The sequence below is a fragment of the Carassius gibelio genome, chromosome B6 (genome assembly GCF_023724105.1).
Source record: "Carassius gibelio isolate Cgi1373 ecotype wild population from Czech Republic chromosome B6, carGib1.2-hapl.c, whole genome shotgun sequence".
Taxonomy (NCBI): Eukaryota; Metazoa; Chordata; class Actinopteri; order Cypriniformes; family Cyprinidae; genus Carassius; species Carassius gibelio.
In genome coordinates, this window is record NC_068401.1 from 19,205,277 (window position 1) to 19,277,365 (window position 72,089).

General features: G+C 41.1%; 2 long non-coding RNA genes across 2 annotated transcripts; one reads left to right on the top strand and one right to left on the bottom strand.

The window, feature by feature from the left end:
* Positions 1 to 28,155: 28,155 nt before the first annotated feature.
* On the bottom strand, positions 28,156 to 33,736 carry LOC127959798 (uncharacterized). The gene is made up of 4 exons (XR_008154298.1): positions 33,646 to 33,736; positions 32,836 to 33,541; positions 32,163 to 32,321; positions 28,156 to 28,689 (listed from the first exon to the last, which is right to left on the bottom strand). It is a non-coding gene; the product is annotated as an uncharacterized LOC127959798 (long non-coding RNA).
* LOC127959799 (uncharacterized) lies at positions 29,171 to 29,801 on the top strand. The gene is made up of 2 exons (XR_008154299.1): positions 29,171 to 29,292; positions 29,419 to 29,801. It is a non-coding gene; the product is annotated as an uncharacterized LOC127959799 (long non-coding RNA).
* Positions 33,737 to 72,089: the final 38,353 nt, after the last annotated feature.

Consider the following 72,089-nt stretch of genomic DNA (forward strand, 5'->3'; position numbering starts at 1 on the left):
TCATGCTCCTCATATCGTGTTTTTCAAAAAGAGAGTGTTGCGTCTCGCGCTCCTCCTCAAAAATCACGGGGACCGAGCCAGCACTCACAGCCAAAGCAATCTAAGCAGAAGCCGGATCTGAGGACCGTTCTTCTCGCTAAGAAAGCTTCGGCTCAGAAGAAAAGGTCCTGACGCCAAATGGGTCAGACCTGTGAGGGCAGCCCCAATCGAGACAGTGCGGTGTACACCTCAGTATACGGTGCCCGTCCGGTCTCGGTGCTCTCACGGGGCCGTCCTGCCAACCCCGCCACCCTTGGTGCCTCGGGGCGCAGCGGTCTCCAGCGGGTCTCTGGCGCTGTGTCTCCCAGACGCTGCGTCAGGCTCGCTCCCTCTGAGGGGGGTCCAAGAGCAGTTAGCTCGGGTGGTTCCTGCGCTTCGGCTTCAGGTCCCCGAACTAGCTGTTCTAATTACACCAGAGGCCAGCCTCGAGAGGCTGGTTCCCTTAGTAGAATGTCTGACAGAATGGAAAAGTCTGCCGAATATATCTCAATGGGTCCTGCAGATAGTAGAGAAGGGCTACAGAATCCAGTTCGGTTCTCGTCCCCCACGCTACAACGGGGTGTTGCTCACAGTAGTGCATCCCGAGCAGGCTCTGGTCATGGAGCAAGAAGTGAAATCTCTTTTAGCGAAAAATGCTATAGAGCAGGTGTATCCTCCCGACAGGGCATCGGGTTTTTACAGCCGTTATTTCATTGTTCCAAAAAAGGATGGAGGGCTGCGTCCCATTTTAGATCTTCGTCTGTTGAATCGTACAGTTCAGAAATTAAAATTCAAGATGCTGACACTCAAACAGATCGTGACTCAAATCAGATCCGAGGACTGGTTCGTCACAATAGACCTAAAAGATGCGTACTTCCATATCTCCATCCTCCCTCAGCACAGGAAGTTCCTAAGGTTTTCTTTCGGGGGCAAAGAATACCAGTATCGGGTACTTCCCTTCGGTCTAGCTCTCTCACCCCGCACATTCACGAAATGCGTAGATGCAGCTCTGGCCCCGCTCAGGCTGCAGGGCATACGTATTCTGAATTACCTGGACGACTGGTTGATTTTAGCAGAATCAGAACAGTTGGCGGTTCGGCATCGAGATGTCGTCCTCGCTCATATGCAAAAGTTGGGTTTGAGGCTCAATACCAAGAAGAGTGTGCTATCTCCATTACAGAGGACCACTTTTCTTGGGGTGGTATGGGATTCGGTCACGATGCGAGCCTCTCTTTCGCCCGCTCGTGTAGCCAACATCCTCGCAGCCACTTCGGAGCTAAAGCTAGGCCAGTCACGCACTGTAAAACAGTTCGAGAGATTGTTGGGTCTCATGGCAGCAGCGTCCAATGTGATCCCCTTTGGCCTGCTGGGCATGAGACCTTTACAGTGGTGGCTCAGGACCAGAGGGTTCTCCCCGAGGGGAAACCCACTTCGTACGATCAAGATCACGCGGCGGTGTCTCCGCGCCTTGGTCATATGGAGAGAACACTGGTTCCTGTCCCAGGGTCCGGTATTGGGAGCTCTTTGTCATCGGGTTACCATCTCGACAGATGCTTCCCTTACCGGCTGGGGAGCGGTAATGGAAGGCCGCTCAGCTCAGGGTCTGTGGGAGAGCCATCATCACTCTTGGCACATCAACTGCCTGGAGATGATGGCTGTCTTCAAAGCTTTGAGGCACTTCCTGCCAGACCTGAGGGACCATCATGTGCTGGTCCGCACAGACAATACATCGGTGGTCTCTTACATCAACCGTCAGGGGGGTCTGCGCTCGCGCCCACTCTGCAAATTAGCGCACCAGATCCTCCTGTGGTCTCTGGGGAAATTACGCTCTCTGAGGGCGATGTATATACCAGGGACTCAGAATATTGGAGCAGACACCCTGTCGAGGCAGGTGCTGAGGCCAGGGGAATGGAGGCTTCACCCGGAGGTGGTGGAGCTCATATGGGAATGTTATGGCCAAGCAGAAGTGGATCTGTTCGCTTCTCAGTACACGACGCACTGTCCACTATGGTTCTCCCTTACTCATCCAGCCCCCCTGGGGTTGGACGCTATGGTACAGACGTGGCCGAGGCTACGTCTGTACGCCTTTCCCCCTGTTGCTCTGCTCCCAGGAGTTCTGGAGAGAGTCCGCCAGGACGGAGTAAGTCTACTTCTCGTAGCTCCACACTGGCCGAGTCGAATCTGGTTTGCGGACCTGATTCATCTCCTCGACGGTTCTCCCTTGGAGATCCCGATCAGGAAAGACCTTCTATCTCAGGCCGGGGGCACTATATTTCACCCCCGGCCAGAGATTTGGAAGCTTTGGGTGTGGCCTCTGAGGGGGCGCAACTCATAGAGAGTGGTCTCTCAACTGAGGTTGTGGAGACCATTCTTAGCTCCAGAGCTCCAGCTACGAGGAAACTTTATAGACTCAAATGGAATGTTTTTTCTTCTTGGTGTTACCAACATCAGTGTGACCCCGTCCACTGCTCTGTTGGCTCAGTTCTTGAGTTTTTACAAGACCGCTTCGCTTCTGGTCTATGTCCATCCACCTTAAAAGTTTACGTGGCGGCCATCTCGGCTTTCCACGCCCAAGTGGGTGGTGCATCTCTGGGTCGAGACCCTCTTATCTCTCGTTTCCTTCGTGGCACCTTGAGGCTGAGACCTGCAACTCGTTCTAGAGTGCCGGCCTGGGACCTGGCTATAGTTTTAGAAGGCCTTTCTAGGGCTCCGTTTGAGCCCCTAGATTCGGTCTCTGAGAAGTTTCTTTCGTTTAAGACTACTTTTCTCCTTGCTATTTCGTCCCTTAAAAGAGTCGGAGACCTTCAGGCTCTCTCGGTTTCTCCCACCTGCCTTGAATTTGCACCTGGGATGGTCAAAGCATTTCTCTACCCGAAGCAGGGATACGTCCCTAAGGTACCGACCGTTGTTCCGAGACCTATTGTTCTGCAGGCTTTCTGTCCTCCCCCGTTTGCATCGTCGGACCAGGAAAAGTCTAACCTCTTGTGCCCGGTGCGAGCATTGGACACTTACGTTCATCGGACTTCTTCTTTTCGGAAATCCGATCAGCTGTTTGTTTGTTTCGGGTCACCTAAGATAGGTCTTCCTGCCACTAAACAGACACTTAGTAAGTGGATAGTTGGGGCTATCCTTCTTGCCTATGAGTCTTCTGACCTACCGTGCCCTTTGGGGGTCAGAGCTCATTCTACTAGGAGTATGGTGGCCTCTAGAGCCTTATTATCTGGGGCCTCTCTTCAGGATGTTTGTGATGCGGCAGGCTGGTCCTCGCCACTCACATTCGTCAGGTTTTATAGCCTAGACCTGGACGCTACTCCCGGGTCTCAGGTTTTTAATTCTAGAGGCGTTGGGTTTTCTGTCTGACACTCAGGCACTTGTAATATGGCGGTTTGGGTATTCTCGTTCCCAAAGCGTTATCGACGCATCGTCTCTCCCTCGATGGGGAACGTCTCGGTTACGTCTGTAACCTCGGTTCCCCGAGAAGGGAACGAGACGATGCGTCTCCCTGCCATACTTCCTTCATTCCTGTGATCGACTTGCTTCGGCACTGTCGAAGCTAACACCGGTTGCTCCGGTTGGGGTTTTTATCAATTCCTGGTCGTGACGTCACTCCTGACGCTCACTCTCGCCATTGGACTAGTTGACATGGATGCTTCAGACGCACTCACGCAGAATGCGTTCCCAAAGCGTTATCGACGCATCGTCTCGTTCCCTTCTCGGGGAACCGAGGTTACAGACGTAACCCAGACGTTTTTAATGTGTTAGAAGTTATATGCACAAAAACTAATGTTAGGACTTCAATGATCAAGATTCTCAGTTTACAGCTTTCTGAGTCCAGTAATGTTGAAATAGTGATTCTGTTCAAATGAAGTGAAATCAAGCCCAAATCTGCTCAAAAGCTTTTCTCTCTATTAGAGAAAGCTGTTTCATTCAGTATTCAGTGCAAATCTTGGCAAACTGAAAGATGTTTATGCCTTATGAAATATAATGTTTTCTGCAATGCTGTAAGACAGTTTTTAATGTGTTAGAAGTTATATGCACAAAAACTTATGTTAGGACTTCAATGATCAAGATTGTCAGTTTACAGCTTTCTGAGTCCAGTAATGTTGAAATAGTGCTGCTGTTCAAATGAAGTGAAATCAAGCCAAAATCTGCTCAAAAGCTTTTCTCTCTATCAGAGTAAGCTGTTTCATTCAGTATTAAGTGCAAATCTTGCCAAACTGATAGATGCTTATGCCTTATGAAATACAATGTTTTCTGCAATGCTGTAAGACACTTTTTAATGTGTTAGAAGTTATATGCACAAAAACTAATGTTAGGACTTCAATGATCAAGATTGTCAGTTTACAGCTTTCTGAGTCCAGTAATGTTGAAATAGTGATTCTGTTCAAATGAAGTGAAATCAAGCCCAAATCTGCTCAAAAGCTTTTCTCTCTATTAGAGTAAGCTGTTTCATTCAGTATTAAGTGCAAATCTTGCCAAACTGAAAGATGTTTATGCCTTATGAAATACAATGTTTTCTGCAATGCTGTAAGACAGTTTTTAATGTGTTAGAAGTTATATGCACAAAAACTAATGTTAGGACTTCAATGATCAAGATTGTCAGTTTACAGCTTTCTGAGTCCAGTAATGTTGAAATAGTGATTCTGTTCAAATGAAGTGAAATCAAGCCCAAATCTGCTCAAAAGCTTTTCTCTCTATTAGAGAAAACTGTTTCATTCAGTATTCAGTGCAAATCTTGCCAAACTGAAAGATGTTTATGCCTTATGAAATACAATGTTTTCTGCAATGCTGTAAGACAGTTTTTAATGTGTTAGAAGTTATATGCACAATAACTTATGTTAGGACTTCAGTGATCAAGATTGTCAGTTTACAGCTTTCTGAGTCCAGTAATGTTGAAATAGTGCATTTGTTCAAATGAAGTGAAATCAAGCCCAAATCTGCTCAAAAGCTTTTCTCTCTATCAGAGTAAGCTGTTTCATTCAGTATTTAGTGCAAATCTTGCCAAACTGATAGATGCTTATGCCTTATGAAATACAATGTTTTCTGCAGTGCTGTAAGACAGTTTTTAATGTGTTAGAAGTTATATGCACAAAAACTAATGTTAGGACTTCAATGATCAAGATTCTCAGTTTACAGCTTTCTGAGTCCAGTAATGTTGAAATAGTGATTCTGTTCAAATGAAGTGAAACCAAGTCCAAATCTGCTCAAAAGCTTTTCTCTCTATTAGAGAAAACTGTTTCATTCAGTATTCAGTGCAAATCTTGCCAAACTGAAAGATGTTTATGCCTTATGAAATACAATGTTTTCTGCAATGCTGTAAGACAGTTTTTAATGTGTTAGAAGTTATATGCACAATAACTTATGTTAGGACTTCAATGATCAAGATTGTCAGTTTACAGCTTTCTGAGTCCAGTAATGTTGAAATAGTGCATTTGTTCAAATGAAGTGAAATCAAGCCCAAATCTGCTCAAAAGCTTTTCTCTCTATCAGAGTAAGCTGTTTCATTCAGTATTAAGTGCAAATCTTGCCAAACTGATAGATGCTTATGCCTTATGAAATACAATGTTTTCTGCAATGCTGTAAGACACTTTTTAATGTGTTAGAAGTTATATGCACAAAAACTAATGTTAGGACTTCAATGATCAAGATTCTCAGTTTACAGCTTTCTGAGTCCAGTAATGTTGAAATAGTGATTCTGTTCAAATGAAGTGAAATCAAGCCCAAATCTGCTCAAAAGCTTTTCTCTCTATTAGAGAAAGCTGTTTCATTCAGTATTCAGTGCAAATCTTGGCAAACTGAAAGATGTTTATGCCTTATGAAATATAATGTTTTCTGCAATGGTGTAAGACAGTTTTTAATGTGTTAGAAGTTATATGCACAAAAACTTATGTTAGGACTTCAATGATCAAGATTGTCAGTTTACAGCTTTCTGAGTCCAGTAATGTTGAAATAGTGCTGCTGTTCAAATGAAGTGAAATCAAGCCAAAATCTGCTCAAAAGCTTTTCTCTCTATCAGAGTAAGCTGTTTCATTCAGTATTAAGTGCAAATCTTGCCAAACTGATAGATGCTTATGCCTTATGAAATACAATGTTTTCTGCAATGCTGTAAGACACTTTTTAATGTGTTAGAAGTTATATGCACAAAAACTAATGTTAGGACTTCAATGATCAAGATTGTCAGTTTACAGCTTTCTGAGTCCAGTAATGTTGAAATAGTGATTCTGTTCAAATGAAGTGAAATCAAGCCCAAATCTGCTCAAAAGCTTTTCTCTCTATCAGAGTAAGCTGTTTCATTCAGTATTAAGTGCAAATCTTGCCAAACTGATAGATGCTTATGCCTTATGAAATACAATGTTTTCTGCAATGCTGTAAGACAGTTTTTAATGTGTTAGAAGTTATATGCACAAAAACTAATGTTAGGACTTCAATGATCAAGATTCTCAGTTTACAGCTTTCTGAGTCCAGTAATGTTGAAATAGTGATTCTGTTCAAATGAAGTGAAACCAAGTCCAAATCTGCTCAAAAGCTTTTCTCTCTATTAGAGAAAACTGTTTCATTCAGTATTCAGTGCAAATCTTGCCAAACTGAAAGATGTTTATGCCTTATGAAATACAATGTTTTCTGCAATGCTGTAAGACAGTTTTTAATGTGTTAGAAGTTATATGCACAAAAACGTCCCAAGGTTACGTATGTAACCCTAGTTCCTTGAGGGAATGAGACGCTACGTCGATATCGCTTTGGGGAACGTCCCTGACGAGACCGGCTCTGAACATCGTGTGCAATCTGTCCAATGACGTCACGGAGCGGGATGACGTAGCGACCAGGAAGCTATATAAGCACGTGCCGTGCAGCTGGCTTCAGCTTCGAGTAGGGAAGCAAGCGCCGGCAGGGGTGCCGGGAGTATGGCTCTGAGACGCAGCGTCTCGTTCCCTCAAGGAACTAGGGTTACATACGTAACCTTGGGACGTTCCTTTTCGGGAACTCGAGCTGCGTCGATATCGCTTTGGGGAACGAGGTGCCCACGCTGCCAGACTACCAAATCCCTGCCTAGTGTGTATCCGAAGAGCACAGCTGAGGCGAGAGAACAGAAGAGCCCGGAGCGGCTCGCATATCAAGATCGTAGAATCTGACAAATGTAGAAGGCGTGGACCACCCCGCAGCGTTGCAGATGTCCACTAGGGACACACCTGCTGAGAAGGCCTTGGAGGCCGCCATACCCCGAGTAGAGTGAGCCTTGGCCCCCAAAGGAGGGGGTAGACCAGAGGACTCATAAGAGACGTTGATAGCCTCGACTATCCAACGGCTAAGGGTCTGCTTGGTGGCAGGAGACCCCTTGTTAGTAGGACCGTAGCAAACAAGCAATTGGTCGGATTTTCTCCACAGGGCAGCTCTGTGGACGTATGCGTCGAGTGCTCGCACTGGACACATACAGTTTAGCTTCTCTTGGTCTGGCTCCCGAAAGGGAGGAGGACAGAAGGCCTGCAGTACGATAGGCTGTGGTGTAACAGAGGGAACCTTTGGAACATAACCCGCTCGAGGGTATAAGAATGCTTTGGCCATACCAGGGGCAAAGTCTAAATAAGTAGGGGCCACCGAAAGGGCCTGGAGATCTCCAACTCGTTTTAGCGAGGTGATTGCCAGTAGCAGGGCAGTTTTCAGTGTCAGATGTCTATCTGAGATATCTTGTATTGGCTCGAATGGAGCTTTACAAAGAGCCTCTAGAACCACAACCAAATCCCATGGGGGAATACGGGACCGTACTGGAGGTCTCAGCCTCAGTGCACCTCGGAGGAAACGTGTAACTAGGGGGTGTCTACCCACTGACTGATCATTGAAAGGGACATGGAAAGCAGATATGGCCGCCACGTACACCTTTAAGGTGGAGTGGGATAACCCCGCAGAGAGCCTAGCTTGTAAAAACTCCAGAACTGTACCAACTGGGCAGTTAACAGGGTCAAGGTGGCGATCTCTGCACCATGAAGTAAAGAATGACCACTTCAGGGCGTACAGTTTCCTCGTAGAGGGAGCTCTGGACTGGAGGAGGGTCTCAACAACCTCGGTTGAGAGACCAGCTGCTAACAGTTGTGCCCCCTCAGGGGCCACACCCACAGCTTGAACACCTCCGGGCGAGGGTGGATTATCGTGCCCTGCGCTTGTGAGAGTAGGTCTTTCCTGATCGGTATCTCCCACGGAGAGCCGTCGAGGAGCGAGACTAGATCTGAGAACCATATTCGGCCCGGCCAGAACGGGGCTACTAACAACAGACGGACCCCGTCCTGGCGTACTCTCGCCAGAACTCCCGGGAGCAGAGCGATAGGGGGAAAAGCGTACAGACGAAGCCTCGGCCAGGTCTGTACCATAGCGTCCAGTCCCAGAGGAGCTGGATGAACTAGAGAGAACCAGAGGGGACATTGCGATGTCTCTTGAGTCGCAAAGAGGTCCACCTGAGCTTTGCCAAACACTCTCCATATCTGCTTCACCACCTCGGGGTGAAGCATCCATTCCCCGGGCCTCGGCCCCTGCCTCGACAGTATGTCTGCTCCCACATTCAATCTCCCAGGAATATACACTGCTCTGATCGAGAGGAGTTTGCCCTGGGACCAGAGAAGGATCTGGTATGCCAGCTTGTACAAGGGGCGTGAGCGCAGACCCCCCTGGTGATTGATATAAGAGACCACTGATGTGTTGTCGGTGCGCACCAACACATGGTGACCTCTCAGGTCTGGGAGGAAATATTTTAATGCTCGATAGACTGCTAACATCTCTAGGCAATTGATGTGCCACTTCAGATGGCGCCCACTCCACAGACCGCGGGCAGGGTGGCCACTCATGACCGCACCCCAACCGGTGAGGGACGCGTCTGTCGCTAGCGTTACACGGCGACGAAGAGCTCCCAGCACCGGGCCCTGATTCAAGAACCAAGGTTTCTTCCACATGTCTAAGGCACGAAGGCATCGCCGCGTGACCTTGATAACTCGAAGTCGATTTCCCCTCGGGGAAAAGCCCTTGGACTTGAGCCACCACTGTAGGGGTCTCATGTGCAGCAGGCCAAAAGGTATCACGTTGGACGCAGCTGCCATGAGCCCTAGCAATCTCTGGAATTATTTGACAGTGAGTGACTGGCCTTCTTTGACTCTCTCGACTGAAGTGAGGATCGACTCGATCCGAGCAGGAGACATACGTGCCTGCATCGTGGTCGAATCCCACACTACGCCTAGATAGGTGGTTCTCTGAACTGGAGAAAGTACACTCTTCTTGGCATTTAGTCTCAAACCCAGCTCCCCCATGTGTGCGAGAACGACATCTCGATGTCGAACCGCCATCTGCTCTGATCGAGCTAAGATCAACCAATCGTCGATATAATTCAGAATGCGGATGCCCTGCATACGGAGGGATACCAGAGCCGCATCTACACATTTCGTGAACGTGCGGGGTGAGAGTGCAAGGCCGAAGGGAAGTACTCGATATTGATAAGCTTTGCCCCCGAAAGCGAACCTCAGATACTTCCTGTGTTGTGGAAGGATGGATATGTGGAAGTATGCGTCTTTGAGATCTATGGTGACAAACCAGTCCTCGGATCTGATTTGAGCTACAACCTGCTTGACAGTGAGCATTTTGAACTTCAGTGACATAACTGAGCGGTTCAGGTGACGTAAGTCTATGATCGGACGCAACCCCCCATCCTTCTTTGGAACTATGAAATACCTGCGGTAAAATCCGGATTCCCTGTCTAGAGGAGGGACCACCTCGATGGCCTCCTTCCTTAATAGGGTATTCACTTCTTGTTCCATAACCAGAGCCTGCCGGGGGCCGACCACAGTCGGTGTAACCCCGTTGAACTTCGGTGGTGGACGACCAAACTGAATGCAATAGCCTTTTTCTATTGTACGCAGGACCCAACGAGATACATTTGGCAGTAGCTTCCACGCTGCTAAATAATCTACTAAGGGAATCAGTCTCTCGAGACTGACCTCTGGTGTAAGAGGCCCCCGAAGGGGCGGCGAGCCTCCTAGCTCCGCTGCGCTCACGGGCGGAAATAACTGGGAGTAGTGCTCGCGGGAGGCCACTGCGCCCTGAAACTCTGGCAGGGTTGGCAGACCGACCTCCTGAGGGCACTGAGGTGAGGCGGGCACCGTATACTGAGGTGGACTGTGCTCTACCCCAGTGGGGGCTACCCTCTGGACCCTGATGTCAGGATCTTTTCGTCGAGGACTTCCGGGCCTCGATAACTGTTCTTAAATCGGGTTTTTTAGCTCTGGAAGTCCCCAACTCAGCGCGTCGCTGGGGCCCTCGGTCCCGACGTGGGGGAACACGAGCGGCGACACTCTGTTTTTGCGCTTCCCGGTATGAGGAGCCGGTATGTGGCGTGGTGATCTCCCGCCCAGATGCACCACGAGAGCGACGAGGGAGGAAATTCTGGAACGCCGCCGCCTGTTTGCGTGCCTCCTGGAACCTGTCGACGACAGTGTTGACTGTGTCGCCAAACAGGCCCGAGGCTTGAAGCGGGGCGTCCAGGAGGCAGACCCTGTCTCGTTCTTTTATCTCCGACAGGGTCAGCCACAAATGCCTCTCCGCGGCCACTAAGGCTGCCATAGACCGCCCAATCGCGCGAGCGGTCTCTTTAGTGGCGCGGAGGGAGAGATCAGCGGTCTTTCTAAGCTCTTCGATATCTTCAGACTTAATCCCCTCTCCCTCATCGATATCTCCCAGCAGGTCGGCCTGATAACCCCAGCCTGACCTGCAGCCACATAACCTTTGCCCACAAGCGATGATGTAACTCGCAGCGGCTTAGTGGGCAATGCCGGAGCCTTTAGGGACGATGCCGAGCCAGGTGACAGATAGCCCGCGAGCGTCTGTTCAACCCGTGGCAACGTCCTATAACCCCGCTCTCCCAGCCCCATCACGTTGCCATAATATAGTGAATCGGGGCCAAAGAGGCGTGTCGAATACGGGTGTTTCCACGATCTCGATAACTCATCATGGAGATCGGGAAAAAATGGTAGACTCCGGCGTGGAGGTGGTTGCCTCGGCCGCAGAAAGCGTTCATCTAGCTTGCTTTTCTGCGGCTCAGTGTGTTTTTCTGCAGGCCATTCGATTTTTAATCTATCAACTGCGCGTGTAACCACCTCCAAAAGCTCCTCATACTGGGGCGACAGGGGTGGCGAATCCCCAGCAACAGTCTCCACGTCAACCTCCTCGGAGGAAGAGAGGCGGAGAGCTGATCCCTCACCCTGGGGGGAAAAAACCGACGAGCGTGCTTCCGAACCCAGGGTTTGGGCGCCTGATCTGGCAGATGAGGAAGGAGATAAGGACTGGCCCGTCTCCATTCCCTCTGACAGATCCACCTGCGAACCCCACGAGTGCAGCAGCCGCTCTGCCTCGGCAGAAGCGGGGCCAGCACCGCGAGGAACGCTGGTGAAGGCTCCCTCCTCGAAGAGAGCCCTCCAGGATCGAAGCGCCCGCATTGGCAATCGCTCGCAATGCGGACAGCCGCCTCGAGAGCCGACTCAGCGTGCTTCGATCCCAGGCAAGCCACGCACAGATTGTGTGTATCCCCGCTCGTGATGTAGCGAGGGCAGAGAGGAACACACAATCTGTAACGTGGCTTGGAATCGCCCTTTAAATACTTGGTCTTTTGCTTTGCTTTTGGCATTATTGAGCTGTATTAGCGATCTTTTAATGGCTAAGAGACAGACAACAATAAATAGGACCAACGGGACAGACTTTTTAACATGCACACACAGAGCGCTTGCTGACAGAGCGAAGCTGAAGCCAGCTGCACGGCACGTGCTTATATAGCTTCCTGGTCGCTACGTCACCCTGCTCCGTGACGTCACGCCCGTCTATTGGACAGATTGCACACGATGTTCAGAGCCGGTCTCGTCAGGGACGTTCCCCAAAGCGATATCGACGCAGCTCGAGTTCCCGAAAAGGAACTAATGTTAGGACTTCAATGATCAAGATTGTCAGTTTACAGCTTTCTGAGTCCAGTAATGTTGAAATAGTGCTTCTGTTCAAATGAAGTGAAATCTAGCCCAAATCTGCTCAAAAGCTTGTCTCTCTATTAGAGAAAGCTGTTTCATTCAATATTCAGTGCAAATCTTGCCAAACTGAAACATGCTTATGTCTTATGAAATAAAATGTTTTCTGCAATGCTGTAAGACAGTTTCTAATGTGTTAAAAGTTATATACACAAAAACTTATGTTAGGTCTTCAATGATCAAGATTGTCAGTTTACAGCTTTCTGAGTCCAGTAATGTTGAAATAGTGCTTCTGTTCAAATGAAGTGAAATCTAGCCCAAATCTGCTCAAAAGCATGTCTCTCTAATAGAGAAAGCTGTTTCATTCAGTATTCAGTGCAAATCTTGCCAAACTGATAGATGCTTATGCCATATGAAATAAAATGTTTTCTGCAATGCTGTAAGACAGTTTTTAATGTGTTAGAAGTTATATGCACAAAAACTTATGTTAGGACTTCAATGATCAAGATTGTCAGTTTACAGCTTTCTGAGTCCAGTAATGCTGAAATAGTGCTTCTGTTCAAATGAAGTGAAATCTAGCCCAAATCTGCTCAAAAGCTTGTCTCTCTATTAGAGAAAGCTGTTTCATTCAATATTCAGTGCAAATCTTGCCAAACTGAAACATGCTTATGTATTATGAAATAAAATGTTTTCTGCAATGCTGTAAGACAGTTTTTAATGTGTTAGAAGTTATATGCACAAAAACTAATGTTAGAGCCTCAATGCTCAGGATTGTCAGTTCACAGCATTCTGAGATCACTAATGCTGAAATAGTGTTTCTGTTGAAATGAAGTGGAAACAAGCCCAAATATGCTAAAAACCATCTTTATCAGTTAGTTAATGTTGCTTCATTCCATGTTAAATACAAATCGTGCCAGAATGAAACATGCCTTTGTCTTGTGATTAGAAATGCTTTTTGCAAGACAGAAAGACAGTTTTTAATGTGTTAGAATTCCTACGCACATAAACTTATGTTAGAGCCTCAATGCTCAGGTTTGTCAGTTCACAGCATTCTGAGATCACTAATGCTGAAATAGTGTTTCTGTTGAAATGAAGTGGAAACAAGCCCAATATGCTAAAACCATCTTTCTCAGTTAGTTAATGTTGCTTCATTCAATGTTAAATACAAATCGTCCCAGAATGAAAGATGCCTCTGTCTTGTGATTAGAAATGCTTTTTGCAAGACAGAAAGACAGTTTTTAATGTGTTAGAATTCATATGCACGTAAACTTACGTTAGATACTCAATGCTCAGGTTTGTCAGTTCACAGCATTCTGAGATCACTAATGCTGAAATAGTGTTTCTGTTGAAATGAAGTGGAAACAAGCCCAAATATGCTAAAAACCATCTTTCTCAGTTAGTTAATGTTGCTTCATTCCATGTTAAATACAAATCGTGCCAGAATGAAACATGCTTCTGTCTTGTGATTAGAATTGCTTTTTGCAAGACAGAAAGACAGTTTACAATGTGTTAGAATTCCTATGCACATAAACTTATGTTAGAGCCTCAATGCTCAGGTTTGTCAGTTCACAGCATTCTGAGATCACTAATGCTGAAATAGTGTTTCTGTTGAAATGAAGTGGAAACAAAGCCCAAATATGCTAAAAACCATCTTTCTCAGTTAGTTAATGTTGCTTCATTACATGTTAAATACAAATCTTGCCAGAATGAAAGATGCCTCTGTCTTGTGATTAGACGTGCTTTTTGCAAGACAGAAGACAGTTTTTAATGTGTTAGCATTCCTATGCACATAAACTTATGTTAGAGCCACAATGCTCAGGTTTGTCAGTTCACAGCATTCTGAGATCACTAATGCTGAAATAGTGTTTCTGTTTGAAATGAAGTGGAAACAAGCCCAAACATGCTAAAAACCATCTTTCTCAGTTAGTTAATGTTGCTTCCTTCCATGTTAAATACAAATCGTGCCAGAATGAAACATGCCTCTGTCTTGTGATTAGAAATGCTTTTTGCGAGACAGAAAGACAGTTTTTAATGTGTTAGAATTCCTACGCACGTAAACTTATGTTAGAGCCTCAATGCTCAGGTTTGTCAGTTCACAGCATTCTGAGATCACTAATGCTGAAATAGTGTTTCTGTTGAAATGAAGTGGAAACAAGCCCAAATATGCTAAAAACCATCTTTCTCAGTTAGTTAATGTTGCTTCATTCCATGTTAAATACAATTCGTCCCAGAATGAAACATGCCTCTGTCTTGTGATTAGAAATGCTTTTTGCAAGACAGAAAGACAGTTTTTAATGTGTTAGAATTCCTATGCACATAAACTTATGTTAGAGCCACAATGCTCAGGTTTGTCAGTTCACAGCATTCTGAGATCACTAATGCTGAAATAGTGTTTCTGTTGAAATGAAGTGGAAACAAGCCCAATATGCTAAAAACCATCTTTCTCAGTTAGAGAATGTTGCTTCATTCAATGTTAAATACAAATCGTCCCAGAATGAAATATGCCTTTGTCTTGTGATTAGAAATGCTTTTTGCAAGACAGAAAGACAGTTTTTAATGTGTTAGAATTCATATGCACGTAAACTAAGGTTAGAGCCTCAATGCTCAGGTTTGTCAGTTCACAGCATTCTGAGATCACTAATGCTGAAATAGTGTTTCTGTTGAAATGAAGTGGAAACAAGCCCAATATGCTAAAAACCATCTTTCTGAGTTAGAGAATGTTGCTTCATTCAATGTTAAATACAAATCTTGCCAGAATGAAAGATACCTCTGTCTTGTGATTAGAAATGCTTTTTGCAAGACAGAAAGACAGTTTTTAATGTGTTAGAATTCATATGCAGGTAAACTAACGTTAGAGCCTCAATGCTCAGGTTTGTCAGTTCACAGCATTCTGAGATCACTAATGCTGAAATAGTGTTTCTGTTTGAAATGAAGTGGAAACAAGCCCAAATATGCTAAAAACATCTTTCTCAGTTAGTTAATGTTGCTTCATTCCATGTTAAATACAAATCGTGCCAGAATGAAACATGCCTCTGTCTTGTGATTAGAAATGCTTTTTGCAAGACAGAAAGACAGTTTTTAATGTGTTAGAATTCCTACGTACATAAACTAATGTTAGAGCCTCAATGCTCAGGTTTGTCAGTTCACAGCATTCTGAGATCTCTAATGCTGAAATAGTGTTTCTGTTGAAATGAAGTGGAAACAAGCCCAAATATGCTAAAAACCATCTTTCTCAGTTAGTTAATGTTGCTTCATTCCATGTTAAATACAAATCGTCCCAGAATGAAACATGCCTCTGTCTTGTGATTAGAAATGCTTTTTGCAAGACAGAAAGACAGTTTTTAATGTGTTAGAATTCCTATGCACATAAACTTATGTTAGAGCCACAATGCTCAGGTTTGTCAGTTCACAGCATTCTGAGATCACTAATGCTGAAATAGTGTTTCTGTTGAAATGAAGTGGAAACAAGCCCAATATGCTAAAAACCATCTTTCTCAGTTAGAGAATGTTTCTTCATTCAATGTTAAATACAAATCTTGCCAAAATGAAAGATACTTCTGTCTTGTGAATATAAATGCTTTTTGCAAGACAGAAGGACTGTTTTTAACAAGTATGCTGATTATTATTTATATATTCTTTGCAGCGACCGCCTCCTGGATTTACCTGAACGTGCATGGCCAATATCTGAAGAGGACCATTTTAAATACTATAACATAAAATGTTTGTTTCAGTGGAAAAATGTGCCTGCGTTAGAGGAATTTTTTGGAAAGATAGACAAAATGTTTAAGTGGTGCAAGGTGTTTGACAGATAAAACAAACAAAAAGTGAAACGGTTTCACCCTGAATGGTGTGTGTCCAGCCGGAGAGGGGTTCATGTGGGTACAATCCACCACCACCTCCCCACGCTGGTCCATCTGGCACCATTCTGTGTGAGCTCAGAGATGAGATGTACATAGTGGGAGGTCTGGCAGTACTCTGGACGAAACTTGTGGATGAAACTTGCGAGCAGGCCATTTACGACGTTGTTGACAGCTGAAAGAAGAGTACACCAGGGGCCTGTTCTTCGTACGTCGCTAACTCAGTTAACTGGATTTGATTGGTGACGATTTGGCGTGATCTTGGATCGTTTGGTTCTTCGAAGCTCATCCCGGAGCTGCTGTCATAGCAACAGGTCCTTAAGCTTAAACCTGCTCGGGAGCAGGCTTATTTCATTGCTTATTTAGATCGCTTCTTTTCAAACAGAACTGATTCTCAAAATATATGTCTGCTACCACCACTACTTTATTACAAGAGTATCCTACTGATCCAGGGACAATAATTTAGAATAATAATCATTAAAAAAATTATTTGAAAATAATATAAAAATGCTGTGTAGTCCATAACAGCCTACTATAGACACAGCCAGTTTTACTCATTGAAATATTTATTTGTCATAAAATGATTACTTCATAATTGTATTAGAGTCTTACACACATGCTATACAGATAATAGAGTCATGCATTATTTTGAGTGATGACTGCTATTATAAGAGTGGCTTGATGGAGTGCAGGAGATGCAGATAACATGATATTGACCCTTAAGAAACTTTCATTAATGCTGTCACGTAACAAATCTGTCCAAATGTAAAATGAAATGAATAGATAATTTCTACATTGAAATAAAAATGTAAAGACTGCATAACTATTATAAATTGTGAATCTAAATAATAGGTAATCATGAAAAAAATAAAATAAAAATAAAAACATGTATCTATTATCTGTTTCATGTATCTATTATAACATTTATGTAGTTTTGTTTGCTTGGCTGTTTCCTTATAAAAGTCCAGAAATTTGTCAACTTTTTCATCGGGTGTCATTTTAAATTATATGACGTCTTTACATTGTCGTCTTGCCACCAGCCAATCGCTGCACTGCTGATCATGGTTTCGAGTATCGATACATATCCCCTTTTAAGCCAACACATGAACGCGCAATTATCTCAGATAACTAGTGGTGGAAATTATGATTCTTTCTAGAGATTTGTTCCTTTTTTAGTTAATTCACCAAATTGATTCATTCAGAATCGTTCAATGATTCATTCAGTTATCATTTCTTCGTATTACAAAAAATATGTCAGCAGGTTGCAAAAAAAGAGTGTATTATGTGTTATTTCTTTAGTCAACAAACGTATTCACTTGTTACAAAAACTGATCTGGCTTTATTAAAATGTGTGTATAATTGCATTTAATATATAAAGTCTAAGTAAGTTGTTTAGATGAACAAAGCACAAGGTTTTCTTGCCTAATTAGCATTTTAATTGTTTGCTCAGACAGTTTGTATATTATATATTCACATTCATAAATCGGGGATTAAACGTGAAGTTGCTAAATACCAAAACAAGCGTATGTGCACAGTACTGTACCTTTGCATTTTCCGAGATTGACATGCTAAATGGCAGACTAACCCGGTTTACTCTCATTCATTATGTTCACGAACAAGATAAGCTATGTAACAGTTCATTTCATTCACGAACGACATGTATCCGTTCTTTCAGCTCGTTCACAAATGACATGTGTTTCAGTTCAGTCATTTCATTCACGAACGATAAGATCTCTAGATCTAGTTCAGACTCATATGAAACTCATTCATTGAATGGTTTATTCGTTCACTACATTGAACAAATCACAAACTCTGTCACATCTCATACTCGAAGGCTATTGGCTCGAGGTTGAGTAATTCTTTGACAGGATGAAATAGTTCAGTTACCCGGTTCACCGCGCTACTGTGGAGGGAGGAAATTCACTGAACAAGAAATATGAGTCAGTGGATTAAGTGAACGAGAACGATTCATTTACCTAAAAGATTCGTTCAAAAAGAACGATTCGTTCACAAACGACACATCACTACAGATAACTCAATCCAGCGATACTAAACATACACAACAGGTGTGTTCGAAGAACCCAATTAGCCAGATCATGATTAGCATGATGATATCATCTTGGATGTGTCATTTGATCTCGGATGTAATAAGCGACGTTCGAAGAACGGGCCCCTGTTGATTGTTCACCGTGAAGCTTACACTGTGATGTGCCTGAGAGAAAACAGAGATGACCATCTGATTTTCACCAGTAAGAACAAAGTATTTTAAAGTTTTGTTTTACAGAACATCACAGTTATATATGACATGATAATAAGGCCTGAAGTTAGGAAGAACATTTTAAGGAAAATATAATTATATTTTCATAATTATTTTTTCCTTCTCAAACCTTGTCTGTGGTGTAAAAACATCCCTGGCCAAACGGGGTGCATCACAATTACTGTAGTAACCATGTTCTGAACATCACATCCTTAATCATTCTCTTTTATACACTAGACTCAAAATAACCGGACCCGACGGTTCTAATATACCGGACGGATCACCTGTTGGTTTAATAAACTATGCGGGAGCATGTATATTCTCACAGGTGGATGTCTCTCTGTGGGATTGTCTGATAACCCAGAGTTCCAGTACCTACCCCTACAGGTGTTTGATTGAAGCTCTGATTAATTTTGGAAAAGATACACTCGAAAGTGTCTTTTCAGCCGGTTTGTTCTACAAAGATACACCGGGTCACGTGGATGCTACTGACCCTGCTGGAGAAAATATGGGGTTAATGAAGAGAGCTGCATTTACCAATGCTAGTAATGTGATAGAATTAGTAGCCCCCTTCATAGTGACATTTTCTTTCAAGAAAAGTTTATGTTGAATGGGGTAGATATAAAAAGGCGCTTCTAGGCACTGTTGCTAAATACCCCATAGACCGTGTGTGTGTGAAGAATTTTTCTATCCCAGCTGGTTCTCGCATATCTAATCAAGAAAATCTTTTTCTCGGGACACAACCAAAATCAATAATTTTAGCAATGACTGAAAATTCAGCCTTTTCAGGGGCGTATGATAAAAACCCCTTTGCTTTAAAACATTTTAACCTCAAGTTTTTGACTTTATATCAAGATGGTGTCCAAATTCCGTCCAAAACGTTTCAACCGGTATATGAGAGCGGATCAGCCGTTAGGGACTTTTATCAACTCATGACGGCTACCGGAAGAAATCTTAAAAATCAACCTCTTGTAATAGATCGTCAGGATTTACTAAATGGATGCAAGCTCTACGCCTTTAATTTGTCCCCTGATGAAGATTGTTCGAATCATGTTTCACTAATTAAATCAGGGAATATTAGACTAGAAGCACGATTCAGACAACCTCTCAGACAATCCATAACCATTATCGTATATGCGATTTTTGATTCAATTGTTGAAATATCCAATCGAAGACAGGTGTTAGTGGATTATTACTGAGGAGGAGGGAAAATGAATACGGTTCGACTAACGTCTGTAATGGATAAAATTGATCACAATACAAGTTTTTTAGGAGTGCTTCCCAGCGATTATCTACCCAAAGTGACCATAAAGAATACTCCGTCTATGCTTATTTTTAACTCAGACCCCTCCACAAAACCGGGGTTGGATTGGTTAGCAATTTACATAATCAAGGATGACGTGAGCTGCTTTTTTGATACCTTTGGAGGATCTCCAAAAGACCCCCGTTTTCCAAAGACCGTACAAACCTTTTTAAAAAAACAATTCTATCTGTGTACAATACTCTACCAAACAGGTTCAAGACTTCACATCAAATACTTGCGGACAACATTGTGTGTTTTTTCTGTATCACATGTCAAAGGGTTATGATTATGAAAATGATGTTAAACTGTACGATGATGATCTGATTAAAAATGATAATATGGTTGCATGATTTGCAAAGAGACTGAAACCTTCTCTCTGTGATACATTTAATTGTATTAAGTGTGTACAAAATTGTAAAAGGTGTTTGTAGTACGCCTAGAACTGTGCTATTATTTTATGTTTATTAAATAAAAATGTTATGTAATCTTGAACCTATTAACAATATGGTTGTACTGTATAAATAAAGACAACGTATAGACAGACCTCTTTTTCCATCTTTTTTTTATTAACATCAAAAACTTAATACATAACACAACATAATTATTTCAAAACATATTTACACACACACTCACAAAAACAATTAGAAAGATAACCAGGCAGTAGTATCGAGTGAGGGTGAATTAAACAACTGCCCACCAGCGGCAGTAGATAGTGACATAGTCTTTGACGTGTGCTTTTTACGAACCCCTTTTTTCATGGGATTAGGCGATTTTCTTTTTAAGGGTTTCAACTATGCGTTTAACCTGCGGATTCGTGATTGTGGAAAATGGTATATAACATTCTCTTTAAATACAAACTCGCCAGAATTTGTCCATGAATACACTTGTTTGGCATTAGACATTTTATTCAGAATGAATTTGATGTTGTTTAAACTTCTTTGAGAGATTTCGTCGACATCTGATCCTCGCCTTCATCATGCGACGGTGAAGCAGTAGGTGCACTAACAGGTGCGGTGGCAGGTGCAGTAGCAGGTGTATTAGCAGGTTCATCGGCATGAATAGTGTCCATTTTCGGTAGTGAAAGAGTTAAAGTACTACTCTCCAAATCACCTTGTTTTACTATAATTAAAAACCTCTGTAAGACGCTGGAATAAAGTTTAGCCTTCCCATGTTAATCTAAATCACTCCTTTGCAATACGTTTCTTATAGCTGTATCTAAATCGTTCTCCACAGCTTGTTGAATTGTCTCACGAACACCTGCAGTTCTTAATTTATTCATCTGATTCTGAGGGATTAGGTAAAGCTTTTCGGCATATTCCATTCCTAATGCTGTCTGGAGGTTATTAAACTAGTGATAAATGGTATTGCCACACTTTACAGAGGTACAAGAAAACCGCCTCGTTGATCAATCAACCGTTTTTTTTCTTTTGATGTTAATCTTTTTACTAGTGGCATATGTGATCTCCTGTTTTATCTTTTTTAACCTCCGGAGCTGGTTGGTGTTTAGAGGTATGTTACTGTGAAATACATTAAGAGCTACCTCACACAGGGATATCAATTAGCTGATCTGACGTTGACTGTAAAATAATGTGGTGTTGTCTCGGTGAAGCCTTATATAATAGTTTTAAAATAGGTAAGTTTGAAAATCACTCATTTTCACCAACAGTATCCACCATAGTCTTTTCTGTACATACACCACCTGTTGATCTGAAAACAATCCTGATCTGAGTTGAAAACACGCTGGTGTTTTAGCTTTAAAGTCAATCAAAAGGAATCTGTAAGGTTGATTGGTAGCATCCTTCTAACAATCCATAAAGAACTTTGTATTTCCTGGGTAAATCTGACGTCCTAAAGTATTATTTGCATCGAGTCTCTTGGACTCTTGTACAAAATAAGGTAGTGAGTATTCAGTGTGATAGTCCTGCTGGTTTTACCGTGAAAAAAAACAGGTTCTGGGTTATCAATATGATAGAAAATGGTTTATGATGAACATATTGTGTGAAAGCGCGCAAGAGTTCATCGTTTGAAAAGGCTTGCCACATCAGAACATCACAGATAATTAATACATTGACATTAGGAGGTAATAAAGTTTCATCCGTTAAAGAGTTTGTAATACCTTCAATACATTTTATATCATACAATGACAACAGTTCGTCATACAAAGGTGGCCAACAACTGTATAAAAATACAATACTGTCAATTTTTACGTTGATCAACTTGTGTGCATTACACAATACATTTTTTATAAAGAGACAGTCTTCCCGCTTCCGGATGGGCCGATTAGGCTGATTAAGGCTGAGAAAGGGTTTTGCAATCGAAAGTCAAAATCCTCTTCAACATACACATTTTGTGTGCTAGAAATACCATTAGTAGCCATAAGGAAGTGTGGTGTAATCGGGTAGTAGCACTCGCTTGTCATATACAACTTTGAATCTTTTCAAAACTGCTCTATTATGCAGCGTGAACTTCTTTTTATTCCACACAATGGTCTCTGTGCGCGTGAGCAGGTGGCTAGTGTCACGTGATGTTACATACCCCTGCATTTCTTAACCATTAAATCGAGGTCTTGTGACAATTGTAAAATCACCCACGTACCTCCTTCTCTCACTAGTCTATCTATGTAAGGCTGACTGAGACCCATATCTGGAGCTGTGGGATCATAACCTGAGGGCTCGTTATTAGAAGGTCCTGCACCGAATTGATCATCGCTGTTTATAGCTGCACCCAACCATTCATGTTGTTCGTCTATAAGCTCATGTAATCTATCTATCATGTTAAGAGGATTAGGTGGTAACATCTGTAAATGATTGTTAATAATTTCACGTAACTGTTGTGTATTGTTTTGAAAATCATATCTGGGTCTTAATGATCTCTGATCATCTTCTGAAGTGTGGGTATGTAAATCATCTTTTACTACTCATTTTGAAATATTATTTATTTATTTATTTTTAAATCGAAAACACACCCTCTTTTCAAGTTTAAAGACAAGCGTGCACACTCCTGAAAACACCAACCCCAATTCACAATGTGACATAACCAGATAACAAAAACAGAAACATACAGTAAGTATAAATTCAAAACACCTTTTTCTCCGCAAGTAAAACAAAACCTAATATGGGAGACAATAACATGCAATACTTTAAGGTATAAATCAATGACATCAACAAACAATATTAATAAATGAAAGAAACTAGTGATAATGATAATTCACTATCAAGAACAGAACAATAATAAATGTAAGAAATACCTGACTATAATAATGACTCATTGTCAATAACAAACAATAATGTAAGAAATATTCGGTGGTAATAACGAATCGATGTCAAAAAATAAACTAATAAAAAATAATAATAATAATAATAAAAACAACAATACAATACATATCAAGGGCGATCACGCATAACACGCTGGTACAAATCTGATAACATTCTTTGCATAAGATTTAAAAGTTCTTTGTTGAAACTGCCGAAATACACCATATAGCTGTTCGTGGCAACGATCTCTTCTGCACCCAGATAGGACAATGCTTGACCGCTCAAATCAAAAAGTGTGTCAAACTGTCGATTAACACGGCGAAGCATGTCATAATCGAGCCTTCTATTTAAATCACGTTCACGGAACAGTTCTTGAGGATTTTCGTGAGGTAACTCTTCCGTTTCCTCCCCGCTTGCCGAATCGTTAAAAGACAACTGGTCCCAGTCATCTAACATCGAATCAGTCCAGGCTGTTAGTCTTCCTTCATCATATCCTTGCTCTGTAAATGCTGATAAAGGTTTTATTATTTTGTTGAATAAAACGCAAAACATAAAACGTAATAATAAGATTTTCTGCTTTAATACATACCATTATTCTCCGAAGTCCTTTAAACGACTGTTAGTTGGAATATCATCCGTTTCCCGTTCCGGTAACCTCAAACATTTTACCCCCTGACCCTCTGAGTGACGCGGCCTACATGTAACGCTAACTTCAGTGCGAACGCTTGAGACATCTGGGAGGTTGTGAGAAGCTCCTTCGGAAGCCAGAGCGTCGGCGGGGGTGGGATTTGTGACATGTCTTAGATCGTGTTATGATTCGGTACTAATCACAACCTCTTGTGAAATGTTTTCTGGAGTAATTATCACCGCTTGATTGTCGATAACAGCTTGCTCGTCTGTCAAAAAAAAAAAAAAAAAAAAAACATATCTCATTATTATTATTTATCTAGTAATTTTTAACTTATTGAGAAAAAGGCTTACTGTTATTAACAGCTCATCACAAGCAAACAACACATCCTCATCAACTGTAAGAATGGCAAAGTTAATGGTTTTATTATTAGATATTGAATAGTTAATAAAATAAAGATGGAAAATACTCACATAACTCTTCAAGGATCTGTTCCAAACCTTCATCGAAATCCTGATTCTCAAAACCACCTAGAGATCATCCATGAGACATTAAACAAATATTCACTTTAAAATATATTTAAATAATTTATATAAAAACTCACCCTGGTAGTTGCCTGCCATTGTTTTGTTTATTGTTGGATTTGTAACGTAGCACGGCTTGAAGATAATTTGCAGGTAATGAGCATGACAAATCCTTTATTGTTTAAAGGTTGGGTAGCCCTGTGGGTGTCTCTTGAGAACACCTCTAAAATCTAATAAACTTCAGTAGAGGAGGCCCTAAAAACATACATCTTTAATACTCATACACGTTGATTTATGTATATGATTTTTACAACTTGACTGAATGTATCTGTAACCGGCATGATCTACGCCAGACACCGTCTGACCTTTATCACATATCCTGGTGGGTAAAGACGGCCTTTCATTTCAACGGGGGCTAGATACGACATTAACTTCGCTTGTTTGAAATGCACGGATTTTTAACAACTCCAAAATCAATGCATTGATATCTGTTTAGCGGTTCTCCCCACAAAGTATTGTGAATCGTTTGCGATTAAAAGTTATTGTGTCTTACATTGGAAATCAAAGATCTTAAAGTCAAAAGTCAATAAGTCAAAGTTTTAATAACTTAAAAACCTCATAAGTGTGTGTTTGTGTGTGTGTGTGTGTTGAGGCTTGCATTGATGCTTGCATTGATGCTTGAAAAAATAATAAATGTAATTACAGTAAAACTAAAACTGTCCTATATATATATATATATATATATATATATATATATATATATATATATATATATATATATATATATATACGATCATCTTTCTTGTTAAAACGTACATTGGGTTCTTTGAGTGGATGGGTTTTTGGCCGGTTAAATGACAAAGACCCCTTGAAATTAGTTAGTTTCACAAGCCAGTCACACAGACTCCAGATACCACACGTTCGCGTTTCGATGCACAACTTGAGACTATGTTCTTTTTCCTTGCCATATTGTTAAACCGAGTACTTTTGATGTTGTACTCGGAAAGTGTGTGTGTGTGGTAATTGACATAGCTTGAGAAATTAAGATTGACAAAAATAAAATATCTATCGACGGAATAGTCTAGATTTAGAAAAGTCGTAGATTAGAGTAATTAACTTAATATGTAAAAACAAATAACACTTGTTCCGATGATAATTTTTTTTTTTTTTTTAGACTAAAAGTAAATAAAAATCATATAAGCCTACATCATTTAAAAGTAAAAATGTATCTTATGTTTAAACAGATATAACGTTTTTGCTAATTAAGGACTGATGTCTATTTCTAAAAAAAAAACTACTTAGTTGAATCATTTTAACAATTAAATCTATTTGATGCTGCTATCACTCCTCCAGCGCTAGAGAGGGCAGGGCTGTAGGCGTGGCTTTTCCGAAGCATTCCCGAGCCTCATTCTAAGTGTGTCAGCGGTGCTGTGAGGTCGACTCAATGGAGATGGCTTAACACTTTGCTGTGAGAACTTTTTTTCTTTTGTTTAAAGTCTTTCTCTCTGTCAGTAACAGTCTCGATTTTGAAAATGGTAGTTAGTGGTACAGTACTGCATAGATTTGACAAGTATCTTGTCTGGTGTGATTTATTTTAGATCAGCGTAAATGCATACCATCTTTTTTCTTTTGTTTTAACTTTTCATCCCGACGTGACAAACACCAACTTTTCTGGTTTGTATCGCTGCTTTACATTCGCTTCTTTTTTTTTTAGTTTGAGGTAAGGTACAAATGCTATAAAACTCTGTAACCTAGTTTTCTATCTGGAAACAAAACACCTTTTTAAATTGTAATGCTACAAGCTCTCACGTCTTTTTCATGTGTTGCTTAATGAAACATATACGTTTTTTGACTTGTTTGGTTGTTTTAGATAAATAACCAGTAACCTAGTTTTCTTTTTATTTAATTTGTAACAACTTTAACACCGTTTTTACATTGTTTCCATTTCGTCTGTGTTTATAACCTTTTTCTTGAAATGCACTGTGTATGTAAAACCTTAATAAAATCTTGCCTTATACCATTTTCATGATTTCACCATTTTCAGAGTTTAAAAAGCACATAGACCCGACACATTTTCCCTCCCTCCGAAATTCCTTCTTAGGTTCATAAGTTCATATTTAGGTCACTGGACTGTACAGGGAGGGGAGGGCGTGTACAAACAGGTGTCCAGAACAGATGGCTTTTATGACCCTCATCAATCAAATTTTTGGAGACAAGCCACACTGGATCCTCTCTTACTGCCTTTTAGTTGCTCCAGGGGGCTACTATATTTACTAAACTGGACCTTAGCAATGCATATCATCTGGTCCGCATCCGTACTGGTGATGAATGGAAGACTGCTTTTAATACTCCCACTGGCCATTATGAGTATCAAGTTATGCCTTTTGGTTTGGTAAATGCTCCTGCAGTATTTCAGACTTTGATTAATGATGTGCTAAGAGACATGCTAAACAGACTTTGTATACTTGGATGACATTCTTATATTTTCCAAGAACCCCCAGGAACATGTGCAGCATGTTCGCCTTGTCCTCCAGCAACTCCTGAGAAACCATCTCTTTGTCAAACTGGAGAAGAGTGAGTTTCATGTTCAAAAGGTTTCCTTTATGGGTTCCATTGTGTCTAAAGGTCATATCCAGATGGACCCTGCAAAAACCCAAGCAGTTAGAGATTGTCCTCAGCCCACTTCCGCCAAGCAGTTACAACGTTTCCTTGGCTTTTCCAATTTCTATTGAAAGTTCATTCGAAATTTCAGTGCAATTGCTGCTCCACTTATGGCTCTTACTAGAAAGAGTATTAAGGGTTTCCTGTGTACAGATGAGGCCGAAAAGGCTTTCTGCAAACTGAAAAACAGATTCACCTCAGCATCCATATTTACCATCCCAGAACCTGAGTCACCCTTCATAGTGGAGGTGGATGCTTCAGAGGTAGGAGTAGGAGCTGTACTTTCCCAGCGAGCCATAAGAGACAACAGGTTGCATCCATGTGCTTTCTTTTCACACAAGCTCTCATCTGCGGAAAGTAATTATGATATTGGTAACAGGGAGTTGTTAGCGGTCAAACTAGCATTGGGGGAATGGAGGCACTGGTTGGAGGACACTCCTTTGATGTATGGACAGATCACAAGAATCATGCCTATATCCAAGACGCCAAGAGACTTAACTCTTGCCAGGTCCAATGGGCTTTATTCTTTAACCTCTTTGATTTTGTTCTCTCCTATCGACCAGGTTCAAAGAATCAAAAGCCTGATTCTCTTTCCAGGCAGTTTGACCCACCCAACATGATCTCAAGCCCAGTAAGGATCATTCCCCCCTCCAAGATTGTGGCACCAGTCAGATGGGGAATAGAGTCCATTGTCAGAGAGGCACAGCAGCAGGAGGCTGACCCAGGTAATGGGCCTGCAGGCCGTCTCTTTGTACCTAAAGCAGTGTGGTCTGATGTTTTGCAGTGGGGACATTCCTCATCAATTGCATGCCACCCAGGATCTAGTACCCAGCCAACATCTTTATGTGGGGCCCATATGGTTGTGAAATGGGCTGAAAAATGGGCCCCATGTAGGATTGTCCGCGGGTTACATAATAGCCCCATGTTAATTGCCCAGATGAATTTCATGTAGGATTGTACTTGGTACTAGTTGGGACCCAAGTGGGCAACATGCACAAAACCCATATTGGTCCCAGCTTTATCGCAGTCAACATTTGTATGTGGGGCCCATGTGGTTTTGAAATGGGCTGAAAAATGGGCTCTGTGTGGGATTGTCCGTAGGTTACATAATGGCCCCATGTTAATTGCCCAGATGGATTTCATGTAGGGTTGCACTTGGTACTAGGTGGTACCCAAGTGGGCAACATGCACAAGACCCATATCGATCCCAGCTTTAACCCAGTTGATATTTGTATGTGGGGCCCCTGTGGTTTTGAAATGGGCTGAAAAATGGGCTCTGTATGGGATTGTCAGTGGGTTCCATAATGGCCCTATGTTTATTGTTCAGGTGGATTTCATGTAGGATTGCACTTTGTACTAGACGGGACCCAAGTGGGCAACATGCACAAAACCCAGCTCGGTCCAAGCTGTCAGTATTAGTATGTGGGGCCCATGCTGGTTTGAAATGGGCTGAAAAATGGGCTCTATATGGGATTTTCTGCAGGTTCAATAATGGCCCCATGCCAACTGCCCACATGGGTTTCATATAGAATGGCACTTGTAAACAGGTGGGCCCCTTACTGGGCAACATGCATAAGACCCATCGTGGTCCCAGCTTTAGTTTTTTTTTTTTTTTTTTGTGGGTACTACAAGGTTACTGCATGTGCTGAAATATGGGCTGAAAGTGGGTTTGTTCACGGGTTCCATGTTGGCCCAAGCAACTTACTCATTTAGGTTTTATGCAGGATCTTCCGGGCTGTAGGTGGGGCCCAACTAGGAATCATATGCATGTGGCCCAACTAGGGATCATCTGCGTTCCATCTAAACGAGAAGCAACACCACACATACAAGTTTTAAAGCAGTAGAGAACACAGTGAGACTGAAATATGTTCAAAATCCAGCTTTATTTAACTAACCATCATGTCATGTTTATGTCACAAAGGCACAAAACTATTTTAGAACCAGCCATAAGTGTTTGGGAAAGCTGCCAACCCACCATATCTGAGAACACGATTGTCAGAAAAAAATACAAGAACTACAACAGCTAGATGCAGCTACTTATAACCTTATAACCTTTTCAGTCAAATTTAAACTGCAGCCATCTTTTGGTGCATTCTTGATGCCCTTTGTCCTCCTCTGTCTCTTGCTCCAGTAAACCATTTTGACAGTGCTCTCTCAGCTTCTTGCTGGTTGACCTTTGATGTCAGGGGGTTGTTCTTAAGAGCCTCTGCAAAAACAAATGAATTTTTAATACAAACAAATTAATATTACAAATAGGGATGGTCTTATCAATTTGCCGCGGATCAATAGCAGCAGATAATCCAATTATGGATGACTCGATTCAGTAGTTATTCAATTTGGCGGATCTAACACATGACTCAAAAGTTTATGACAATGATGTCATCAAAAGTGTAGAATTATTACGAGGTCGCAAGAAATCAGTGGTGGACAAAGTACACAAATCAAGTACTTGAGTAAAAGTACAGATACATATGGTAAAATATTACTCCAGTAAAAGTAAAAGTACTCCTTTTTCAATTTTACTCAAGTGAAAGTACAAAAGTACTCAATTTTTTATGTACTTAAGTAAAAAAGTACTGCAAGATAGATGTTTGCAATTTTATATAGGCTACTTAATTTAATTTTATATTAGCAAATTTTTTATAATCCTACTGCTCAAAATACCTTGGATTTTTTCAAAATAACTATATGGAGTCAAGATATATTTTTGTTGTTGATATGGACTACGCTGATGAGAGTAATGTTCACTGTGAAGCTTACACTGTGATTTACCTGAGAGAAAACAGAGCTGACCATCTGATCTTTACCAGTAAGAACAAAGTATTTTAAAGTGTGTTGTTTTACAGAACATCAAAGTTACAGTACAGACCAAAAGTTTGGACACACCTTCTCATTCAAAGAGTTTTCTTTATTTTTATGACTATGAAAATTGTAGAGTCACACTGAAGGCATCAAGGTCTATTTGACCAAGAAGGAGAGTGATGGGGTGCTGCGCCAGATGACCTGGCCTCCACAGTCACCGGACCTGAACCCAATGGAGATGGTTTAGGGGTGAGCTGGACCGCAGACAGAAGGCAAAAGGGCCAACAAGTGCTAAGCATCTCTCGGGAACTCCTTCAAGACTGTTGGAAGACCATTTCAGGTGACTACCTCTTGAAGCTCATCAAGAGAATGCCAAGAGTGTGCAAAGCAGTAATCAAAGCAAAAGGTGGCTACTTTGAAGAACCTACAATATGACATATTTTCAGTTGTTTCACACTTTTTTGTTATGTATATAATTCCATATATAATTCCACATGTGTTAATTCATAGTTTTGATGCCTTCAGCGTGAATCTACTATTTTCATAGTCATGAAAATAAAGAAAACTCTTTGAATGAGAAGGTGTGTCCAAACTTTTGGTCTGTACTGTAAATATGACATGATAATAAGGCCTGAAGTTAGAAAGAACATTTTAAGGAAAAAAATAATAAAAGAATTTTCATAATGATTTTTTCCTTCTCAAATCTTGTCTGTGGTTTAAAAACACCTATGGCCAAATGGGGTGCATCTCTTCCCACTGATAATTACTGTAGTTACCATGTTCTGAACATCACATCCTTTCTTTTCTAACCAGATAGGTGGCTGAATAAAAATATTTGGACATTATTTATAAAAATTACATCAACTTAGCACCAACAAGCTTATTAGCTAGACAGTTAGCATCAGCTAACAATATTTACTTATTTTCAGTACGATGAACATTCATGTCTGTCTACTCGTCTAGTTAATCCAAACAATATACATATGTATAATGTTACTGTAGATAAACAATATAAAAACAGACGTCACAAAGGACATTTTAATTAAACTGTTAACATTACGGCAGCGATGAATTTGAACGTGCACAAGTTATTGTATTTAATCTGTGTTATTTTATGGTTTTTTTTGTTGTTGTTGTTTTTTTTTACCTAGAATTGATGTGTCTGCATCTTCTGCACTCGAGCATTTCAGTGGGCTTAAATAGATCACGCTTTACAATGGATTTAGTTCCCAAACAACTGACAGTTTTGACCCAAATATGATTTTCAGTTACAATAATTAATCCAAAATTTTGATATTAATAACTTACTTTTAGCAACATCAGATGCACGCGCGCTCACTAGATCTCCCGGTTCTTACTTCTGGAGACTCGCACTAAACGGTTCATTTGAATCAGTGAGTGGTAGACTCCAGAACAGCTGCAATCGGATCATTCTAATTCGTAAACAAATTGTTTGGTGTGATTCGCAATCCGATTTAAAAGTTTATTTTGAAAAGATTCAGTTCGTTCATGATGAATCAGACACCGCTTCTGCGTGTCGGAGCACATGATGTTATATAGGGAGTAACGATATGTTTTATGAAATGTAGTGAAGTAAAAAGTACGATTTTATGCTTTGGAATGTAGTGAAGTAAAAGTAAAAGTTGCTCAAAATAAAACTACTCCAGTAAAGTACAGATACTTGAAAAATGTACTTAAGTACAGTAACGAAGTAAAGCTACTCCGTTACTGTCCACCACTGCAAGAAATATATACACATTTGGTGTGTATTGTCGTGGAAATTCTAATTCAATAACAATTTATAGAGACTGAGAATGAAACACCAAACAGAGTTTTGTCTTTGTATTGCTTTAATTCTCTGCAGAGAATGATCTGGTTTACACACAGCTTGAGTCTGTGTGCAAAGAGATAACACACAGACTCACAGCACACTTTTAATAGTATAAAAGATACATTGAAGGACAGATTAGGACCTTTGAGCCAATCATGTTGCTCCGTGCACATCACCCCATAACACATGCACATCTCATGCACATTACATGGTAGATGTCTGGTTACTCTCAAAACTGCCAGTCCCTGATAAAGTTTCCCCTTAAATGTTGTTTTTCAACCTAAAGCAATTATGTGCGCAGGTTACAGAAAATAACTCAATGTCCCTATGGACTATTTATACTACATTATTCATTGTATGTTAAAAATATAGTTAAATGAGATTAATGCAATCAAATAACAAGATAAAAAAATTCCATAACAGTATGTTCTAAAGAAATGCTATTTGGAGGAACATTAGCTTGTGTGATTACCTGCACCCCTCTTTCTATTTAAAAATAAATAAATAAAATTGTCTAAAAGTTTAATGTACTGGACTATTTAAATAAAATAGATTTTCAGACTATTATTTTCATATGTCGGGATTTACCGGCTTAAGTAGGCATGTGGGGAGGAAACTGGAAGGAATAGAATTCAGTAAATAAATATACTGTAACAGCAGACATTCTGTCTGCAGATTTTAAAATGAAATTAGTAACACTTTACAATAACGTTCTATTTTTTGTTAGTTAATTACCTTTATAACAATGACAAATAGTTCTAAAGCATTTATTAATCTTAGTTCATGTTAATTTCAACATTTACTAATACATAACCAAATTAAAACATTTTAGCTGTTAATATAGTTTAATGAACCTGAGCTAATATGAATTAACAATGGTTAGTTGTGTTTTCATTAAATAATGAACAATACTGTAACAAAAGCATTACTCACTGTTAGCTGATGGTAGTTAATGCATTAACCAATGTAAACTTATTGTAAATTGTCACCATCAAATTTAAGATCATTATTAACAACTGAAGTTTTTACTTAGTTAATTTACTTACCATACACAACGTTGAAAATACGCAAATCTTTAAACTTTTTTTCCCATGACGGCCAAACAAATTCTACTCCAATGCCAGCTCATTTAAAAAGACGTATTTCATCATTCTTCTCGTTGCATCATCTATACTTGCGCCACCCACATCTACCACCATGGCAACCTAAGGATGAGAGCCAAAGACAGAAAACAAAGGTTTACATAAACTGCAAAAACAATAAGCTAAGATTAATAAAATAAATTCCTGAAAGTATACAGAAAATTAGTTGCAATAGATATTTTTATAGCAATCTATGCAATCTATGTACAAATTCTTACTGATATTTAAACTTTATTTTAGACTTAAAAGGGTATAGCAATAAAAAAAGAAAAAGAAACCACAACAATTTATCAATTAAAATAAAATTGTGAGACTGTCCTCCAACAAAAAACGACCATATAGGTCGTTTGTGCTAGCAACTTATTACAACCTATATTTACATTTTAAAGTTAAGCGCCCTCTAGCGGGCATAAAAATAATGACAGTATCGTGTTGCGTCTGTCGTCATGAAATTACAATTGTAGTATACACTCTGATGGGTCATATTTCAGGGATTTGGACAAACGACCTATAAGAGTGTATTGGTTGGAGGACAGGTTGAAAATTGTAGGCCTTATAACATGTAATGTAAACTTACAACAGCAGACATGACACTACGATCCCCCAGCTTCTGATCAAGAGCCTCAAGGTCAGCCTGGGTTTTCAGAGGTAAGTCCACTCCTTCAGGAACCTCTACCATTAATCCGTCTTGCTTTTTCAGCAGGGCATTCAACATCTTTCCATGAACACGTAGTGTCTCCTTCACTTCTTTTAAAACTGTTAGAATTTTAGTGAACATGGCTTCACAAGTTGGGCTGGCAACTCCTCAGGCTGTGGGGCTGGACACTCCTCGGGCCGTCGGGCTGGTAACTGTAGCTGGGGAGCTGGCAACTCCTCGGGCTGTGGGGCTGGACACTCCTCGGGCCGTCGGGCTGGTAACTGTAGCTGGGGAGATGGCAACTCCTCGGTCTGTGGGGCTGGACACTCCTCGGGCCATCGGGCTGGTAACTGTAGCTGGGGAGCTGGCAACTCCTCGGGCTGCGGGCCTGGACACTCCTCTGGCCGTCGGGCTGGTAACTGTAGCTGGGGAGCTGGCAACTCCTCGGGCTGTGGGACTGGTAATTGTAGCTGTGGGGCTGGTGCCTCGTTGGGCAGTGGGGTTTTGGAAGTAATTGCTCACTTCTCTCACTGCTGGCCAAAGGAGTTGGTTTGGTGGAGTGGGTGGAAGCTCCTCTGAATAATCTGAATTCTCACTTGATTGCAGTTGAGTGCTCAGTTGACTCTGGAGGATTTTTGCACTTGGCCTAGAGAAGTTTACACAAACATATAAGACACACTTCACCTACTACCTTCATATTATTTCTAGAGTGCATGGAATTTGACCTGCATTGCTCCAAATAACACCTACCTTTTTTTTTCTTGAGATATTTTCTGTGTCTGTCAAGTCTGATGAATACTCAGCTTGGTGGAGTTTAACCCTAGCTTCGGCATAAGATGCTATAAAACACAATGATACACAAAAGGAGTGAGGCAGATTTTGAAATTCACATTAGCGTTTAGTACCACAATATTTGTTCCAGAATATATGCAAATAACTATAAATCAGATTTCACATCTTGTTTGCAAAGTGCTATTGTGGTTGCAGGTTTTCTTTCCTATCTATCAAGAGCACATCTGATTTAATTAATAAACTGTGTCAAGCCTGGTTTGATCCTGTAGGAGTGAAAACCTATAGTTACAGTATTGTTCAAAATAATAGCAGTACAATGTGACTAACCAGAATAATCAAGGTTTTTAGTATATTTTTTATTGCTACGTGGCAAACAAGTTACCAGTAGGTTCAGTAGATTGTCAGAAAACAAACAAGACCCAGCATTCATGATATGCACGCTCTTAAGGCTGTGCAATTGGGCAATTAGTTGAAAGGGGTGTGTTCAAAAAAATAGCAGTGTCTACCTTTGACTGTACAAACTCAAAACTATTTTGTACAAACATTTTTTTTTCTGGGATTTAGCAATCCTGTGAATCACTAAACTAATATTTAGTTGTATGACCACAGTTTTTTAAAACTGCTTGACATCTGTGTGGCATGGAGTCAACCAACTTGTGGCACCTCCCAGCTGTTATTCCACTCCATGATTCTTTAACAACATTCCACAATTCATTCACATTTCTTGGTTTTGCTTCAGAAACAGCATTTTTGATATCACCCCACAAGTTCTCAATTGGATTAAGGTCTGGAGATTGGGCTGGCCACTCCATAACATTAATTTTGTTGGTTTGGAACCAAGACTTTGCCCGTTTACTAGTGTGTTTTGGGTCATTGTCTTGTTGAAACAACCATTTCAAGGGCATGTCCTCTTCAGCATAGGGCAACATGACCTCTTCAAGTATTTTAACATATGCAAACTGATCCATGATCCCTGGTATGCGATAAATAGGCTCAACACCATAGTAGGAGAAACATGCCCATATCATGATGCTTGCACCTCCATGCTTCACTGTCTTCACTGTGTACTGTGGCTTGAATTCAGAGTTTGGGGGTCGTCTCACAAACTGCCTGTGGCCCTTGGACCCAAAAAGAACAATTTTACTCTCATCAGTCCACAAAATGTTCCTCCATTTCTCTTTAGGCCAGTTGTTGTGTTCTTTGGCAAATTGTAACCTCTTCTGCACATGCCTTTTTTTTAACAGAGGGACTTTGCGGGGGATTCTTGAAAATAGATTAGCTTCACACAGACGTCTTCTAACTGTCACAGTACTTACAGGTAACTCCAGACTGTCTTTGATCATCCTGGAGGTGATCATTGGCTGAGCCTTTGGCATTCTGGTTATTCTTCTATCCATTTTGATGGTTGTCTTCCGTTTTCTTCCACGTCTCTCTGGTTTTGCTCTCCATTTTAAGGCATTGGAGATCATTTTAGCTGAACAGCCTATCATTTTTTGCACCTCTTTATAGGTTTTCCCCTCTCTAATCAACTTTTTAATCAAAGTACGCTGTTCTTCTGAACAATGTCTTGAACGACCCATTTTCCTCAGCTTTCAAATGCATGTTCAACAAGTGTTGGCTTCATCCTTAAATAGGGGCCACCTGATTCACAACTGTTTCTTCACAAAATTGATGACCTCAGTGATTGAATGCCACACTGCTATTTTTTTGAACACACCCCTTTCAACTAATTCAACTAATTGCCCAATTGCACAGCCTTAAGAGCGTGCATATCATGAATGCTGGGTCTCATTTGTTTTCTGAGAATCTACTGAACCTACTGGTAACTTGTTTGCCACGTAGCAATAAAAAAATATACGAAAAACCTTGATTATTCTGGTTAGTCACATACTGCTATTATTTTGAACAATACTGTATATCAGCCCTTTATGTATTACTTTGGAAAACAAAGATGTAAAGAAATGAACACAAACATAAAGAGTTCAATAAATCATGTACTGTGTAGCTGAGGCAAAGCCACAAACATATGATAAAGAGGCAATAAAAGCAGCAGTTTAGTGAAGTCTGTCACTGGAGCACTGGAAAGCTGACCAGACAGTTTTGATAGCAGACAGACTCCAAGTGATGTAGAATCAAGGGGGTAGTTGAAAAAACATGTCCCTGTCTGAAAAAGTTCATACACCACATGTGTTCCTCCAGTCACAGTGGAATGCACAATGTTCCGCTCAATCCCAACTCTTCCCTCAAGTTCAAAACAATTGGTACCAATGGAGCTTGAAATCATTGTGTCTTTGTGTTTGAACATTTTGTATTGAACATACTGATGCAGCTGAAATTCTGTCAGCATTGGTCCAAATTCATGAGGCTGTGTCAGTTTAACATTTTCAGGCATTTATTCGGACATGTGAGCAAATAATTGCCTTTCATAAACATGCCTGACAAATTGTTGCACAGGATTCTGTGGTCTTCTCACAATTTATTTCAACTGTCCCAAATAATTCTCAAATGGAAAACATGAAACTGAATCCAGAGGGCCATACTTTTTAGCATTATCTGCTAAATGTAAAAGACTGTGTGTATTGTTAACCAGATATTTTGTCCCATATATCTTCTCAAAGTTGGTAACACAACATCTTAATAATTTTTGGGCATACCCATAGAATTCTCTACACATAGGAGACAAAAGTATTCTCATAGCAGATGACAACACAAGAAAGTTTTTGTACTGTTGACGTGGTAATCTTTGAAAAAGCACAACAGGCCCTGTATATAATAAAAACTGCCTGAATTCTGTAGCCTTCCATTGGCTGTACTCAGTCAAAGAACGTGGCTTTCTGGAGAAGCTTCAGGGTAAGCTTGGTCTACACAGTTTCAAGTGATCAGAGATAGCAGATAGAGTAGAAGATGAAACCCGACACTGCAATGGTGCCTTGAACCACAGAGCAATTAATTTACGGACAATGCCCAAGCAAACTAAATGCATATAGTCCAAAGGAAAACTGGAAACCATGCCAATGCCTAGGCCCTGGAGAGGTGATTTAGAGTGGTGGTGCTCTTCATCAAACATTTGATCAAACTGAGTGTCTGTTCTTAGGCTTGAATCCATTTCAGGAAATACAACTTTACCATCAAGATAAATACCATACTGCGTGCAACGCTCACAAAAACTGTAGCCACCATGTCCTTTGACACATTTTAAAAAGGCTCTTGCTGGGGTGTCACAGATAAACGCATCTGGCAGTGGTACATTGTAGTGTTTACCATTAAAAGTTACACCAACTCTTGTGACAACTTTTAAATCTTCTATAAAATCATGCATGTAGGCGATTCAGGTTTACAGGGACCTGCATATACACTATTTATAAACACATTTGCCTTTGGTAATTCAACTATTTGAGCTAATTTAGGCCAAAACTGCATATTAGAGCTCCTAGAAAGAGGTAATCCATCAACATTCACATGAACAGTCAATGTATCTGTTGTCAGTTCACTCTCGCTTGTAATTTTAAATTCTGAAATTATTGCAATTGTAAGGCCAAAATGATAGTAGCTACCCTGACCCATCTTTTTCACATCACATTCTTTCACTGTGTAGCAGTAGGCATTAGTTGTGCCTATTAACGCTCGGCTGGATGGTGATTTAGCTCTAGTTATGAGGACTATAAAGGCGGTTGGTGTACGTAACCTGGGAGGGCATTGCACGTGACGTCATGTCATTGTTGTTGTTCCGGCACGGTGTGCAAGAGCTGGAGAGTGGACAGCGGAACTAATCGCCATATACTCGGCGGCGCTCGTTGTTGTTCGAACTTCTAGAGAAGCGGATGAGTTTCGTGGGTTCTTTAATGACATGCTGTTCAGGTGTGTTTCATATGCCTGTTTAAGGTTATGGTGGGTTGTTCGTCATCATTGTCGTTCACTGGACGTTTTAATCAGAAGTCCGGTTCAACATACGACTGCTGAGTTACCATAAACTTACTGCAGGCTGCTGTTTTGCTTAACTTCAGGGATATAAGACTGCTGAGTGACCATAAACTTACTGCAGGCTGCTGTTTTGCTTAACTTCACGGATATACGACTGCTGAGTGACCATAAACTTACTGCAGGCTGCTGTTTTGCTTAAATTCACGGATATACGACTGCTGAGTAGGGGTGTCACGATTTAGATTTTAAATCGAAATCGATCGAAATTAAGTCACAGTCTCGAACTTCGAATTAAAAAATGGAATCGTCGATGCTGCCACGCCCCCATGTTGTATGACGGCAAATCAATGACAAAAATAACCGAGCATTCAACTGATGCTGGCGCGCGCGCTATATGGCTTCCGCGAGAGGAAAACTGAATCGGATGCGAAGAAACGGGAGCCCGCGAGCTCATTTCAAACTCTCGCGCGCGCGTGACATGTACTCTGCGCGCAATAAAAGCCCTCGCGCGCGCATGCTCATTCCCCACATCCTCGCGCTCGATCATCTCACCTCTGCTCGCGCGAACAATTTTATTTTTGTCAGTCGTGGGGCGGGGCTTGCTGTTTTAGTTGTTATCTCAAATGTCATTGGTTATTCCCCTTTTCCTAAAGTCAGTATTCGACGCCTGTTAGAAAATGAGTAATAATTCACTTGACTTGACCCATGACTTCATCAGTGGACCAGATACATGCGAGTAATCATTTATTTTGCTTGTTTAATTTATTTTTGTCTTTAATGTAATTTAATGCATTGTTTATAGAGTAGATCTTTTGTAGATACTTGATTCACTGGAATTCTTCTGATTGCTAGTGATTGCAGTCTTGTAATAAGAGATACACATATTTTACAGACTGTAATGATGCACACACACACACACACACACATACTGTACATACATACATATATATATATATATAAATCTAAATGAATGACAGTGAAGTGTTTAACAAGTGTTTTATCTTTAATCTTTTAAATAGATACATCGTAATATTTGAAGGTTAGTTTAGTCATTTTTTATTGTTTTTGTTTGTTTTGTTATGAACTTGAATGTCATCTTTTGTGACTGCACTTACAAAAGAGAAACTGGATGGCAGTTTATTTTAAGTTTTCAATTGACTAAAGATATAAGTTATTGTTACATTATGTTGTTAATAAAAGTTTTAAATTTGACAGTGTAATGTGGTACATTGCAAACAAAGGTCAGATATTATATTACATAAAAGTCTAGTTTGAAAAATGACAATCTGTGCTTTAAAGAGAATAAATGTAAAAATTGAGAATCGAATCGAACCGTGACCTTAGAATCAAAAATGCAATCGAATCGAGGATTTGGAGAATCGTGACACCCCTACTGCTGAGTGACCATAAACTTACTGCATGCTGCTGTTTTGCTTAACTTCACTGATATACGAACGCTGAGCGACCACAAACTTACTAGCCCATGTGCTGCTCTACTGTGTAGCCTTATTAACTAGTGTCATTGCGACATCTCCGACCTCGACGGCACCAGGAACGTTAACTTTTCTCTTTCATTCTAGGAGAATTGGTACGGATGTTTCCATTACCCGGGAGTTGATTTTGGGTGCTCAGAATTTAAAGGGCTGTATTTAAAGTGGCTTTTGATGCTTATTATTCGTAGTCATCACTGTTCATTGTTGTTTTGAATTAAGCTTCCTTTTGTAACAACATTGAGTTTTACAGAATAATTAACTCAAATGATATATAGGGAATTTGAATAATTAATCAGGAATATGATTAATTTATATCTCAGATGACAGTTACATTAAATTTGATTGATTATGAAAAATAGCTCAATTGCCTATACCAATAAATAATCACAGGGCACTGTAACTTACTCATTAATATGTCAATATTCCATTCTTCATACCAATTATTGTGATATCTCTTACTGTAAATTACTGCAAATCAAACAGTGGTATGTCCAGCAAACCACTGTTGACCTATCGATTTTCAATAAAGTTATCACGCCTTATAATTCAAGGAAAAGTATTCTCTGGCCATGAAAATATTATCCTATCCTTATGATAAATTTAGTTTCTAAATTTAGAGCTTGTAGCTATAGATCAGACATCTCAGTGACTCATAATGTGAGTGGGGTGGAGTCCAAGCCAATCGTCAGTATATGGGTTTTTAATAATTAAACTAGTAATACATCAAACTACAAATCACACAGAGTAAATATGCCTACGACAATACAAACAGTAAGCTTTACAAGACATAATGGAATCCAAAGAAAAGAGAGAGAGAGAGAGAGAGAGAGAGAGAGAAAATAGAATGAGATCACATAAGGAGCTCAGGTATGGAAATCATAGTCAGTAACTTTTGGAAGCCAACAACGATCAGATCACAGCAATAATTTAAAGCAGCATTTAAATCTCCATAGAGAAAGTGCTACTTGCAAAGTGTCCAATGTGCGTGGCGTGAGATCGGCGTCGAGCTTGTGAGCTTTGCGCGCTTGTCCTTTTGAAAACAGAGGGCGTGTGCCAGAGGCCATGTGACGTGCGTGCACGCTGCGCTTGATCTCGGCGTGAGCGTGGAGCACGTGGTCCTTTGTTCTGTCCTCGCGCGGTATTTGAAAGGTTCAACAAATAATGTTCCAGAATTCGTCTTCCTTGCGTGGAGAGGCGAATAGTTGAATAAACTTAGTAAAGAAAAGAAAAGAAAAGAACGAAAGCTTCCAAAGGAGCCATTAAAATGTTTTTTTTTCTCTCAGCCCCTGTGCTGAGGGGGCTTGCGCTATGAGCGTGGCCTAAGGCCGTGCGGAAGCAACGTTGGTCGCACAGGAGAGCAGCGTGTCCGAGAACGGAGAAGGAGTAGAAGAGAAAGAGCGGACCTTGTTCGGTCGTTCTTATGGCTTGAAATGGTTCATGCCCCTTTTTCGCGTAAACAGCCAATGAAAGTCCGCGATCTGAAGCGGAGGGAAAAGTTCCTTTGTCTCTGTGGAGACAACCCCCTGGAGATCTAGGGCTTGTCCAAATTCCAGGGATTATTCTAGCAAGTTTGTAATTCAGATTACATACATTTTTCATTACTTTGCTCTAGATAAATGGGTCTGTCAGAGCATGACGATCACAAAGATACTAAACATAATATATATAAGTGATCAAAACATGAAGTTACATTCAAATGCAGAATTACACATATTTAAAGATTTGATTAACACATGATAACACTGCAAATAGTCCCAATTTATATGGGCAACATCTAAATGTACCAAAAGGGAATACGTAATACATTTATAAAACATAAAAACAAAAAGGTAATGAATACATTCCATAGAATGCATTGGGGAAAAGAAACCAGTGATTTGGCTTCTCTCCTCTCCTGTTGTCCAGGGTGGTCGTAAAGTTTTACGACCTGCAAAAGTGGGGGTTACATACACATGACTATTTGAGAAAGTTAAAATGAGGAGCGACATTTCCTAAAGTATAAGCTAGCAACTTATACTCTTCACATAACAAGAATTAACCATTTTATGCAATCCATAAACATATTTAAAATACATATTAATAAGGACTTACAAAAGTAAGGAACTTATACGAAAGGTTTCCTTTGTGTTCAGGAATGTGGTTGGGGGTTTTCATTTCTTCTTTGAGGCTCGCCCACGTGACTCTGGAATTTCTTGTCGTAAAATAATTTAAGTCCAGCCAGGCTGGCGCCAGGCTGAATTTAACCCATGAATCGATGACCTGCATATGTGTTACATCTCCCCCTTTACGTCAGATGAAGTCCCTGTGTGGACATCATCAGACGGCAATCATCAGGATGGGCAGATGACAGGTGAATCGTGATGGTCATGTAGCAGGTGGGTCATGATGGCAGGTGGTTCCTGAAGCTGAGGATTCAGCTTGATGAGGTTCGGTGTTGTCTTTGACTTGGCACCCCCTTTCCGGGGATTCCATCGGAGACCTCCAGCCACAGTTGTCTTGAGTTTGGCTGTAGAGGTTTGCATCTCGTTGAGTATCCTGTATAGGATGAAGGTCACGCCAAGAGTCAGGGCGGGACCAATGACGGTGGAGATGCACCGTGAAGTGTCGGGAGCAGTCCAGACTCGGACCGCAGATGACGGGTTCAGAACGGGCTGTCGAGGCTGTGCTTGGAGGGCTGTGTCGACAGGAGTAATGTCAATGTGTTGGGTGGTACCTTTCAGTGCTTGGTCAAGCAGGTTGCCACAGGTGGCGGTGTCATGCTGGTCATAGGTCAGCATAGCTGAGCGCACAGGAGTGTTGACAAGCCATCTGTTACCCACAATCTCTGCTTGCGTTTCTGTGGCTTGTGTACGAGGCTTGGCTTCGGCAGGGCAGCACGTATCGCTGACCCAGGGTTGCAGCTCGCAGATTCCTTCAGAGTTGTTCTGAGGAAGGGTTTGCTAAGGCAGAGATAATGAATGTCTTTGGACAAAGCACACATGTGCATGTTTGGGGCCAGGTACAGCTGTCTGTCGCTGTCGTGGTAGGCCACCACATTTGGAATGTGTGTTTTGGTGTGGGTGTTGCTTTTCCACATCCTGACACTGACAATGTCTTTAGGTCTGTAGACTTGGCTTGACTCGCTGATGGGTTGGTTCAGGAGCACGTTCACTTCTCTCTGTTTGGGGTTGACGTGCCGTAGGAAGGCGCTATCCAGAGAGTTGGCCAGGTGTATTTGTTGCAGGTCAGCTGGCATGGTGATGGCGTAAGACGGCACAGTTAACACAAGGCTTAAGGGTATCATGTACGGTGGGGTTTTACTCGTGGTTAGGCTGTCATTGGAGGAGGTAACCTCCCACAGCATGTCTGTTGTTAACGCTGTAAACAGCTGAGTCTGGGTAAAGTCCTTCTGGAAGACAGTAAACAGTGGTTTTAAGGAGTTTACGGTCTGGTTCACTGCATTGACACTGGACATAACAATGTTAAACATTCTGGCGGCAGCAGCGGCTCTAAGCAAAGCTCCCGGGAACTGTTTGGAGCGGTGGTGGTGTCCACTTAACTCCATTTGTGTAACAGTCACTTTCTCATGTTGGCTGAACATGTGTTTTGCATCGGCCTCAGTGTGAGTGAGGGAGTCCTCTCTCAATCGGAACCTTGTACAGCTGTATTCGGTTACAGTGCTGGGGTAGCGTGCCCTGTCATCGGTAGTCAGGAGTCTCAGCGGTTTTCTCGGTGGCAGCTGTCCTCTCTTTGGCTGACAGCACGGCACGGCAAACCACAGCAGCATCCTGGTACAGATAATAGGGAGAGAGAGAGAGAAAGGGGAGAAAGAAACAAACAAGGCCTGTCTTTGGTTGGACAGGACAGTCTCTTTGCTTCGTGGGCGGCGACTGGGTTTAGCTCGCCCTCGCCCATGTTTTGCCACATCTTGCTGCTGGCATGACGCTTGCTTCAGTGTTTTGTCAGTGGCTCTGGTGCTGCATGGTGCAGCACATGCTGCGTCATGGAAATATATTGGCATTATCCCCCTTTTGCTCCGTGGCATTACAAGCCCTGGCATTGTGATGTCAGACGGTGCACAACCCACAATATTGTTCTGTGCATGCAGCATTGTTTGTGTATCATGCAGTGGTCTGGGGCTTTGGTTGTCAGTGACTGTAGACTGGTTGCCAGGGTGGATGGAGGGGTCTGAGAGGTGGTAAAGCAAAGTCATTATCGAGGTTTCAGAAGCCCGCATGTCCGCTATGTTGGTCTGTGTAGACAACGGAGCCAGCGTAAGCGATTCTGAGGTAGGCAGTTTAGCTAGTAAAGTCCTTATGCTGTGTGTAATCACTTCAACCTTGAATGTGGGTGGGTGGGTTGGGAGTGACCACAGAATGTTGTTTAGTGTGCCAGTTTTGGCAAGGGTGTCAGTGTGATCTTTAAAGTCCTTGTCTAGACTTGGTAACTTCGAGTGTCCTTTTACCTTCTTCCAGTACACGATCACATTGTGTGTTTTTGTGATGTTATCACATTGCTGGAACAGGTGTTGGTGTTTGACATGCTTGTTGTTTGCAAGTGTGAGTCCGAGTTCCACACATTCAGGTGAGGATTGGAAGAAACCCAGCGTGTGGTGTAAGGTTTGACCACATTGCAGGTTGAGCCAAACAGCGACCCCTTTGGTGTAAGCTGGTACCACCGTACCCTGTTTGTTGATTAAGGTACAGAGGCATGAACTTGAGCCTGTCGTTAGGGCGTTGTACTCATGGCTGGCTGTTGGGGTTCCCGTGACCTCTGTGACCTGACCGTCTGGCTCTGTGGGAGTTCCCGTGACCTCTGCGACCTGACAGTCTGGTTCTAGGTGAGATGAGATCACCGTCAGGTGAGATGAGATCACCGTCAGGTTTGATCCTGTGTCGATCAGGTCTTTCCTGTTGACTCCTTTTCGGCCCACCCCCTTTTTGACAAGGCTGCCCAGGAATGTTGGCATCAGGGCAGGTGTGACGATCGGTGGGTGGTGAGGACCGGTCTTGTGTAGCTCGCTGCGAAGGCAGGTAGTCAAAACAGCATTTTCTGGTACCTTGTGTTTGTGGTACCTGGTGTGAGGACCTGTGCTGTCTCGTTCAGGGTGTGCAGCTGTTGACTGTGGAGCTTGGGTGATGCTGTCACCTTGTGCTGTGACAGTTAGCTCTGTGGTCTGTAGATGACGGGCAGTGTTTTGGGTGCTTGGCTCATCTTCCTTGCGAGTTTTCATGTGAAGAAGATCTTTCAGCACCCTCAGGATCTCTGCTGTCTCAGACGTGGCTGCACTGTGTTTTTCTGACGTGGGCTCGGAACGGTATTGACTCTCTGTAAAAATGTCTGTGACTGTGGTGTTGTAGGGCGCCATCTAGGGTTAACTCCAAGCAGTGCTCAGAGACAGAGACTTTGGGTTTTTTCACAGTCTTTTCACAAATAGTCTTTTGCTTGGTGCAAGCTTTGTGGGCTAGGTTCCATAACTCTTGTGTAGTCCTGTTACGTGGACACGCTGGGACTCTGAGATGAAAACTCCAACTGGCATGTAGGTTTAGGAGGAACAGAGTTTTTAAGTTGACATTCTGTTCCATACCTGGTTCGTTGCATGCTCCGAAGTAGGCTTTTCGTAGCTGACTACAGAAAGTCTGTGGGTTTTCAAATCGGCCCTGTTTGAGGTCCATAGCAATGAGGAGCCCATGGTCTGAGTTTGGATCAGAGAATTCAAGAATCAAATTCTGTAGCAGTTGCTGGTAGTACGCTTTGCCAGTCTCTGGTTGACGATCCAGAAAGCAATGCACATTACGGATGGACATGATTTTTTAACAGGTACAATGTGTTCACATCTGTCACGTTGGCGACAGTTTGCAAATGAAAGTCAATGGCTTGTAAAGAAGCATGAACGTCATGTCCTCCTGCAGGATCTGGATTGAATGTAGAGATGCTTCTGGCTAGCTTGTGAAGATCTCAGTGAGCAGTGCAGGGTTTGGTGACATGCATTCTCTGGAAGGGTTCTCTCCCCTCCGTTGTTGACAGGTGTTCTTGTAAGCTGGCTGGTGATTTCCTTAGAAGTGAGCTTACACCCCCTTTTCCAGCTCTGGGTTCTTGGCTGAAATGGTTGGAGTGGCGGCCCGGGAGAAATTTTGTGGTGTGCGTTTCTCCGATGCAGCCACTCTGTAATCTGTGAGATTGTCTCAGTTCTGTGTGAACAGTGTCAAGTTCATCTTGGAGCTCATCTCTCTGCAGAGTAAGCTTGTTGAATTTAGCTCGGGCCGCTTGCAAGTGTGTTTTGCAGGCCCAGGTTTTATAGTCTCTTTCTTTCAGTTCAGTCTCTGCTCTTTTTAGGAGAGCGTCGCCTTGCTGGAGTTTTTTGTTGAGTTCTTTTCGGGCTTCTCTCTCCAGCTGTTCTCTTTGATCTGTGTCGAGGCGAAGATCTTGCAGGGCATTGTGAAGTCTTTCAACTCCTTTCTGTAGCTCTGGATCTGTGTCGTCCTCTTTCTCGCGCTGGTTCTGGGTCTCGAGGAGGAGCTGATCCAGATGACTCTGGGTTGGGGCCTGGTCCTTCCAGGCCTCCTCCGCGGTGTTGCTCCGTTCACTGAGCCGTGCCTGGGCGACGAGAATGTGAACTAGGCTTCCGAAGATCCTGGCGAATTCTCCGTAGAAGTCGTTTTGGTTTGGATCGCGTGCCATCAGATCATCTAGCTCGGTGTCTAGTTGCTCTGGGTGCTGCAGGTTACTGGCGTCCTTGGGCAGGAAGGGGGTCGTCACTGCTTTCAACCATGTCGAGAGGTGGCCCCCGTGGACTGCTGGACTGGATGCCTGGAACATCCTGGTTCTCTGTCGGTGAGAGAAACACAGCACACACACACAAAAAGACCAATGCAAGTTCGTTCTACGTTTAACGAGCTATATTCATACGGACTGTGCTGTCATGAGAATTTTGGGGCTGACTGATGCAAACAGTCAGACAGTTAAGTAGCCAATTAACTTGGGTCAACGAAGGACCTGAAATGGAGATTCGACAGGCAGTAGTCTAGCGGGTCGTGTGATGACACCGGCTGCTGGTGGTCGCTCTACTATTTAACTTCATTGGTGGCTCCCAGGTTACTGTCTCTATGTGAAATGAAAGAAACAAATCACAACAGAACAGAGGGTAGAAAAAGATCAAAGTGAAACACAACACTTGAAATGAGATGAAAACAATAGAAACACAATGTGTTAGTGGTAATAAGGAGGCCTAAGCCTACTGCTAGGTTTTAAGATAGGGCCAACAGGTGAGTTGGGTCTGGGTAGGAAACCTAGGAATATTGTGTGGCTTAAAGAAGCAAAAGGGTCAAACACTTAAAATATATCCTGGGGAATATCTAATATTCTGTGGCTTATAATAAGTGGATGGGTTTTATCACATTTGGTTCACCTGGTGGAATCCAGCGGCACGGTCAGCCTCCCTGGCGCTCCCAAACACTCAACCGCAGTGTCCCTGGCCCTCCGTTACTCTGACGCTGCGCCCTCTCAAACAGCTTGTGACTTTAAACACAACCGACAACACCAAGATGTCAACCGCCAGACAGCACTACAAAATTGGGCTGTTCCCCAGAACCCTTTCTTCGAAAAGAAAGTGGCCCCCGATTTAGGCCCCGGTTTAGGTACTGGTCCCAGAGATTGCGTTGTGTGTCGGCTGGACTGATTGATCACCGTTGGAGTGCCAAATTGCTGATGTCTCCACTGCGTGCCGCAAACGGACAGAGATAAGAGGGACCGAGTTTCACTCACGGCCAGTGTTGGTAACGCCGGTCGGCCCCCTTGCTCACTGGAAACCTGAGATGACCGTCCAATCACCAAGGGAGTTCTACAATCATATACACAAAGGATGAACAAAAGAAACTTAAAGTGAATTAAGGTATGGTTTGTTTAATCATCAACTGAGTAAATATATATGTAGCAATGAGAGGTAACAGCTTTACCTAATAATGATAAACAAAAACAAAGGAATTATGATAATCATGGTAATTATCAAAATAACCTAAGTCAAAGGGAGAAGAAAAATAATAGAAATCAAAGTAAAAGACAGGAATGAAACAAGGGAGAAGGAGTAGCTGGTTTTCACCACAAGGGGGGGGGGGGGGTACTGCTTCTCTGTCTTTAACCTGCTGAGCAGAAAACTTAATTCAAATTAAAAATTCAAAACTGGTTTAAATCAAAATTTAAAATAAGCATGTATGAATTAAAAGGAAAATCTGAATAATATCCTATAATAACCCATGATAGCTTGTAAGTTATCATTAATGATCATGAAATTAATCAAACAGTGTGAGATTAATCAAGGAGGGTAAAAGTGGACATGCAGTTCAAACAGAATGGAAAAGACAGAGGTCTGTTAGTCGATTTAACAGGAGACTGCCACTAGATGGCTTACCTTCTAAGTGGGTCAATCAGTGGTTGACCTGAAACATCTAGATTTCCACTATTAACAATTACATTTTAATTCAAATCATGTTTGAAACAAACTCAAAGTAAATGTAAACAGTCAAAGGCAGGGAACATTCTTTTGTTTCCCTGTAATAATATTCGCACGAGCAAAGCTGTAAATGCAAATATTTATCGAGAATTTAGACATCTAATTCAAATACATCAAGGGGAAAGATTATCAATTAGAGTGCATTATCTGAAACGGCCACGGGATGGCAACTTTGCACTCATGCAAGCTGGAATCAGAAAGCAGGGCGTACCCTGAAATTTCTAACCCACACGTTCCCTCTGGTGTTTAGAGAGCGGAATTACAATTTCAATATGACTTTAAAATTAAAAGAAATTATCTGATCGTTTGTCAGGCTGATTTTCTGCATCAAAAATCACAAGTAACAAACCAAAGGTTTTAATCTCTGAGGTGCTATATTAACATAGGATGAAGGAAGGATCCGTTCACTTCCAAAACACAAATGTAACAAAAACAGGAATTTTCCAACTGTTGACTCCAATAAACATTTATCAAAATAGCACTTATGATTTAAATGTTTTAGGTTTAAAAATCGGGTAGCTAAGCCAATTTTAGACCAGGAGTTTTTATCGTTTTATTTTTGAATATTACTGTGGTTTACCACGAATTCAATAACGATATTTAATAAGCAAGGCCTTTTTAACTGAATCAGAGGAACATCGCTCATGTTCAGATTTACATGTTGCAACTAATAAAAGATTTCTTTATCTTTTAATTATTCATATTAAAATGTTCTCACTGTAAAAAGATTTTGGTCTTTCTTAACAGGATACTTTTAACATTATACTGCAGTTTACTTCATTAAAAATAACAGTGACTATACTGTTAAGTTTCTACAAATATCTATCGCGCTGACTGACCAGCTTTTTGCCTCAGTCAGTTGAGTGAGTTCGCGTCTTGCGACTTATCTCACAAGTAACGTTACATAATTTCATAGCGCACGTGCAGAAATTATTAAAAACCATATACACAGATTGATTGCTCACAAAACGAAGTTTGAAATGCCTGCATTCTCCACCATAAAATGTAACAACATTGAGTTTTACAGAATAATTAACTCAAATGATATATAGGGAATTTGAATAATTAATCAGGAATATGATTAATTTATATCTCAGATGACAGTTACATTAAATTTGATTGATTATGAAAAATAGCTCAATTGCCTATACCAATAAATAATCACAGGGCACTGTAACTTACTCATTAATATGTCAATATTCCATTCTTCATACCAATTATTGTGATATCTCTTACTGTAAATTACTGCAAATCAAACAGTGGTATGTCCAGCAAACCACTGTTGACCTATCGATTTTCAATAAAGTTATCACGCCTTATAATTCAAGGAAAAGTATTCTCTGGCCATGAAAATATTATCCTATCCTTATGATAAATTTAGTTTCTAAATTTAGAGCTTGTAGCTATAGATCAGACATCTCAGTGACTCATAATGTGAGTGGGGTGGAGTCCAAGCCAATCGTCAGTATATGGGTTTTTAATAATTAAACTAGTAATACATCAAACTACAAATCACACAGAGTAAATATGCGTACGACAATACAAACAGTAAGCTTTACAAGACATAACGGAATCCAAATAAAAGAGAGAGAGAGAGAGAGAAAATAGAATGAGATCACATAAGGAGCTCAGGTATGGAAATCATAGTCAGTAACTTTTGGAAGCCAACAACGATCAGATCACAGCAATAATTTAAAGCAGCATTTAAATCTCCATAGAGAAAGTGATACTTGCAAAGTGTCCAATGTGCGTGGCGTGAGATCGGCGTCGAGCTTGTGAGCTTTGCACGCTTGTCCTTTTGAAAACAGAGGGCGTGCGCCGGAGGCCATGTGACGCGCGTGCACGCTGCGCTTGATCTCGGCGTGAGCGTGGAGCACGTGGTCCTTTGTTCTGTCCTCGCGCGGTATTTGAAAGGTTCAACAAACAATGTTCCAGAATTCGTCTTCCTTGCGTGGAGAGGCGAATAGTTGAATAAACTTAGAAAAGAAAAGAAAAGAAAAGAAAAGAACGAAAGCTTCCAAAGGAGCCATTAAAATGTTTTTTTTTTCTCTCAGCCCCTGTGCTGAGGGGGCTTGCGCTATGAGCGCGGCCTAAGGCCGTGCGGAAGCAACGTTGGTCGCACAGGAGAGCAGCGTGTCCGAGAACGGAGAAGGAGAAGAAGAGAAAGAGCGGACCTTGTTCGGTCGTTCTTATGGCTTGAAATGGTTCACGCCCCTTTTTCGCGTAAACAGCCAATGAAAGTCCGCGATCTGAAGCGGAGGGAAAAGTTCCTTTGTCTCTGTGGAGACAACCCCCTGGAGATCTAGAGCTTGTCCAAATTCCAGGGATTATTCTAGCAAGTTTGTAATTCAGATTACATACATTTTTCATTACTTTGCTCTAGATAAATGGGTCTGTCAGAGCATGACGATCACAAAGATACTAAACATAATATATATAAGTGATCAAAACATGAAGTTACATTCAAATGCAGAATTACACATATTTAAAGATTTGATTAACACATGATAACACTGCAAATAGTCCCAATTTATATGGGCAACATCTAAATGTACCAAAAGGGAATACGTAATACATTTATAAAACATAAAAACAAAAAGGTAATGAATACATTCCATAGAATGCATTGGGGAAAAGAAACCAGTGATTTGGCTTCTCTCCCCTCCTGTTGTCCAGGGTGGTCGTAAAGTTTTACGACCAGCAAAAGTGGGGGTTACATACACATGACTATTTGAGAAAGTTAAAGTGAGGAGAGACATTTCCTAAAGTATAAGCTAGCAACTTATACTCTTCACATAACAAGAATTAACCATTTTATGCAATCCATAAACATATTTAAAATACATATTAATAAGGACTTACAAAAGTAAGGAACTTATACGAAAGGTTTCCTTTGTGTTCAGGAATGTGGTTGGGGGTTTTCATTTCTTCTTTGAGGCTCGCCCACGTGACTCTGGAATTTCTTGTCGTAAAATAATTTAAGTCCAGCCAGGCTGGCGCCAGGCTGAATTTAACCCATGAATCGATGACCTGCATATGTGTTACACTTTTTTGTCTATTTATTATTATGTGAATGTGTGTTTTGTTTAAATCTTTTTGACTCAAGTGCGGTCTTCGTGGCCCGGTACGATTTAAACAAACACCTGGTCTTTATTTTCCTGAGGCCGTTTAGTTATCCAATTGTTCTCCTGAGAGTACCCTGATTGAAGTGGTGAACGTGTAAAATTCAACAATGTGGTGGGGTAACGATCATCTGGAATGTATCTGTCTATGACGAGAATGCTTGTTATCACACTGGTTTGAGACGAACATTGTGCATTTGGGTCAAATAGTTGTTTTTGTGTATTTCTTTTTTTTGTTTTCTTTATTTTGTGGTGTATGAGTCTGATGTGTGTTCTTTATTGGAGGCCTGGGCGGCAAGGAAACTAAGGGCGGCAGCCTTCCTCATCTTGTTGGTGGTGTTTTGGAGTAATTGCTGTGCCACCCGGAGGTGTGTGACTGAGTGCACGTGTGTTTGTGGTTTTCTTTGTTTCTTTCTTTTTAGGAGAATAGAGAGGCCCCTTGGGTTGAAGGATTTGGCTGCCGTCCCCAATTTCCGTCGCCAGGAGCGTCCAATTTTGTATATCCTTTTTTTGTTGATGGTGGTTTTCTTTCTGTGTGATTGTTTGGATCATTTTAATTAATAAAAGTGATTTTACTGTTTGTACCCCACCAATGTCTCGTGCCTGACTCCAGCTGATACGAGCCTGAGAGCCTTGTGTGCTCCTAATATGTTAAGGGCGAGTCCCTGGTAAAAAAAAAGCCCCCAGGGTGGCGTAGTTGGTCTATTTATGTTGTGTTCCTGTTCTAAGCGCTCGGTCGCCACATCCGGCGCAGTCGGCAGGGTTTCAGTTGTGTGGTCAAAGGTGGATACAAGGGTGTAAAGTTGTTTGTTGCTGTATTTGTTGTATTTGTCTTTGTGTAGAACAGTGGTGACTGGTTTGTGAGTATTTTCTTGGGCCCTTATGGTAAGTAAATTCTCTGCTAAATTATGGAGGACGAGTTACAAGTAATGAGGGATTTAATAGTTAAATTGAAGGCCGAAAATGAGAGACTGTTGCAGGAGCGGCAACCAGTTGGTTTGTCTGATCCTGGAACAGCCTCTTCTAGCATGGTACCACCAATTCTACCACAGTTAGTCGGTGCTGGTGCTGCGGTGACGGAGAGACTGGTGTTTATACTGTTAACCTGCACCCCAACGCCCTCGTCCTCAAAGCCTCACCACTCACACGTGTCAGTGATTATGAATAGATTAAATGAAACAGGACAAATTCAATCTTGACAAACTATGTATCATTATAAATATCTAAGCCTCAAGCATCAACGACAGATTGCTGTTTTTCAATAAAGACTGTATTTGCTACATTTGTGTAAGCAGTACACATAAAAAAATGAGCAAAGAAAACTCTGTACATACCAGATCCGTCGTACTAACGAGTCATAAACACATCCAGAGCTGTAAATCCCATAAATCCAGAGCTGTAAGTTAGGAAGGTAAGGGTCCACTGAACAACATCTCATGAAGCACGTTTAGTCCAACGAAGCAATAACGTTGTAATATGGATCATAATTCCTTTGTTTACATTTCATTTCTTCAGCGACAGAATTATTTGCGTCCGTTATGGAATAACTCACGGTCGGAAACTGCGTCGTGGTAGTAAAAACACGGAATGGTTTTGCAGCGTACAGTGTCACAAACAGAATGAAGCGATCCACCGGAAAAAAAGAATGTATGAAAAATAGGCGGAAGATAGTTTATTTGAATTTGGCGCTCCCTCCTGGGACCATGTGACGCGCTCTGACGAACCTGTCAGCTGATGGAGGCGGAACTTACAGCGATCGTCTTTTTCTTTGTTTTTTTTTAATTTCTTTTTAATTTTCGACAGTTTTTATATATGTGAGGGTGTGTTTTATGTTGAATGTGAATGTATCTGCATGATTACCATCTGTTTGAGTGCAAATCAGCCCAAATAAGCTCGCTATCACTGTATGATCATGGCTATCAAAGTGAACGCGTCTATATGAATAGAGTGAGTGGATTATTTACTTTGACACATTTGTGTTATTACCATCTGTATAAGTGGCCATCAGCACATCAGCACTTATTTGCTTATTTGCAACGTAATTCATTGTAAAAGATGAACTTTTAGCAATCTCAGGAAGTTCTGTAATGGGCAAGCAAAGTTAAATCTTTTTATTTTATTAGGGCCCGAGCACTGCAGTGCGAGAACCCTAATGGAATTGCTCCATTTATTATTATTAGGGCCCGAGCACTGCAGTGCGAGGACCCTATTGGAATTGCTCCGTTTATTAGGGCCTGAGCACTGCAGAGCGAGGACCCTATTGGAATTGCTCCGTTTATTAGGGCCCGAGCACCGATGGTGTGAGGACCCTCTTGGAATTGCTCCGTTTATTATTATTATTATTATTATTATTATTATTATTATTATTCTCCAAAATGAATCGCATTTTTGAGGGCCTAAACATGCTCGAAAAGTCATGAAACTTTGCACACACCTCAGAACTGGCGAAAATTTACGTCTGATATGGGTTTCAGAAGTGGGTGTGGCAAAATGGCTCAACAGCGCCACCTATACACGTTCAACGGTGTGCGCCTCGAGCTACGTTTCATGTACATGTATGAAAATCGGTATACACATGTAAATCTCCAATACCTACAAAAAAGTCTCTTGGAGCAAAATCCGAAACCCAACAGGAAGTCGGTTATTACTAATATTTTGAGCAAATTTTGTGTCATTTTTGTCATTTCCATGCGTTGTATTTTAACGAACTGCTCCTAGAGATTCATTCAGATCAACACAAAATTTGGTATGCCTAATCTGAAGGCCTTTGCGATGTTAAATTGCGAAGCTTTTGAGTTTTCGTTAATGGGTGTGTCCGTGGCGGCCTGGCGAATTTCGATGATTCGCCATGAAACAGGAAGTTGCTATAACTCAGACATACAATGACCAATCTGCCCCAAACTTCACATGTTTGATGAGACTCCTGACCTGAACATATTGACATGCCCATATTCAGTTATAGTCGTAGCGCCACCTATTGGCAACAGGAAGTGACATATTTTACACTGCGACGAACTACTCCTAGAAATTTTATGACATCAATGTATTTTTTGTGGTCAGTCTAATCTAAAGGCCTGTGCGATGTTAAGTTGTGAAGATCTTGAGTTTCCGTTAAAAGGCGTGTCCATGGCGCCATCACGAAGTTCGATGTCTCGCCATGGGAATAAAAGATGTTATAACTCAGGCATAAAATGCCCGATCTTCCCCAAACTGCACATGTGTGATAAGAGTCCTGTCCTGAACACATCTGAATGCCATAATTCCATCAGGTACGGTAAAATGGCTCGATAGCGCCACCTATACACTTTCAACAGAGTGTGCCTCGAGCTATGTTTCACTTACATGTACAAAAATCGGTATACACATGTAACACACCAATACCTACAAAAAAGTCTCTTGGTACGAAATCCTAATCCAAACAGGAAGTCGGTTATTTAGAATTTTCTCTGCAAAATTGGCGTTGTTTTTGCCATTTTCAGGGGTTGTACTTTAACGAACTCCTCCTAGAGATTTATTCAGATCAACACCAAACCGGGTCAGTGTAATCTTAAGCCTTTTGCGATGTTAAATTGCGAAGATCTTTAGATTTCGTTAAAGGGCGTGTCCATGGCGGCCTGACAAATTTCGATGTTTCGCCATGAAAATGAAGTTGCTGTAACTCAGACATACAATGTCCAATCTGCCCCAAACTTCACATGTTAGATAAAACTTCTGCCCTTAACAGATCTACATGCCCACATTCAGTTATAGTCATAGCGCCACCTATTGGCAACAGGAAGTGACATGTTTTACGCTGCGACAAACTACTCCTATAATTTTTTTGAGATTAAAATATATTTTGTGGTCAGTCTAATCTAAAGGCCTGTGCAATGTTAACTTTTGGAGATCTTGAGTTTTTGTTAAAGGGCATTTCCATGGCGCCATGACAAAATTTGATGTCTTGCCACAGCAAGAGAAGTTGTTGTAACTCAAGCATAAAATGTTCAATCTTCCCCAAACTTCACATGTTTGATAAGAGTCCTGGCCTGAACACATCTGAAGGCCAATATTCCATTATAATGATAGCGCCACCTGCTGGCAACGGTAAGATTGGCACATATATGGGATATACTTTGATATATTCCACTTATATTTAAGACATTAAATGCATATTTCTCAACGTTCACCTTTTTACTAAAGCCACACTATGGCGGTGAGCCCGGGTGCGAGGGCCCGTTCATCGCTGCTTGCAGCTTTAATTCTTCTTCTTCTTCTTCTTCTTCTCCGTAATGAGTCGCATTTTTGAGGGCCTAAACATACTCCAAAACTCACGAAACTTTGCACACGCATCAGGACTGGCGAAAATGTACATCTGATATAGGTTTCAGAAGTTGGTGTGGCAAAATGGCTCGATGGCGCCACCTGTTAAATTTCAACGGAGTGCGCCTCGAGCTGTGTTTCACGTACATTCATGAAAATTGGTACACACATGTAACACACCATTACCTACAAAAAAGTCTCTTGGTACAAAATCCAAAACCCAACAGGAAGTAAGTTATTTTGAATTTCCTGTATGATTTTTGTGCAGTTTTTGCCATTTCCATGCCTCGTCATTTGACAAACTCCTCCTACAGTTTTAATCGGATTATCTTAAAATTTGGTCAGGGTCATCATAAGACCTTTGTGATGTTAAATTGCGAAGGTTTCGAGTTTTCGTCAAGGGGTGTGTCCCTGACGGCCTGACAAATTTTGATGTTTGCCGTGAAACAGGAAGTTGCTGTAACTCAGCCAAGCAATGTCCGATCTTCCCTAAACTTCACACATGTGATAGGTGTTCTGTCCTGAACAAACACCAATGACCAAATTCAGTTATAGTCATAGTGCCACCTGCTGGTAACAGGAAGTGACATGGTTAACACTAATACAGACTCCTAGGAACATATTAAAAAGTGTCAAAAAGTGTTAAATAGGCTGGTAACATACTAGATATATACTAATACATGCTAGCAACACTTAGCTAAGTGTTAAAGCATGCTAATAATGTAGTGAAAAAGGAAGTTGCTGTAACTCAGGCAAGCAATGTCCGATCTTCCCCAAACTTCACTTGTGTGATAGGTGTTCTTTTCCAAACAAACACCCATGACCAAATTCAGTCATAGTCATAGCGCCACCGGCTGGTAAAAGGAAATGACAATGTTAACACTTTTATGGACTCTGTGGAACAAATTAAAAAGTGTCAAAAAGTGTTAAATAGGCTGGCAACATGCTAGAAACATAATAAAACATGCTAGCAACACTTAGCTAAGTGTTAAAGCATTCTACTAAGTCAGTGAAAACCCAGCTAGCAGGGAACATTCTCAGAACTTTGGCTAACATTCCGTAAAATAATTTTTAATGTTTGAAAGAAAACATTTTACTGTAATGTTTAAAAAATGTTCTAAGAATGTTTATAATTTTTTTTAAATGTTCCTATAACGTTAAGTGTAAACAAAGATAAAACATTCTTCCTGCAACATTTTGAGGATGTTTTGAGGATGTTGTTGAGGTAACATATTATAAAATGTTCTGAAAAACACATTAGTAGAATGTTTCAAGAAAACAAATGAAGAACATTCTCTCAGTCACATTAGTAGAACGTTCTAAGAACATCATTAAGGCTTGATGTGATGAAATGTTTTGTTTAAAACATTCTTTTAATGTGACGGTCTAACAAAGATAGAACATTTTATCCAAAACATTTTGAGGAAATTTTGAGGATGTCGCTGAGGTAACCGATTATAAAATGTTCTTAAAAACACAGTGGCACAATGTTTCAAGACAACAAATGAAGAACGTTCTCTCAGCCACATTAGTGGAACGTTATAAGAACATCGAGACTTGAGGTGATTAAATGTTTTGTTTGAAATGTTCTTCAAATGTGATGGTTTAACAAAGATAGAACATTTTATCCGCAACATTTTGAAGATGTTGTTGAGGAAACAGATTATAAAATGTTCTCAAAAACACATTGACACAATGTTTCAAGACAACAAATGAAGAACATTCTCTCAGCCAAATTAGTAGAACGTTATGAGAACATCATTGAGACTTGAGATGATGAAATGTTTTATTTAAAACGTTCTTCAAATGTGATGATTTAACAAAGATAAAACATTTTATCCACAACATTTTGAGGATGTTGCTGAGGTTACAGATTATAAAATATTCTCAAAAACACACTGGCACAATGTTTTAAGATAACAAATGAAGAAAATTCTCTCAGCCACATTAGTGGAACGTTATAAGAATATCTTTGAGGCTTGAGGTGATGAAATGTTTTTTTTTTTTTTTTTAAACATTCTTCTAATGTGACGGTCTAACAAAGATAGAACATTTTATCCGCAACATTTAGAGGATATTGTTTAGGTAACACATTATAAAATGTTCTCAGAAACACACTGGGAAAATGTTTCAAGAAAACAAATGAAGAACATTCTCTCAGTCACATTAGTAGAACAGTATTAGAACATCATAGAGGCTTGAGGTCATGAAATGTTTTGTTTAAAATGTTATTCTAATGTGACGGTTTAACAAAGATAGAACATTCTTCCCGTAACATTTTGAGGATGTTTTGAGGATGTTGTTGAGGTAACCGATTATAAAATGTTTTCAGAAACACATTGGCACAATGTTTCAAGATAACAAATGAAGAACATTCTCAGCTACATTACTAGAACGTTATAAGAACATCATTGAGGCTTGAGGTCACGAAATGTTTTAACAAAACATTCTTCTAATGTGACGGTTTAACAAAGATAGAACATTCTTCCTGTAACATTTTGAGGATGTTTTGTGGATGTCGTTAAGGTAACAAATTATAAAATGTTCTCAAAAACACATTGGCACAATGTTTCAAGATAACAAATGAAAAACATTCTCTCAGCCACTTTAGCAGAACGTTCTAAGAACATCATTCATGTTTAAGGTGATCAAATGTTTTGTTTAAAACGTTCTTCTAATGTGATGGATTAACAAAGATAGAACATTTTATCTGTAACATTTTGAGGATGTTGTTGAGGTAACAGATTAAATAATGTTCTCAAAAACACATTTTAACAATGTTTCAAGGTAACAAATGAAGAACATTCTCTCAGCTACATTAGTAGAACGTTAAAAGAACATCACTGAGACTTGAGATGATCAAATGTTTTGTTTGAAATGTTTTTCTAATGTGACGGTCTAACAAAGATAGAACATTTTATCTGCAACATTTTGAGGATGTTGTTGAGGTAACAGGGTATAAAATGTTGTCAATAAAACATTGTGACAATGTTTCAAGATAACAAAAGGAAGAACATTATCTCAGTCACATTAGGGGAACGTTATAAGAACAACATTGAGGCTTGAGGTGATAAAATGTTTTAATAAAACATTCTTCTATTGTGATGGTTTAACAAACATAGAACATTTTATCTGCAACATTTTGAGGATATTTTGAGGATTTTAAAGATGTTTTGAGAATGTTGTTGAGATAACAGATTAAATAATGTTCTCAATAAAACAATGGCATGAGGTTTCAAGATAACAAAGAACATTCTCTCAGCCACATTAGGAGAATGTTTTAAGGATGTCATTGAGGCCTGAGATTGTGTAATGTTTTTATAAAATGTTCATGTAATGTGACTTAATAAAAAAGCTAGAACATTTTATCTGCAGCATTTTGAGGATGTTTTGTGAATGTTGTTGAGGTAACAGATTATGTAACGTTCTCAATAAAATATTATTACAATGTTTCAAGATAACAAAGTAAGAACATTCTCTCAGCCACATTAGGAGAATGTTATAGAAACATCACTGAGACTTGAGATTGTGTAATGTTTTTATAAAACGTTCTTTTAATGTGACGTACAAACCTGATTCCAAAAAAGTTGGGACACTATACAAATTGTGAATAAAAATAGAATGCAACGATGTGGAAGTTTCAAATTTCAATATTTTATTCCGAATACAACATAGATGACATATCAAATGTTTAAACTGAAAAAAATTATAATTTTAAGGGAGAAACAAGTTGATTTTAAATTGCATCAACACATCTCAAAAAAGTTGGAACAAGGCGATGTTTACAGCTGTGTGGCATCCCCTCTTCTTTTTATAACAGTCTGCAAACGTCTGAGGACTGAGGAGATGAGTCGCTCAAGTTTAGGAATAGGAATGTTGTCCCATTCTTGTCTAATACAGGATTCTAGTTGCTCAGCTGTCTTAGGTCTTCTTTGTCACATCTTCCTCTTTATGATGCATCAAATGTTTTCTGTGGGTGAAAGCTATGGACTGCAGTCTGGTCATTTCAGTACCTGGATCCTTCTTCTACAGAGCCATGATGTTGTAATTGATGTAGTATGTGGTCTGGCATTGTCATGATGGAAAATGCAAGGTCTTCCCTGAAAGAGACGACGTCTGGATGGGAGCATATGTTGTTCTAGAACTTGGATATACCTTTCAGCATTGATGGTGCCTTTCCAGATGTGTAAGCTGCCCATGCCACACGCACTCATGCAACCCAATACCATCAGAGATGCAGGCTTCTGAACTGAGCTATGATCTCCATTTGGGTTGTCCTTGTCCTCTTTAGTCCTGATGACATGGCATCCCAGTTTTCCAAAAAGAACTTCAAATTTTGATTTGTCTGACCACAGAACAGTTTTCCACTTTGCCACAGTCCATTTTAAATGAGCCTTGGCCCCGAGAAAATGCCTGCGCTTCTGGATCATGTTTAGATATGGCTTCTTTTTGACCTATAGATTTTTAGCCAGCAACGGTGAATGGCACAGTGGATTGTGTTCACTGACAATGTTTTCGTGAAGTATTCCTGAGCCCAATGCCGGACTGGCCATCTGGAGCACCGGGACTTTTCCCGGTGGGCCGCTGACCAGTGTGAGCCCGCCTGAATGCACGTGAATGCATGTGAATTGTTTAAAATGCTTGAATCGGCAAGATTTAGAAACAAGTGCAAACGATCAAGATCAAGGTTTTGTTCAACAAAATAAATGATTATTTTAAAAGATTGACTCAAAAGAATCATCTGTTCATGAATCGGATCATGAACTTGTATTACCGAACCAAAGATGATCTATTATTGAACATTTCGAATGAATAAAGGCTTCAAGTTCATCTTTAAAGCACATAAAGCTATCGTTTGACTTTATAAATTTCTATTTCATGCATGATTCGTATGGATCTGTTAACTGAATGCAAAGTGTGATTTCTAGGAGATTGTTTGTGTCGTGGTGAGCATGTATTGCTCACTAGGAGTCGCTAAATAAACAGCTGCTGCACGCAGTTTTTTTGTTTATTTCAACGGAGGACAGTTGCCCTATTGGTTAAAATTCCCAAACTGTTTACTTAAATATTAAATTAATAAATTACATCAGAACAGGGGCGGATGCGTTAGGATGTGGTGGGCTGCTGTGGGCCAGAAAGTCCAGGGCCACTTTTTGGTACCAGTCCGCCCCTGCCTGAGCCCATGTTGTGATTTCCATTACAGTAGCATTCCTGTATGTGAAGATCATGAACATCCAGTATAGTTTTCCGGCCTTGACCCTTACGCACAGAGATTGTTCCAGATTCTCTAAATCTTTGGAAGATATTATGCACTGTAGATGATGATAACTTCAATCTCTTTGCAATTTTTCTCTGAGAAACTCCTTTCTGATATTGCACCACTATTTTTTGCCGCAGCATTGGAGGAATTGGTGATCCTCTGCCCATCTGGACTTCTTAGAGACACTGCTACTCTGATAGGCTTTTTTTATACCCAATCATGTAGCCTGTTGACCTAATAAGTTGCAAATTGGTCCTCCAGCTGTTCCTTATATGTACATTTAACTTTTCCGACTTCTTATTGCTACCTGTCCCAACTTTTTTGGAATGGTTAGCTCTCATTAAATCCAAAATGAGCCAATATTTGGCATGACATTTCAAAATGTCTCACTTTCAACCATGGGCGTAGGTTTGTTCTCAGCTTTGGTGGGGACTCCCCCATACAACCCCCAAATTCTTTTGTTGTAAGATACCAGTGATTTAATGATTTCCTTTTTTATTTCAGACTGTTGGCAATACAGAATATCACAATGCAGAAGTGAATCTACTTCATCTCATTATATTGTGCCATGACCCCGATATACCATCTTGTATACTGTCCCTAAAGAGCTAGTATAACTGTATAATCTCAAAAATGCATTCTCAAAAAAAAAAAAAAAAAAAAAAAAAAAAACACCGGAGACTGTGTAATGCTGAACAATCAAACGTTTATTAACATAAATTATTATGTACATTAGTATTTACACTAACAAAAAATACTCTGCCACAAGGAAACAAATCTAAATTAAAGCAAGCAGCGATGAACAGGCCTTCGCATGTCATGATTCTGTCACCAGTTCCTGTTAGACTTTTATTTTGACAACTAGCATCCAGCTTCCTGTTCCTGGCCTTGTAACTCCTCTTTAATTTCCCTCATTGGTTTCACCTGTCTCACTAACTATATAAGTCAATCTTGCTCTTACCTCCTTGCCAGATTGTCTCATCAGCTCATTGGTGAACATTCCAGCCAGTTCCTAAATCAGATTCTTGAAGCCTGTGTGAACTCTACCCTGCCTGGAACCTGAATTGTCTCTCTCTGCCTGAACCTTTATCAAGAGGTAGTATTTGATTGACTAGTAAAATTTGCTTGTCTGGATTTGGATTGTCAGTTCATTCTGGATTTGGATTTGGATTGTGGAATTGATTTGGATTGGAAGAGGATAAAGGAAATTGGATTGCATTGTCTTTGTTTGTTCTCTACTCCTCTTACTTCTCAGAATGCCTTCTAGCAAACCCCTCTATCGATGAGAATTAAGGAGAATACATATTCATCTAACAAGTCCTCTGATGTTCCAGAACCTATGCAGCTTGGACGTGGAGGTCTGTCCAAGGAGGAACGAGAGAGAAGGTTTAAGGAGAACTTGTGTCTATATTGTGGAGGTACAGGCCACCGAGTGAATCAGTGCCCGGTAAAAGAATCGGCTCAGCAGAGAAGGGGAGGATTCTGCTGAGCCACTCACTCATTGATCCCTTGCCCTCCCGTCCACTCTGTAAGGCTCTTCTGATGTCATCATCTTTGAAAATTGAGGTGAGCGTTCTCATTGACTCTGGGGCAGACACTAACTTCATGGATATTCAGTTTGCTATGAAGCATGGTTTTCAGCTTGAAGAACTGTTAGAACCCCTGATTGTGCGGTCTTTAAATAATGAACTTTTGCACAGAGTTACCCTAAGGACCAAACCCTTAAAGATGGCCATTGATAATCATCAGGAACAGATTTCGTTTTATTTAATTCAGACATCTGAATATCCTGTGGTTCTAGGATTTACCTGGTTAAACAATCATAACCCACATATTGATTGGGGGTCAGCCAAGGTATTAGGTTGGTCTATGAAATGTATGACTTCCTGCCTTCGTTCTGCCGCTAACAACACAGTAACTGAAATTGACCCAGATAATCAATCTCATCCAGATATATCTAGGGTACCCAATTTATATCATGATTTGAAAGAAGTATTTAATAAGACACAAGCTACTTCTCTGCCACCTCATCGCCTCTATGATTGTGCTATCAATTTGCTTCCCGGGACTACACCCCCACGGGGTAGATTGTACTCTCTCTCTGGTCCTGAATCTGAGGCAATGCAAGAATACATCTCTGAAGCCTTGTCTGCTGGTCTCATCCGCCCCTCTTCATCTCCTGCTGGTGCAGGTTTCTTCTTTGTCAGCAAAAAGGACGGTGGATTGAGGCCGTGCATAGATTATAGAGGTCTGAATCAAATTACTATCAAGAACCGTTATCCTCTGCCACTCATCTCCTCTGCTTTTGAACTGTTACAGGGAGCAGTGATATTCACCAAACTGGACCTGAGAAACGCTTACCATCTGGTCAGAATTCGCGAAGGAGATGAGTGGAAAACTGCATTTAACACCCCTTCTGGTCATTTTGAGTACCTTGTACCTCACCAATTCTCCAGCTGTATTCCAGAATTTGGAAAATGATGTGCTAGGAGACATGCTAAACAGATTTGTCTTCGTATATCTTGATGACATTCTGATTTTCTCCAAATCTGAGACCGAGCATGTACAGCATGTCAGGGCGGTTCTCCAAAGACTTTTGCAAAATAAGCTGTTTGTGAAAGCAGAGAAGTGTGAATTCCATTCTAGCACAGTCTCATTTCTTGGCTTCATTTTGTCAGCTGGCAACATCAGAATGGATCCAGAGAAGGTGGAAGCTGTTAAAGCCTGGCCTGTACCTGAGAACCGTAAACAACTGCAGCGTTTTCTAGGCTTTGCTAATTTTTATCGTAAGTTCATAAAAGGCTATAGTTCAGTGGCAGCACCTTTACACCAACTCACCTCGATAAAACAAAAGTTTGATTGGTCCCCAACTGCTGACAAGGTTTTTTCCACCCTAAAGGAACTGTTCACTACTGCACCTATACTGATGCTTCCTGACACTAAGAGGCAGTTCATTATGGAGGTTGATGCATCCAGTTCAGGGGTTGGAGCCATTCTGTCCCAGAGAGCAGAGCATGACAACAAGATCCATCCTTGTGCCTTTTTCTCGCGACGACTATCTCCTGCTGAGAAAAATTATGATATAGGCAACAGAGAGCTCCTAGCAATAAAACTGGCACTGGAAGAGTGGCGCCACTGGTTGGAGGGCTCTGAACATCCATTTCTGGTTTTGACTGATCACAAGAATCTAGAGTATCTTCGTGCTGCAAAACGGCTGAACCCCCGCCAGGCTCGCTGGGCTCTGTTTTTTAACAGATTTAATTTTACACTGTCCTATCGTCCTGGATCTAAGAATCAAAAGGCTGATGCCCTCTCTCGGCAATTTGACTCTCAAGAGGAGGAGGGTGAGGATCTTGACTTCATTTTGCCTGTTTCTGCCCGTCTTGCTACAGCTCTCCTTGATGTTGAAGAGGAAGTAATTAACAGCCTCCGAAATTCTCCTGCTCCATCAGCCTGTCCTGACAATAAATTATACGTACCTGATGCCCTCCGACCAAGAATTCTGCAGTGGTGTCACTCCTCACACTTTTCCTGTCATCCTGGTATTACCCGGACCACATTTGTAGTGGAACAGCGCTTCTGGTGGCCATCTCTAAGAGAGGATGTCCGGGAGTTTGTTGCTGCTTGCCCTGATTGTGCACGGTCTAAAACCTCTCGAAAACCCCCCAGTGGACTTCTCCATCCACTATCCATACCAAGACGCCCCTGGTCTCATATTTCCATTGATTTTGTCACTGGTTTTCCCTTATCCTCTGGAAATACAGCTGTCTTGACTGTTGTGGACCGGTTTTCAAAGATGGTTCATTTCATTCCACTACCCTCAGCAAAGGAAACCGCTGAAATTATGGTTCAACATGTTTTCCGTCTCCATGGCCTCCCCCGCAACATTGTTTCAGATCGTGGTCCACAATTTACAGCCCGTTTCTGGAAGGAGTTTTGTAAACAGCTTGGCATCTCAGTAAGCCTCTCCTCGGGTTTCCACCCCCAAACAAATGGCCAGACAGAACGCTTCAATCAGGAGTTGGAGACTGGACTTCGGCTCCTGTGTGCTCGGGACCCAGCCTCATGGGCTAAGAACATGGTATGGGTCGAATATGCTCACAATTCACTTCCTTCCTCTGGTACGGGCTTGACCCCTTTCCAAACCGTCTATGGGTATCAACCACCTCTATTCTCATCTCAAGAATCTGAAGTTACAGTTCCATCTGCATTTGCTCTGGTGAGGCGTCGTCACCTGGCTTGGAGAAGAGCCAGGCAGGCACTCCTCCATTCCTCTGCTAACTATAAGAAGTGGGCAGATAAACACCGCTCACCTGCACCTCAGTATCGAATGGGACAGCGAGTTTGGCTGGCTTCTAAAGATCTGCCCCTTCGACTGGAGAATAGAAAGTTGGCTCCTCGCTTTGTGGGACCTTTCCCCATCACTAAGGTTGTCAACCCGGTGGTAGTAAGATTGCGACTCCCCAGACCACTTCGCATCCACCCTACTTTCCATGTTTCCCGTGTTAAGCCATTTCGACAGAGTCCACTTGTACCCTCCTCCAGACCCCCTCCACCCGCCCGGCTCATTGATGGGGGCCCAGCTTATACAGTCCGACGGCTCCTAAGATCTCGTAGACGAGGGAGGGGGCTGCAGTATTTGGTTGACTGGGAGGGCTATGGCCCAGAGGAACGATCCTGGGTTCCGGCAAGGTATATTTTGGATCCCTCACTCATTGATCAGTTTCATCATGATCATCCTGATCAGCCTGGTGGGACGTCATGAGCCGTCCCTTATGGTGGGGAGTAATGTCATGATTCTGTCACCAGTTCCTGTTAGACTTTTATTTTGACAACTAGCATCCAGCTTCCTGTTCCTGGCCTTGTAACTCCTCTTTAATTTCCCTCATTGGTTTCACCTGTCTCACTAACTATATAAGTCAATCTTGCTCTTACCTCCTTGCCAGATTGTCTCATCAGCTCATTGGTGAACATTCCAGCCAGTTCCTAAATCAGATTCTTGAAGCCTGTGTGAACTCTACCCTGCCTGGAACCTGAATTGTCTCTCTCTGCCTGAACCTTTATCAAGAGGTAGTATTTGATTGACTAGTAAAATTTGCTTGTCTGGATTTGGATTGTCAGTTCATTCTGGATTTGGATTTGGATTGTGGAATTGATTTGGATTGGAAGAGGATAAAGGAAATTGGATTGCATTGTCTTTGTTTGTTCTCTACTCCTCTTACTTCTCAGAATGCCTTCTAGCAAACACTGGTAGACTCTCATGTGTGGTACAGTGGACTGTGTCTCTGCCTGTCACGTGGTAGACCAGGGTTCGATTCCCAAGCAGATCACCCCACCCATCTCAGAAGACCAACTAAATCCTGTTAGCTACACTAAGCCATGCAATGCCTGTAAGCTGATTCACTCTGTTCCTGCCTGGAATCACTTAGCTGACTTGCTAACCTCCAGATCTTCCTCTGAACTTATACTCCCATTGCTTATTCAACTGTAGCCACCTTCTGGCCTGGATAGGACCTGTCAGCATCCTGAGAACATTGTTATTAAAGAAACTGAAAATAAACTTTCAAAGATTTATTCACTTGTGTCTGTCTGTAATTTTGGGTCCAGTAGTAATTCCCTCACAGTCGCACCCGGGATCACCGGCAGCGAGTGGCTTTAGTAAATAGGTGAACGCTGAGAAATATGCGTTTAAACTCATAAATATAAGCGGAATATTTCAAAGTATCTTCCATATATGTGCCAATCTTCCTGTTTCCAGCAGGTGGCACTATCATTATAATGGAATATTGGCCTTCATATATGTTCAGGCCAGGACTCTTATCAAACATGTGAAGTTTGGGGAATATCGAACATTTTATACCGGAGTTAAAAAAAAACCTTCTCTTCATATGGTGATACATCAAATTTTGTCATGGCACTATGGACATAACCTTTAACAAAAACTCAAGATCTCCACAATTTAACATTGTACAGGCCTTTAGATTAGACTGATCACAAAAAATACATTCATGTCAAAAAAATTTCTAGGAGTAGTTTGTTGCAGCGTAAAATGTGTCACTTCCTGTTGCCAGCAGGTGGCGCTATGACTATAACTGAATATGGGCATGTAGATCTGTTAAGGGCAGAAGTCTCAACTAACATGTGAAGTTTGGGGCATGTTTAGGCCCTCAAAAATGTGCTTCATTACGGAGAAGAAGAAGCGGAAGAAGAATAATAATAATTAAAGCTGCAAGCAGCGATGAACGGGCCCTCGCACACGGGCTCACCGGCAGCGAGTGGCTTTAGTAAATAGGTGAACGGTGAGAAACATGCATTTAAACTCATAAATATAAGTGGAATATATCAAAGTTTACTCCATATTTGTGCCAATCTTTGTGTTGCCAGCAGGTGGTGCTCTCATTATAATGGACTATTGGCGTTCAGGGCAGGACTCTTATCGAACATGTGAAGTTTGGGGAAGATCTAACAAATTATTTGCATAAAACATACAAATTATGATACAACAACTTCTCTTGCTGTGGCGAGACATCAAAATTTGTCATGACGCCATGGACATGCCCTTTAACAAAAACTCAAGATCTCCACAAGTTAACATTGCACAGGCCTTTAGATTAGACTGACTACAAAAAATACATTAATCTCAAAAAAATTCTAGGAGTAGTTTGTCACAGCATACAACATGTCACTTCCTGTTGACGGCTGAACTGCGTTTGAGCTCCGTCACTATATTCTTTTCATTGACTATTTTTAACTTAAAAATCTATTTTATACACCATCGTTTCCGTTTATATAACGCGTGAATATATCCTCTATTGTATTCTACAACAAAAACAATTAGAGCGACTCGCTATCACTAGATTTATTTTGATCTCCCGGGTCCGCTATTAGCTTTTAGCCAGTTAGCATCAGCAAGCGTGGTTGCTGCTAACTGAGCTTACATTGCTAATACTCTATTCACACACATTACCATTGCTGTACTCACTGTTACTTGCTTTAATGGCGGATGAATGTCTCCACTCTGTGCAGCTCGAGCTCGAGGCCGTGGGGAAGCAGATTCGCGACCTGGAACGGAGGCAGGCCGAGCTGAGAGAGCGGAGAGCCGCGCTGGAATCATCCCGGGCTGACGCTCACAAGTCCGGGGTAAGTATACAGCGTGCTGTTAACAGTCCCACCACGTCTACTCCGTGTGTTTCTCTGCGCAGGCCCGGTGCACCCAGGACGCGATCTTCCCAGATGTCCTTCACTGCGACGCCGGGACACCACGGACCCTGGGTGCATCCACAGCGGAGGATGCGAGCCGGGTCCCGGGCGACGACATCTCCCCCTCCTGCCTTCGAGATCTCCATCCAGAACCGCTTCGCTCCCCTCCGCGAGACAGGACGCGACGCTGTGATCATCGGAGACTCCATCGTCCGACACGTAAGTGCTACATTAGCCGAAGGTAAAGTGCACACTCATTGTTTGCCTGGTGCTCGTGTTCTCGATGTTTCTGCGCAGATACCCGCGATCCTGAAGGACGACGAGAGCCCGAGAGCGGTCGTGCTTCACGCCGGGGTTAACGACACCACGCTGCGGCAGACGGAGACGCTGAAGAGGGACTTCAGGAGCCTGATCGAGACGGTTCGCAGCACGACGCCCGCGGCGACGATCGTCGTGTCAGGACCACTGCCCACGTATCGACGAGGACACGAAAGGTTCAGTAGACTTTTTGCTTTAAATGAATGGTTGTTGTCATGGTGTAAAGAACAGAAACTGCTATTTGTTAATAACTGGAATCTTTTCTGGGAGCGTCCTAGACTGTTTCGCGCTGATGGATTACACCCCAGTCGAGTCGGAGCGGAGCTTCTCTCTGACAACATCTCCAGGACACTTCGCTCCATGTGACTAGTAAGTCAATTCTCAAATAACCATTATGATGAGTTTTGTTCCACCCGCTTAAATGATAAAAGTACTTGTGCTGTAAAACCTATTAAGACTGTGTCTGTTCCCAGAATAGTGAGGTCAAAATATAAATATAATGTAGGATCTAGAAAAAATCTTATCGTAATTAAACCAGAAAAATGTAAAGTAAATGAACAAAAACAATTTTTAAAGTTTGGGCTCATAAATATTAGATCACTCACACCAAAAGCAGTTATTGTAAATGAAATGATCACAGATAATAGTTTTGATTTACTCTGCTTGACTGAAACCTGGCTAAAACCAAATGATTATTTTGGTCTAAATGAGTCTACTCCACCAAACTACTGTTATAAGCATGAGCCCCGTCAGACTGGTCGTGGCGGGGGTGTTGCAACAATATATAGTGATATTCTCAATGTTACCCAGAAAACAGGATACAGGTTTAACTCTTTTGAAATACTAATGCTAAATGTTACTCTGTCAGACATGCAAAAGAAATCTAATGTATCTCTTGCTCTGGCTACTGTGTATAGACCACCAGGGCCGTATACAGAATTCCTAAAAGAATTTGCAGATTTCCTCTCAGACCTTCTAGTTACAGTTGATAAGGCGCTAATCATGGGAGATTTTAATATTCACGTTGATAATACAAATGATACATTAGGACTTGCGTTTACTGACCTAATAAACTCCTTTGGAGTCAAGCAAAATGTCACCGGGCCCACTCATCGTTTTAATCATACACTAGATTTAATTATATCGCATGGCATCGATCTTACTGCTATAGATATTGTACCTCAAAGTGATGATATTACAGACCATTTCCTCGTATCGTGCATGCTGCGTATAACTGATATTAACTATATGTCGCAGCGATACCGTCTGGGCAGAACTATTGTTCCAGCCACCAAAGACAGATTCGCAAATAACCTGCCTGATCTATCTCAACTGCTATTTGTACCCAAAAATACACATGAATTAGACAAAATTACTGACAACATGGGCACTATTTTCTCTAATACATTAGAAGCTGTTGCCCCAATCAAATTGAAAAAAGTTAGAGAAAAACGTACTGTACCATGGTATAACAGTAATACTCACTCTCTCAAGAAAGTAACTCGTAGTCTTGAACGCAAATGGAGAAAAACTAACTTAGAAGTTTTTAGAATTGCATGGAAAAACAGTATGTCCAGCTATAGACAGGCTCTAAAAACTGCTAGGGCAGAGCATATACACAAACTCATTGAAAATAACCAAAACAATCCAAGGTTTTTATTTAACACAGTGGCTAAGTTAACAAATTACCAGATGCCACCTGATTCAAATATTCCACCAACGTTAAATAGTAATGACTTTATGAATTTCTTCACTGATAAAATAGATAACATTAGAAATACAATAGCGAATGTAGATTCTACAGCATCTAACACTTCAGTTTCATCCATCGCACCCAAAGATAAACTGCAGTGCTTTACAACCATAGGACAGGAGGAGCTAAATAAACTTATCACTGTATCTAAACCAACAACATGTTTATTAGATCCTGTACCCACTAAATTACTGAAAGAGCTGTTACCTGTAGCCGAAGAACCGCTTCTCAATATCATAAACTCGTCGTTATCTTTAGGACACGTCCCAAAACCATTCAAGCTGGCGGTTATCAAGCCTCTTATTAAGAAACCAAAACTAGATCCTAGTGTACTGGCAAATTATAGGCCTATTTCAAATCTTCCATTTATGTCTAAAATTTTAGAAAAAGTTGTGTCTGCTCAATTGAGCACCTTCCTGCATAAAAATGATCTGTATGAAGAATTTCAGTCAGGTTTTAGGCCCCACCATAGCACAGAAACTGCACTTGTTAAAATTACAAATGACCTGCTCCTTGCGTCAGACCAAGGCTGCATCTCATTTCTAGTCTTACTTGATCTTAGTGCTGCGTTCGACACCATAGATCATGACATACTCATAGATCGATTACAAAACTATACAGGTATTCAAGGGCAGGCTCTAAGATGGTTTAGATCCTACCTGTCCGATCGCTACCATTTTGTTTACTTAAATGGGGAGTCATCTCATTTATCATCAGTAAAATATGGAGTGCCACAAGGATCCGTCCTAGGTCCCCTTCTATTTTCAATATACATGTTGCCCCTTGGTAATATTATTAGAAAATACGGAATTAGCTTCCACTGTTATGCTGATGATACTCAGCTATATATATCAACGAGACCAGATGAAACTTCCCAATTATCTAAGCTAACAGAGTGTGTTAAAAATGTAAAAGATTGGATGACACACAATTTTCTCCAATTAAATTCGGATAAGACGGAGATATTAATTATTGGACCAAAAAACACTACACAGAATCTTGTAGATTACAATCTGCAACTAGACGGATGTACTGTTACTTCCTCTACAGTCAGAAATCTGGGTGTTATATTAGATAGCAATTTGTCTTTTGAAAATCATATTTCCAATGTTACAAAAATTGCATTCTTCCATCTTAGAAACATTGCCAAGCTACGAAACATGTTATCTGTTTCTGATGCAGAAAAGCTAGTTCATGCATTCATGACCTCTAGACTGGACTATTGTAATGCACTTCTAGGTGGTTGTCCTGCTTCTTCAATAAACAAGCTACAGGTCGTCCAAAATGCAGCAGCGAGAGTCCTTACGAGGTCAAGAAAATATGATCATATTACCCCAATTTTACAGTCTCTGCACTGGCTACCTATTAAGTTCCGCATCAGTTACAAATTATCATTACTTACCTATAAGGCCCTAAATGGTTTAGCTCCAGCGTACCTAACTAGCCTTCTACCACGTTACAACCCATCACGCACCCTAAGGTCACAAAACGCTGGACTTTTGGTAGTTCCTAGGATAGCAAAGTCCACTAAAGGAGGTAGAGCCTTCTCACATTTGGCTCCCAAACTCTGGAATAGCCTTCCTGATAATGTTCGGGGTTCAGACACACTCTCTTTGTTTAAATCTAGATTAAAAACACATCTCTTTCGCCAAGCATTCGAATAATGTATCTTTTTAATTGTGAGTGTAGTTGCATCTGATCAAAGGTGCATTTTTATTCATTAGCTTGGGTTAAACTAATTTTACTTTGTTGGATCAGCAGCTATGCTAATGATGTCTGTATTTTGTTTCTATGTTTTGCCACGGGATCTAGGATTTACACAAGCTCCAGTCTGGATCCAGAACACCTGAGAAGAGATGATGCTGACCCTCAGAGGACCTCAGATGATGCTAACCCTGAATGAACAAACAGAACTAACAATTATTCCTAAATGTGTGACTTAATCATATAATAACTTAATTAATAATATTGATAGTTCATCGTCTAGCTGACTACGTCTTGTATTATTATTATTTTTTAGTTTTTCTAAAATCCTGTCAAATGTGCACAAACTACTAGCTACTACTAAATATTGTAGAAACATAATTTTCTGTAAAGTTGCTTTGTAACGATTTGTTTTGTAAAAAGCGCTATACAAATAAACTTGAATTGAATTGAATTGTTGCCAGCAGGTGGCGCTATGACTATAACTGAATATGGGCATGTAGATCTGTTAAGGGCAGAAGTCTTATCTAACATGTGAAGTTTGGGGCAGATTGGACATTGTAAGTCTGAGTAACAGCAACTTCCTTTTTCATGGCGAAACATCGAATTTTGTCAGGCCACCATGGACACGCCCTTTAACGAAACCTCAAAATCTTCGCAATTTAACATCGCAAACACCTTTAGATTTAACTGACCAAGTTTGGTGTTGATCTGAATATATCTCTAGGAGTAGTTTGTTAAAGTACAACCCCTGAAAATGGCAAAAACAACGCCAATTTTGAGAAAATTCTAAATAACCGACTTCCTGATGGGATTCTGATTTCATATCATGGGACTTTTTTGT